Source organism: Malus sylvestris, chromosome 17, assembly GCF_916048215.2.
Source record: "Malus sylvestris chromosome 17, drMalSylv7.2, whole genome shotgun sequence".
NCBI classification, from domain to species: domain Eukaryota; kingdom Viridiplantae; phylum Streptophyta; class Magnoliopsida; order Rosales; family Rosaceae; genus Malus; species Malus sylvestris.
This window is the reverse complement of record NC_062276.1, coordinates 23,579,727-23,650,886: the sequence shown is the minus strand read 5'-3', so window position 1 is coordinate 23,650,886 and position 71,160 is coordinate 23,579,727. Positions and strand designations below refer to the sequence as shown.

At 37.2% G+C, this 71,160-nt stretch overlaps 4 protein-coding genes and 2 long non-coding RNA genes across 15 annotated transcripts; 3 read left to right on the top strand and 3 right to left on the bottom strand.

Annotated features, from left to right (window-relative positions):
* Nucleotides 1-20,860: 20,860 nt before the first annotated feature.
* On the top strand, nt 20,861-21,427 carry LOC126610192 (uncharacterized). Its single transcript, XR_007618422.1, has 2 exons — nt 20,861-20,912; nt 21,207-21,427. It is a non-coding gene; the product is annotated as an uncharacterized LOC126610192 (long non-coding RNA).
* Nucleotides 21,428-26,169: 4,742 nt separating this feature from the next.
* On the bottom strand, nt 26,170-33,851 carry LOC126610191 (uncharacterized). 4 transcript variants are annotated; one of them, XR_007618419.1, is made up of 6 exons: nt 33,475-33,851; nt 33,105-33,392; nt 27,847-32,162; nt 27,683-27,807; nt 27,313-27,600; nt 26,170-26,370 (listed from the first exon to the last, which is right to left on the bottom strand). It is a non-coding gene; the product is annotated as an uncharacterized LOC126610191 (long non-coding RNA). The 4 variants fall into 4 exon arrangements; XR_007618420.1 differs by having other exon boundaries at nt 27,683-32,162; nt 33,475-33,599; nt 33,639-33,851; XR_007618418.1 differs by having other exon boundaries at nt 27,683-32,162.
* A 1,878-nt stretch (nt 33,852-35,729) lies between these two features.
* LOC126610189 (E3 ubiquitin-protein ligase At1g63170-like) lies at nt 35,730-39,879 on the top strand. 3 transcript variants are annotated; one of them, XM_050278183.1, is made up of 5 exons: nt 35,730-35,875; nt 36,781-37,622; nt 38,617-38,781; nt 38,880-39,168; nt 39,471-39,879. In XM_050278183.1, the coding sequence occupies exons 2-5, from the start codon at nt 36,949-36,951 to the stop codon at nt 39,657-39,659; spliced, it is 1,317 nt and encodes a 438-aa protein (XP_050134140.1). In that variant the 5' UTR covers nt 35,730-35,875; nt 36,781-36,948; the 3' UTR covers nt 39,660-39,879. The 3 variants fall into 3 exon arrangements, with proteins under 3 accessions (XP_050134140.1, XP_050134141.1, XP_050134139.1); XM_050278184.1 differs by having other exon boundaries at nt 35,768-35,930; nt 38,656-38,781; XM_050278182.1 differs by having other exon boundaries at nt 35,768-35,930.
* A 369-nt stretch (nt 39,880-40,248) lies between these two features.
* On the bottom strand, nt 40,249-52,020 carry LOC126610186 (N-terminal acetyltransferase A complex auxiliary subunit NAA15-like). The gene is made up of 26 exons (XM_050278177.1): nt 51,765-52,020; nt 50,603-50,681; nt 49,798-49,880; nt 49,542-49,691; nt 48,078-48,193; nt 47,896-48,001; nt 46,864-46,935; nt 46,643-46,758; nt 45,890-46,022; nt 45,632-45,709; nt 45,493-45,546; nt 45,302-45,372; nt 44,976-45,030; nt 44,769-44,864; nt 43,919-44,047; nt 43,546-43,628; nt 43,220-43,450; nt 42,875-43,007; nt 42,693-42,800; nt 42,416-42,547; nt 42,045-42,101; nt 41,856-41,953; nt 41,684-41,742; nt 41,480-41,591; nt 41,271-41,371; nt 40,249-40,941 (listed from the first exon to the last, which is right to left on the bottom strand). The coding sequence occupies exons 1-26, from the start codon at nt 51,813-51,815 to the stop codon at nt 40,751-40,753; spliced, it is 2,694 nt and encodes an 897-aa protein (XP_050134134.1). The 5' UTR covers nt 51,816-52,020; the 3' UTR covers nt 40,249-40,750.
* Nucleotides 52,021-59,553: 7,533 nt separating this feature from the next.
* Nucleotides 59,554-63,470, bottom strand: LOC126610190 (DNA-repair protein XRCC1). Of its 2 annotated transcripts, none has more exons than XM_050278186.1 (8): nt 63,324-63,470; nt 62,707-63,001; nt 62,416-62,604; nt 61,807-61,918; nt 61,460-61,542; nt 61,228-61,338; nt 60,887-60,973; nt 59,554-59,968 (listed from the first exon to the last, which is right to left on the bottom strand). In XM_050278186.1, the coding sequence occupies exons 2-8, from the start codon at nt 62,956-62,958 to the stop codon at nt 59,624-59,626; spliced, it is 1,179 nt and encodes a 392-aa protein (XP_050134143.1). In that variant the 5' UTR covers nt 62,959-63,001; nt 63,324-63,470; the 3' UTR covers nt 59,554-59,623. The 2 variants fall into 2 exon arrangements, with proteins under 2 accessions (XP_050134143.1, XP_050134142.1); XM_050278185.1 differs by having other exon boundaries at nt 63,293-63,467.
* A 241-nt stretch (nt 63,471-63,711) lies between these two features.
* On the top strand, nt 63,712-69,269 carry LOC126610187 (centromere protein C). 4 transcript variants are annotated; one of them, XM_050278180.1, is made up of 14 exons: nt 63,712-63,937; nt 64,305-64,505; nt 65,209-65,330; nt 65,413-65,462; nt 65,549-65,634; nt 66,299-66,501; nt 66,586-66,674; nt 66,759-66,861; nt 66,997-67,127; nt 67,271-68,025; nt 68,115-68,276; nt 68,363-68,537; nt 68,643-68,750; nt 68,905-69,269. In XM_050278180.1, exons 2-14 carry the CDS (start codon nt 64,344-64,346, stop codon nt 69,030-69,032), a joined length of 2,274 nt encoding a protein of 757 aa, XP_050134137.1. In that variant the 5' UTR covers nt 63,712-63,937; nt 64,305-64,343; the 3' UTR covers nt 69,033-69,269. The 4 variants fall into 4 exon arrangements, with proteins under 4 accessions (XP_050134137.1, XP_050134135.1, XP_050134138.1 ...); XM_050278178.1 differs by having other exon boundaries at nt 63,713-63,937; nt 68,357-68,537; XM_050278181.1 differs by having other exon boundaries at nt 63,714-63,937; nt 68,121-68,276.
* The last annotated feature ends 1,891 nt before the right edge of the window (nt 69,270-71,160 follow it).

Sequence of the window (71,160 nt, the reverse complement as noted above, 5' to 3'; positions counted from 1 at the left end):
AAAGGTACCAACTGCGTAGGAACCACAGAACAACCCTCTTTTAACACATCATGATGTGAATGGGAAGAATTGGTACCACTTACCGTCCCTAAATTCTCATAATATACCTTTGACCACTAACGTACGTAAACACGGGTTACTAGATTACTCCTGAACTCGTCCTTGGATGGCAGGGAGATAGAAGCATTTGTACATGCACGGGTACACGACTCCCAATGCATATACAGGGCTTGCAAGGATTCTGATCGAGTTTTCTCCCTCAACGTGCCTGGCACATTTTAGACAAAACTGAATTGCTTGCTAAAGCGGTGAGGACTGTACGGCTAAATGATACATCGGTCTTCTTGCCGCAAAGAAACATACCCCGAGCGGAGACTTATAAGGTAAGACAAGTCTGAAAAGTGGAGATGTGAATCATCCATGATGTCTCGCTGCACCGAGCCAACCCTCGCCAGGCGATCCATCCTCAATCCTTCATAACTTCTAAATAATGTTTGCGTCTACTGATCGTCAAGACTTTTCACAGAAAGAATGCCAGAATACTTCACCATCAAAGGTCCCAGCTTGACTACGGAGGGCCCAGACTTGTCTAAAGTTGACGAAGAAAAATGAGTACCAAAGTACTCACCCAACCAACCGTACACGTAGTGGTAAGGAAGTACCGCATCACGATCTTCAGTGCTTGCCAAGTCCGAAACAACTCTTAAGCCATCGTAAATGTTGGCTAAGACCGAAATAGCAAGTCTAAAAGATTCGTCTGCAGTCATCTTGCTAGCAACTTTGAAGACTCCAGGACGAATCAAGTTGACGTCGTCTTTAGGGAAGACAAACTTACAAAGCCAACAAGCTAAGAATGCAGCTAAGTAAGATTCTTCCAAGTGCTCTAACACCACGCCGAGATCCTCAAATGCCCTCGACTCGTTAGGGGTACGGCGCCCAGCTAGACCAATGACACCTGACGGATCAGACTCTCCCTTAGGCCTGGTTGTCTTGTTACAACCGTTTTTTTTTTAAGGCCTCTTATACTTCACGACATCCCAATACCAAAACCGGATCCACGAAGAAATCTTCATGCCTGACTTACCGGGGGCTTCTTGGAAAAGCTTATGGTACGCCCAGAACAAATAACGGTAGCTCGCAGGCAATCCTTGACTGTTGCGACAAGAAAACTCCTCCACACTAGGAACAACCTCGTCATAAAATTTTCCCTGGATAGGCAAACCCCCTAGCTTATGGAGATCCCTAAGTGAAATCGACATCTCCCCTCGAGCCGGTTGAAGCGTGTTGGTCGTTGAACACCAATGCTCAAAGAATGCACGGATGACGGAAGGATGGCGATCATAACTGAACAAAGATGCGTATACAGAATGATAAAGGCCTGTATTGGTAAGTACATCTTTAGAGTGGCTCAATACATCTTCAAGCCATTCCCAATAAAACTCAACGAAAGCGGCTCCTCCAATAGTCGACAGGGTGCTATTCCAAGCTATAGCTCCACTACGGATACGATCACCAAGAAGCTTAGACTTAACCAAAGGGTTGGCACGATCATGGTGCGAAGAGTTCAAAATAAGAATCCTTGATTTGCACACCTTCGTCTTTGTAGTTGGTCGAACGGAGTCTACCACCTCCCAAGATACCTCAGAAGACCACGACTTAATATGTATGGAGTTGTCTTTTATGGGAAGAACAAGCGCCTTGGGGCCAGTCAGTGGCGCATAAAGCTTCAATGTCATTCCACTATGTTGAGGATTGCCTTCCTTCCCAAGAATGGTGATGGTGTTGTTTTTAAAGCACTTGAGAAACACCGTGACTGCAACGGAAAAGTCAGCCACAAAGCTTGAGTAGCAAGGGAGAGATGATAGCTACAAGACGGTCCTTCAAAGCACGCTACAGTGGCAGAGGAAACCAAAATGCTACGTAATCATACAACAAAGCCCCGCTGCAGTCTCTTGCCCAACACCACACGGCAGCACACCACTGAGGGAAAACTGTGATCAAAAGGCACTACATAGCGAAACCTCGTTGCAGTCTTTTTGCACAACACCATACGATGAAAAATGACGCACTGCAATAAGCCCCGGGCAGCAAGAATCCAGTGGTTATGCAATGGCTGAGCAGTGACAGTGCAATCCTCTAGCACTACAAAAAAAAAAAAAAAACCCATCAAAGAGGTACACATATACAAATAAACACAAATAAACACATTATATATATATATAGCATTAATATATGTACACCGCACCCACCCACATATATAATATATAACACAAACATATATGTACATGACACACACACACATGTACATGTACATTGAGGACGAAACTGCTGTTGGGATTTATGTGAAAGTAAGCACGGAGGGAGCACCTTACCTCAAAAAGATTCGCAACAAGGACAGCAGAACCGAAGCAACCTAGTTCGACGCACCTTCTCCTTCCTCTCTACTGTCAATTTGGTTGAAAGTTATGGCTCCTCTGCTATGTGATGAAGTGGGAGAAGGCAACAATCATCTTATAAAGCCACAAAAAGCAAACAAGTGGAAGTCCCATGCTCTCCACTTCTCTCCTCTGGCAAACACTCATGTTCCTGGGTTCTTTGTTGGCAATTGGAATGGTGCATCAGGCACCATTCTGAAAAAGAAAAAAAAAAAAAATATATATATATATATATAATAATATAAAGGAAAATTTGGGGATAGTGGATGGCAAAGAGGGTGTGGTGCCATGTGTGCATATATTTGTTATATACAAATTGTGATTTTGTGGAGTATAAAACTCACATGGTGTCGGACATTGCAAGCAACATATATGATGGCCATCATTTAGGTCATGATGGTGGATGTGAACACCACCGAAAAGCAAAAGAAAAAGGTGGGTGTGTGTGAATGCACATATGTGTGGGTATGTATTATATATATGTACGTGGCACCAAAAGCACTGTGTAAAAAAAAAATTATATATATATATATATATATATATGTGTATATATATATATATATATATATATATTTATTTACATATATATTTATATATATATTTATTTATATATATATTTATATATATATTTATATATGTACATCTGAATGAAATAAAGCCCGTTTATTGATTTCTCTAAAAATTTACATAAATGTACATTTTTACGTGAGTTTAAACAAAAAAAAAAAAAAAAAAAAAGGGAATGAGCCTTCATTGCTCGCGAGGCGCCTCATCACTCGATGGAGCTCCAGAAAGATGAAGCACCAGAGATTGATTATCCGAAGCCTCAACACTCGGTGAAGCACCAGAAGACGAAGGCAGAAGTTGCCTCTGGAGTAACGCCACAAACCTCTGATGATCACTCTGAATCCGAACTTCGGACTCCTGCAGCTGGTCAAGCTTCCTCTTCATGCTTGTTGAGTAATTAGTTGCGAGCATGTGCAACTCTTTATTCTCGTGCCTAAGCACTCTGACCTCTTGCCGAAGACTGGCCACCTCAGCCATCAACGACTCAACCTGACGAGATCGAGCAAGAAGGCGTTGGCCCATGTTTGAAACTGAGCCTGCACATCGGACGCTATAGGCTAGAAAGTCATGAACAGCCAGCTCGTCGGACCGCTTGGAAAGTATCCTGGTGTCTCTAGAAGTGAGAAGATTTCTGGTCACCACCGAAGCAGTTGTATCATTCATCATCATAGAATCCCCAACTGTAAGAGGACCATTGGGAAATACGAAGGACGGCTGCCAAATGTTGTTTGGAGAAGATATGTCACTATCTTCCCCGACATTCAAGTTAAGACGACGGTCAGAAAGGCAAGACATATTCGAAGGTGTGAAGAAAAAAAAGAGGTCGGACAAATCAAGTTCTTAGAAGTGCAAGTAGGGAGCTTCTACAGGCGGAAAATTCAAGTGTGCTTTGGAATGTGATCGTGCCTTTCTTTAAAAATCAGCACTCGACGGAGCTTCAGAAATTGAAGAGGCAAATTCAGAAATCCAAGAGGCAAGCTCAGAGATTGAAGAGACGTCTGCTTTCCCAAAAGCTAGGCTGCTCAGAAACCATGGGCGGATCTCAGAAATCGAAAAGGCACTTGCTTTTTTTTTTCAGACGTGTCATCACCTGTCACATGCACACTCAGCTTTACGAAAATCACGGATAATTTGTCGAAGCGCTGATCTCAGATATCGAAGAGGCGCCAGTCTTTTTCAGCCTCGTCAGCACCTATCACATGCACACTCAGCTTTGCGGAAATTACGGGCAATTTGTCGAAGATTTCCGATGAAGAAGAAAGCACATGAAGCCATATTGTTTAATCATCCAATGGTTGCCGACATGAGTAAAAGAATAGTGCCGCTACCAGTTATGAAGAAATCCCTATAAATGTCAACCTTCACAGCAAGACAGACAGACTCAACCTCTTTTCATCTCCAAAAATGCATTCCCAAAGAAGCCGCTCGAGTCATTCAGTGTTCCTCATCCCTTGGGGTACCTCTGCAAACAAGTCATCAAGAGCAAAAGTATTTCATATCATGAAGGTTGAAAGCAAGAGTATCTCATATCATGCTTTCTCCATGTCATTTTCCTTGTCTTTGTGACAAGGAGAAAGCGAGCAATCAGCCAGCACTTGGTGTCAATCTTCCGATCTAAGAACCGACTGCTTGGAACGCCTTCCTGATTGCTTACCTAGCATCACTCTCAAGTGCTCATCTTCAACTGCTTATGTACTTCCGAAGAAGATGCCACATCTGCCTGGAGAACAAATAAGGCAAGTGAAAATGATACCTTGAAGCATGTGGAGACAACGTGCTAATTCATCTTCAAGATCAAGTCTCTTTTTTTCTTGCTAAGAAGTTCCCCAGCCCAGTTCAAGAATAAACCTGTGGAAAGATACTTCTTCAAAAGCAAAAGTATCTCATATCATCAGAGTCAAAGGCAAAGATATCTCATGGCATGCTTTTCCTTTACCCTTGCTCTTGCTTACGAGACAAGGAAAAAGAAAGCAATCGGTCGGCACATGGACAGATTGAACAAAGAAACATACCATCACCTCTACCTTGTGCCTACCTGCCGTGCAGAAGAAACAAGCAGAGAAGAATGCAGCCTGCACAGTCAACTCAGCAGAAGGAGTCTAAGTTGGGGAACTCGAAAAGATGCCACATTCTGCCAAAAGAATAGATAAGGCAAGGGAAAATGATACATTGAAGCATGTGGAGACAAGCACAAAAAAGCACGTGCCGATTCATCCGCTACTTCTTCAAAATCAAAAGTATCTCATATCATCAGGGTTGCAATCACTCTGGGTGGAGGACTCGTTTTGACCCTCAAATTCTTGGGTTGACTCGCTAGGCGTTGTGGGTTACACGTGCCGATTCACCACCCTTGAATCAAATCCTTAAAGATCAAGTCACCAACTGGAAGAAGAGCCCATCAATCTTGAAGATCATACCGTTGACCAAACTGCTCAGGTGTGAATTAGAATGATTGAACAAAGCAACAAGTCGTCACCTTCACCTCGTGCTTGCTTACCATGTATTCAAGTCAACCTTCAAGAATCAAGCCTCGACGGCCCTTGAGGAAATCACAAGTCTGATTCAAGATCAAGCGTCCGCCACCCTTGAATCAAACCCAGTTCAAGAATAAGCTGTGGAAAGTCAACAACTGGAGGAATCCAGAAAATCCTCCAACCCAGTTCAAGATCAAAGCTGTAGAAAGTCAACAAGTGCAACAAAATACGTGCCGATTCATCCACTACCAAAGCCAAGGATCATCTACCACATGAAGCTCCTTGTGGTCCAATTTCAACCTTCAAGATCAAGCCTTGACGGCCCTTGAAGAAATCTCAAGCCCAATCAAGATCAAGCCTCAACGGCCCTTAAAGAAATCTCTAGCCCAATTCAAGATCAAGCCTCAATGGCCCTTGGATCAACATCTACAGTAAGGGACTTCAAAACGCATCTCCTATACATGACAAGCAAATGTATACGACGCGCTTTGAAGTGGGGGCATTTGTAGACATCAAAATTTCGATAAATAAATGTTGATCAATAAATCAAATTTTCAACGCTCATGTATTACATAAATTTTACACGTAGCGTGTGTCTAAACAAAAAATCAAAATAAGTTGGAAAAGTCATCAAACAGGACACGTGTCAACACCTGGCAGAAACGACTTATTTCATCTGGGATATTATATTCAAAATTAGGCCTTGGAAAATTCTATAAATAGAAGCCAATTTCATTCATTTCATTTCACCAATTCATATTACATCAAAACCTTGAAGCTCTGAACTCTGAAACTCCGAAGCTCTCAAGCATCTAGGTTCCCGAAGAATCAAGAAAGCCTTCTTCGTTCTTCGTTCATCGTTCTTCCAAGATCAAGCCCCGACTGCCCTTGGATCAACAATCATCCACCTTCAAGATCAAGCCCCGACGGCCCTTTGAAGAACTTCCACCAATTCAAGATCAAGCCCCGACGACCCTTGAAGAAAGTGTTCATCGTTCATCATCCGTTCATCCTAAGATCAAGCCCCAACGGCCCTTTGGATCAACAACGTCGACAAATCCATACATCCAACCATTCTTCAAGATCAAGCCCAAAAGCCCTTGAAGATCCGTTCATCACCGTTATTCAAGATCAAGCCTCAATGGCCCTTGAAGAAACACTCATCCTCAAGATCAAGCCCCAACGGCTCCTTGAAGATCCGCTCAAATCCACCTTCAAAGATCAAGCCCACAGCCCTTGAAGAACGTTCATCCTTAGATCAAGCCCAACGGCCCTTTGGATCAATCGTACATCCACAAATCAACACCTTACAGAGATCGAATTAGAGGATCAAATTTGAGAGAGATTGTAACCCAAAATCATCAAATACAAATATTATTTTGTGCACATTGTTCTTGTCTCTTTCGTTTCAGGAATGTTTCGTGTTCACAATGAGATTGATGGATTTGTAGGTGTGATAAGCATGAGAAACATCAAATAACAAAAACACAAAAGAATTTCAATTATGGCAATTAGAAATTAATTCAGTCACTTCAAAAACATGAGAGATTTTGCACACAAAACTACAGTAAGGAAACACTCTTTAAATATAAGTAGTATTGACTTAAAAAGACAAACTTCAAAAGAAATAAATAGTTACCGCTAAAATAGAGGTTCCACAAAAAAACACCAACAAAGCTACTTGCATCTGGATAGACTACATCATGAGACAAAGACAAAAGACTCAACCCAAAAGAAAAAATTTACACATGATGAAAAGCCACGCTAATATATAGAAAACTCATATCACAAAGTGAATCTCAATCACTTGACAATCCCACACTACCCAAACAATCTAAATCCTCACACAAAATCATGAGTACCATCATTGCCACTTGAATGAAAGCCATCATAGAAACACCCGCATCTAGTCAAGAAACAACTGTAAAATCAGGTGGATTTGGGAAGGTTCAGTCTCTAATGATTCAACTTCATAAGTGGGAGAGGTATTAGATTTAGAGGGTAAATTTTGGGAGAATGATTAAATTGACAAGGAATACAAAAAAGAAGTGATAACTCATATTTAATCATGGCTTAGGTAAACACTAAGTCAACACAATTCACCATAATAGACTAGAAAGAGGAAAAGATGGAGTGGAGGGGAGATAGGGAGGGTAGGAGGAAAAGTAAAGGTGCTTCTCCTCCCCTATGTCAACTTTTTCTCTTGGCTCTTTCTGGAAGCTAGGATTTCTCACGAGAAATTACTATATATATGAGCACTCAAGCATTATCATTTAATAACTTAATATGATGCTAACCACTTTTTTCGGTTTGCTCCACAAAGTAATCTCTTGATACAAACCATTCATTTTTTTATTCTTATTCATAAATAATCTTTGTAAGACCTCACTCAAATGAGAAATAATTTAACCCTTTAACTATATAATATTTTATTATTTACGAAAACATTGTATACAGCTATTTAGCAGGGCACATTCAAATTACTCAAAAGCATCACATTTAGTGCACTTTTGCATAGTATAACCTACAAATGATGGGTTCCAATTATGAGAAAAAATGTGGGGTGGAACTAAACGTAGTATTGGATGAGGTTGGGAATCGGAATAAGATGATTGTCGATGATGCATTCGCGTATACCGTTGCTTCCGACATCATGCTTAAAGATGGCATTGAACCATGCTCCATTGATGAATGTCGACATAGAATGGATTAGTCAAACTGGAAACAAGCAATCCTGGTCAAACTCGATTCACTCGTGAAACAAAAGGTGTTTGCACCTGTAGCTCATACTCCACCACATGTGAAGCCTGTGGGCTACAAGTGGGTTTTTGTGAGGAAGCGTAATAAGAAGAATGAAATAATGCGATACAAAGCACACCTCGTAGCGCAAGGCTTCTCTCAATGCCCTGGGATTGATTACGAGGAGACGTATTCTCCCGTAATGGACGTCATAACGTTTCGTTACCTTATCAGTTTGGTAGTTTCTAAAAAACTGAATATGCAGCTTATGGACGTGGTAACTGCGTATCTTTATGGGGTTTTAGATACGAAAATGTACATGAAAGTTCCAGAAGGACTTCCATTGGCTGGTTCAAATAGTTCTAGACCACGGAACACTCTCTCGATTAGATTGAAGAAGTCACTCTACAGATTGAAGCAATATGGGCGGATGTGGTATAACCATCTGAGTTAATATTTAACAAGTCAGGGTTATGTGAACAACAAACTATGCCCATGCATGTTCAAGAAGTCACATTTTGGATTTGTGATTGTTGCAGTTTATGTCGACAACATGAACCTCATCGGAACTGTGAAATCCCGTTCCCGGATGTCACTGTTATAAGCTACATATTTGTACTATTGAGATTTTATATTTTTTCTCGAGAATTTATTTTAAATTGTTTGGATTTAGATTTTAATTAAACTAGTTACGAAGAGTGAAGTTTGGAAAATAATTATTTAAAATTTGTTGACCTTTTGAGGTCACAAGTAACGTTTTCGAATAGGTCTTGAAGCCACGAACGCATAGGCGAAAGCCGTTTGCGAATCCGAGTTATAACGGTATAGTTACAAACGTTTGAAGTTGTTGCAAAAAGAAAAAAAGAAAAAAAAAAGAGAGAAAGAAAGCCACGGGAGTGGCTGAAAATAAAAAGAAAGAGGAAAAGAAAGAAAGCCACGAAGTGGTGAGAGAAAATGAAGAAAAGAAGGTCCAACCGTCGACCTTTACCCGCGCCAACCTGGAGTGGTTTCCGGCCACTTCCACCATTTTTTCAGGCGAAGTTTAACTATCTCTCTCCTGCAACCCCTTCTACCATCTCCCATCTTCCATTTCCACCCAAAATTGAGGGTTTTTAGGTCCAAAAACCGTGTAAAACCATGCGGGTTAACCATGGAGTTTTGATGGCGATTCCACCGTTCCAGCAAGTCTCACCACCCACCACCAACCTTAATCAACTTCTCTTAGACCCAAGAACAAGACCCAATTAGTTGTAGGGGCGTTGCAACACCAAGGAAGCCGAATTGAAGAACACCCACCTTAGGGTTTGGGTACGAGCTAATCTGAGGGCCTTCCCGGCCAAATTGGACTTGGCCACGGGTATAAAGTTTACTCTACTTGTTGAGATCTTTATTCCTGTAAAATTTGAGAATTTTTGGAAAAAATCGAAATTCCCGGTGTTTGACATCCGATTTATGCAACGCTGATGATTAACATTATGTCTGTATAGTCTTATTTGAAAATTACCCATTTATCATGTTGCCTTTGTTGCTTTAAAGTTAGTGAATGCATTAATGTAATGGTGATGATGGGGAATCAACAATTATATTGTCCCATAATGTGAAATTGTTTCTCTTCATATTTGGTACAATTTTGCTAGAGTTGTTAGTATACATTTAGTCATACGTGGTCTAGATTTTATCCTTGTGATGACAGTGAATAACCATTGTTGATGAGCATATTGATTCCTTCTCATTGGTTTAGCATTATCAGACCTTTCTCTTATGTCTGAAGTTGAACGAATCCTTATATGTATGTATAAATTAATGAAGGGATGAATTTGTTTCCTTATTTACCGTATACATATATCTATGTATGCATATTCAAAGGAACTTACTTATATCCCTGGATATATATATGCACCAACTGCCAAGGCTTTTATATACAGGTACATCTATATTTGTAAGTAGCATCTTCACTTATTTCCTCTTAATTGTTTTCATTCAAATGTTACATTTATTTTGATCATGTTAATTCAAGTTAACCAAAATAGTACTTGGATCTCATAGTGTGAATTAGTAGTTCCAAGTAATCTAATTAAGACTAGAGTCGGAAGTGATGCATTTAGTAATTGCATATACTTGAGAATAGGAGTTGATCGAGGTGATGGATGCTTGTAGTAATAATTCGAAACAATGCTTTGGAACCTAGATGGGAAATACAGAAATGGATGGTGTATGTGCTCATGTTGTAAATCATAAGTGTGGAGGTAGGAGGTAAGTTGTGTGTTGGTTTGATAGCACCAAGTAGCATTGGTACATCGATGACCCTGCTTGGTTAGTTATCTTGACCCTGCTTGGCTAATCCGTGTTGGAGGCCACTTCCTATTTGGTTACTTGCATAGGCTTTGGCCGAACGACGTCTATCTAGCTCTAGTTTTGAGTGTATCCGTGAATTTTAGCTTCGAGAACTTTGAGTTTGATTTAGAAAAGTCGTTGGATGTCTATGTGACTCATTCGGAGTTTGCAAAGGTTTGGTATTAATTTCTTATGAATGATTTATATTCAAAGTGTATAAACTGTGATTGATGGTTAGCTTCATCATTATAATTACATACTTTGTATTATCGTTGCTCACACAAGCTTCGCAGCTTATCCGGGTTGTTGGTTGCTCGATGCACCATTTCCATGATGTAGGCACTTATTTCACATGCGACAGGTCTGGGTAAATTATAAGAAACCGTTTTATATTTTGATTTCGCTAAGTAGTCCATAATCCTTGCTCTTACTCTTTTCCATAAGGTTATCTTAGAATCCTAGATTCGTGTGAATGGGAATTACCCACGATGGATCTTGTGAATACAAATTAGAATTACAATGTTATTACTCATAACCTAAGTAGAGAATTATACAGAGTTCTCTAATTGAATTGGTGAAATGGTATGTTATCTCATTGGTTGATTAATATAGTTAAAAGTTAAAATTGTGCATCTTTGATTCATGAATTGATTAATTGATGGGATTGTGGAATGACGTTGGATATAGTTGCTATTAATACGATTAGATTAGTTAATGAATGTGACTAGAGAAAAATATTATGCTTGGTTGATCCTTGATATGTTACATGACTGGATTGCGATATTATGTTGAAAACATAGTGACTTATATGATGGGAGGAATGGAAACCTTAATTGTCATATTGGATTGTTATGTAGCCTTGAATCCAGTGCTTCCATACTTGTCAAGTTCTAATGATTGATTGAGGAATGTTATATCTTTCGACTTGAATGTACTATGGTAAATGAAGATGGGTAGTGAGGGACGAACTACGAATGGCTTGATCCATGTTGAGGGTACGTAGGCAGTCTAACGAGAAGGTTAGATGCAGCCATAAAATATATGGAAATTACTACACAATTTGGACCTTGAGTGGTGCTTTATTCATATCTATGAGGCAAAGTATGTTAGATATACAAGTATTTGGTGACGTCGCGTGTCAAACCTGGACGTATGTTGGGATCGGGACGTGACAAGAACTCCCGCAGAGCTTGAGGAAATTACAGCGTACTTGAAATTGGAATTTGAGATGAAAAATCTTAGGAAAACTCGATATTGTCTCGGCCTGGAGATCGAGCATTGTTCAGATGGAATCCTAGTACATCAATCGAACTACACTCAAAAGGTATTGCGACATTTTAATAAAGATAAAGTGAAGCCTTCGAGTACTCTTATGGTCATTCAGACTCTAGATATTAAACAATATCCCATACGTCTGAAGGAGGATGAGGAAGAGATTTTGGAACCTGAAGTTCCATACCTAAGTGTAATTGGTGCTTTATTGTACTTGGCTCAATGCACTAAACCCGACATCTCCTTCGCTATTAATCTTTTGGCTAGATACAGCAATGCGCCTACATGCAGACATTGGAATGGTATTAAAGACATTTTCTGCTACCTCAATGGTACGACGGATTTGGGCTTGTTCTACAGCCACGAATCCACGTGAGGAACTGCCGCATTCTCAGTCCTCAGGTTGATTTTCACATCATTGATTACGCAGATGCTAGTTATCTGTCTAACCCACATAAGGCATGTTCTCAAACGGATTATGTCTTTACTGTTGGAGACACCGCTATATCTTGAAGGTCTACCAAGCAAACGCTAGTTGCGACTTCTTTGAACCATGATGAGATTCTCGCCCTACATGAAGCCTCGCGATAGTGCTTTTGGTTTAGAGCAGCTATGGAACATATTCGAAGCATTGGTGGTCTTTCTTCCATCATTGACCTTCCTACGACAATTTTTTAAGACAATACAGCATGTATCGAGTAGTTAAAGAATGGAGACATCAAGGGAGACAACACCAAGCACATAGCACAGAGTGTTCTTTTATTCTCACCAGCAACAACAACATTAGAACATCAAAGTCAAGTAAATCTATTACCAGGATAACCTAGCCGATCTCTTCACGAAGTCATTGCCCAAATCTATTTTTCAGAAGCTCGTCCAAGGAATCGGTATGCGTAAATTATCTGAATTGAATCCCTTGTAGTCTTATTTGTAAGTTATGTCTAACTCAGGGAGAGTATGTTGAAACATACTCACTTGATCTTAATGTACTCTTTTTCCTACGATTAGAAGTATTTTACCCACTGGGTTTTTTCTACCTAACGAGGTTTTAACGAGGCACCCATCCTAGGATGATCATATTCCGTTGAGTTCACTACTTTCGTCATGTTTGACATTTGTTTTAGACATTATGCATACTTCTCACTTTTCTCCTTAATCTATGGGTTTTCCTCATGCCTTGGGTTTTATCATAACAAGGTTTTGTAAGTTTTACTACCAATGCATACTTACGTTTCTTATATTTGAGACTCGCATTCACCCGTTATGTCGACGACTTCATCAACTATTCTACCTCATCTGTTGAAGATCTAATGTGACTTTTTGTTTGAGTATTTACACACTCAAGGGGGAGTGTTGTAGTCTTATCGGATTAGGAATATGATTGTGTAAATCGTAGTGTATCTAGGAGTATCTTGTATATATATTCCTATTAGGAGTTGATTACCTATTAAGAGATGTAATCCTAAAAGGGTAAGGATTCAACCTATCCTACTACTATAAATAAAGGCATAAGGGGGTGATACAACACACACCTCAGAATTAAATCTCTCTTTTTTCTCTTGTTGCCGCCGGCCCCCTCTCCCTCTCTATCCTTTATACAATTCAGTTAAATAGGCCTACAACAATAATGGCATATATGCTAAGAAATGATTTAAAAAATAAAAATAAAAACAAATTAGGTGACTGGAGATTTATTGATAATATTAAATATGTTATCAAGCATTATTGATGATTATATTGGAACATGAAGAGAGAAAAGAAGTGTAAACTTCAAGAAGTATCGCACATGTTGCGAGTAACCAATATTTCTGCGTATATTGAGTCAAAATAGCAAATTTAAATCATCAAATTATCCCTGCAAACTGCAGACAACAATAAATCTCCAGAATATCAATTAAGAAATTGAAATGAGCAGAAAACATGCACAATCAACAGGATTCTAATTCGTTCAATCAACAAGACCTTGCGATGACGCCCCCAAATAATTCACGATAAATAATTTAGTGCTTAGTTAGTAGAAGCTCTATTATCCTAACATCATATGATCATTAGAAAATCTAAATGTTTAAAGTACTGCACATAATTCATGCCTATATATCCTTTGAAAGATTTTGGTAACAGAATGATCAAGTATATAGTTGAGTTTGAAGTCTAATTATGGAATGGTTGTATGGTTGATGTTGGACCAAATCAAAGATTACCGAAACAACTTAATAGTGCATATGACGCATGTGAGTAATTAATAATTGAGATTATGGGAAGAGACACAGACTTGAACCAACACTATTAAAATAAAGCATTGCCCGATCGTTAGAGTTACAATAACTTAACAACAGAAAGACATTCTACCACATGCTCATCTTTATTAATCATATTTTGTTCAATATTTAGGTAATTATTTAAACACCACGAGAGCTAAATACACTGTAAAAATTACTTCCCATACCACAGTAACGACTAACTTATTTTATATAGATAATACCCTTGAGTAAAGTACTTTATGAGGTCACCTGAACAAGTTTTTGTGCTGCAGCTAATCGGAGCATATGTCATGCCATGGTCATAGCCAAGGTATTAAATACCGGTAATATCGGAAATATCGATAGTCCGAAAACACGGAAATATCGATGGAAATATCGGAATAATATCGATATCGATAAAAATTACATGGAAACCACGGAAATTGTAATAAAAACTTGGAAATTTTTATTGAAACTTTGCAGGATGTTTATTTAGTCAATTATCTATTAGTTTATCACAAAAAATTGGAAGGAAATGCATTGCATGATGGATTTAATATTATCAAGTTGATTATATAGCGAGCTGACAAACATTGTGAGTGTAGAAAATATGTAGTAATTAATGAAAGAAGTCTAAACACACCATAATCATTTATATATAATGAATTAGTACAATATTTTACACTTTATACATTGAATGGTAAGATACATGAGTGACTTAGTACCACATAGAGTTCCTATGAGGTTCAAATTTTTCACTATCTTCATCATCTCTATGTGTAGAGTGAGTGTATTGTGAAGAGTAGTTATCAAATGATAAATCCCCAAAATAGTTTTGCATGTAATTGTTAACATGCCACCTATATGGATCCAAGATTGGTTGACGTTGTCCATAAGCAAAATCATTTGAAGATTGAGTCTCGAATTGTTTCCATGAGTCGCTCGATTCCATCCCAACAGGAATGGGATATGAAGGGTAGGGAAATTGTTGGTTATGAGTATTACCTAATATTAATAAATAATAATCCAATTTGATAATAAAATAATAAATAACATTTTTTTTTTGAAGTAGAAGATTTTGATTCAGAAATAGTAAAACTGGCAGTATGAAACCACTCCACACGGTTTTGAACTTTGGCAGTATGAAACCACTCCACCTTTTTGTCTTGTCAATGTCTTTTTCACACACACACACACACCTTTTTTCTCACACACGCAACACACACACACACACACACGTAGACCCTCAGTCTATCATTCTCCCTCAGTCTCTCCACCCTCAGTCTCTCGATCGATCCTTCTCCATCCTTCTTCCCTCAGTCTCTCCTTGTTTCTTCTTCGGTTCTCCCCCCCCCCATCTCTTCTCTGCAACTCACCTTCCCAGAGCCTATCCTTCTCCCTCAGTCTCTCCACCCTCAGTCTCTCGATCGATCCTTCTCCATCCTTCTCCCTCAGTCTCTCCTTGTTTCTTCTTCGGTTCTCCCCCTATCTCTTCTCTGCAACTCACCTTCTCCCTCAGTCTCTCCTTGTTTCTTCTTTGGTTCTCCCCCCCCATTTCTTCTTCGGCTGCCGTTGTGATGACGACGGAGGATCCTCGGCGATATTATGGCTAATATCGCGATAATATCGCTAATATCGCGATATTATCGATATTAGCGATATTATCGCGATATTATTACGATAATTAAGTGTAAACGTTGAAAATATCGCTATGTAAAAATAACGATATTATCAGCGATATTTCGCCGATAATATCGATATTTAATACTATGGTCATAGCCAAAAAACCATAAAACTTACTGGGAGAAACTTCAGATCTTTGAGATTATGGATGTACAATAAATAGTTGAAATAAATGAAAACTAATGAAAATGGCTTAAAAACTTTGAGTTTTAACGATAAGGACAAAATAAAAGGTAAAGTGAATAGTACCATGATTGATTTTTTAGTGTAAAAATATGGTTTTTCGTTAAAGTGAACAGTAACGGGAGCTTTTCGTTAAAGTTCCCAAAAAAAGTTCTCATTGTTTGTAGATTAAGAGAAATATTTGCATGTATAAGGATTCTCCTTTGATTCATTTGGGGAGCTTTTAGTTAAAGTTCCCAAAAAAAGTTCTCATTGTTTGTAGATTGAGAGAAATATTTGCATGTATAAGGATTCTCCTTTGATTCATTTGGTGTTGGATCTTGTGCATATATCATGAAAAAACTTCCCTTTGGGAGTTTTTTTATAGTCTATACTAAATTAATTTAAATTACAAATAAAAAGAATCAAACTTGAGTGCAGAGACAAGAACACACTATTCTAGTCAACTTGATTAAACCCAAGTCTACACTTTGTTTTAGAGTTTAAGTGCTATGCATTTTGAATTAGAGTTGAATACTTAAGATAGATAATGGGAATTGTTATTGGCACTCCAAAAATCTCATTCTACACTCCAAACTTTCTATATTTGGAAAGAAAAATACACTTGTGAGGAGTGTATAATAAGATTTTTGGAGTGCCAATAACACTTCCCTAAATAATTTGCTAATTAAAAACCCAAATGTAGTAGCGCACATCCATTAGTTTTTCACACCCCTCTTTATTTTTTTAACACACCCCTCTTTATTTTTTTCTATTCAATAAATTAAATGAAAATAATCATCAAGATTAAACAAAATTGTGTAAGATATTAAAAGGTGTGTGTTTATATTTTTTTTCATTAGAAATAAACGCATAATTTTTGTTACCGATTCAGGTTAAAGTTTCGGATGAAAGTTCAATTTTATTTATTTTTAATTTTTTTTGCTAATGCCCATGTTAGCTTTGAGACTATCTAATGGCTGACTTAAGGATTAGGGCTTGGACACAATGTAATAGAGCAATTCTATGTACGCCCATTTTTTTTTTTTAAATCTTTGGACATTCATAAATGTTTTGATTTTAACAATCATTGTATCTCACTGTTAAAGTTACTAAAATACCTAACTAAATCTTAGGAAATAATGCCCCATTGATTTTTTTTTTTTTTTATCAAAAATTACTTTACTTTAAAGTTAAGCAATAAAAAAGCGTTTGATTAAAATAAAATATCTTGCTTATTTTTAAAGCAATGACATCCAAACAACAGCTTTTAAAAGCAGCTTGTAGATATCTTTTAAAAGCTGCTCTACAAGCTGCTTTTATAAAAAGTAGAGTTGAACCTTCAATGAATATTTTTTAATTCATGTAATACCTTTATAAAAAGTAGAGTTGAACATTCGCTAACATGTTTGCAGTGGAATATAAAATAAATAAGACACAATATTTACGAGGTTCAGCAGGTGTGCCTATGTTCTCAGAATAGCAATAATGTTTCTCTCTTTATACGAAATAATAGGAATCAAGCCAGTGATTATTTTAGGTAAATCATCATCCATCAAGCCATGGTGTTCTTTGACATCATTCCATATGTAGGAATGAGGCAACCCATATATACTTTGACAATCACTACTTTATTGGTGTTTACACCATTCATCCTTTGGTAAAAGTCCACGTATAATCTCTAGGATTTTTGGGATTATTTATGGCTCCACAAATGTCCCAATACCTACTGTGATGTATAAAGGAAAGCGTAAAAGGTGTAGAAATCTCAAGTTGAGTAGGCTAGCCAAAAGTTGTTTAGCTTATGTCAGATTTTGGTGGCCTTTGTGCTAGTTTATCAATTGGCTTCAATGTTCTTGAAACTTTGCTTGCTTAAAGTGTCTTGCAAAACGTTTATTCATAGAGTTGCGAACTATTCACGTGACTTTGATAAAAGTAGGCGATCCTAGCAGGCGTGTCTGGGTCGTCAATTTTGGCTTGTTGGAGTGTTGAGGTGCTGAGTTCATCATGAGCAGTTGGATAGGCCTAAACGAGGTTCTGGTGGTGATAATGGGATGTGGGCTTCCGCATTAGTAGATAATGTTCTATCCGTCTGGGTAGTTGTCACCATGGGTTTAGTTTCGTCCCATTTAGTGAAGTAGTCGGTCACTACAATCATCATGCATCTGCCCTCAATAGCAGACAACATTGATCCCACCAGGTTGATCGCCCATTATATGAATGAACAAGGGCTTTTTCACAAATGGAATTCACCAGCAGGTAGTGCAAACACGAAAACTTGAAGCGCTGGCAATTGTCGAACCTTTGTACAATTTTTTAGCGTGTAGATGCATTGTTGGCCAGTAGTAGCCTACGTTAAGAACTTTCTAAGCTAAGTAACGGCTTCCAGAGTGGTTCCTACAAGCGCTTTCATGGATCAGGTTTAGGACTTTCAAGTCTTCAAGAGGCGCAAGGCAACGGAGATATGGTCATGTGAAGGATCTTCGAACAAGCATGATGTTCCATATATGTAAAATGTGCTACCTTCATTGGGAGTTTTCTCGACTATAGCTTATTGTTAGGGAGTGCTCTATTGACTAGATAGTCAGTGATAGGATCCTGCCAACTCGGGGATGTATTGATCTGTGACGCCTCTATTGCTTGTTCTGTGTCTATGCTCTGCTCCTCTATGTATTCATCTGAAACTTAGCATCTGAGTCAGTGGTCCAAGGCAGAACCTAGACTCACCAATGTATCTACGTAAGTATTTTCTGATTGTGAAACCTACGTGAGAGTGTAAGTGGGGAACAACGTAAGATACTCTCGAACTTTATCCAAGCATTGCACCATCCTTGGATGTTTCTTCGTGGACTCCCTTAAGGCCTAGTTAATGATCAGTTGAGAATCTGAATGGATTACAAGCTTCTTCACTGCTAAGTTTTTCGCTAACTGAATGCTTGCTACTAAAAATTACTTCGTTGTTGGACACTTTAAAGCTTAAAAAGGTCATTAGCCTGATTGATAAGGCTAAGAGATGCGGGGCAGAAGACGATACAATGGGTACCTGTGGTGTAGGATTAGCATGGTGAAGAACCATAGAGGTAAGGTCGGCACAGTTGTGAGCTTCCGAGCTAGGGTTAGCTTGAGCCAGGTCGTACGCAGCAGAAAGATTTGGGCCACTGGCTCGCAATGCTAGGATGTTGGCAGTAGGCTGCTCTATTATGGAACCGTCTGAGTTATGAAGACAAAACCCGCTCTCAATCCCTGGTGGTTTGAGGAACTCTCCTGTAGGTTGGCTTGGTGCGTCATTCTGGTGCTCATTTGCCCTCAAAGCACCATCAAGCTAAGTTGCTACGTTCATCAAAATATGAGTAAATCAATTATACAGTGCCGAAGTGCAAGGCTGGTGTGACTAAGAGCTACGGTGCAAATGGATTGGCCAGGACCAAGTTGCAAGGGAATATATGTTGAGCCACTGGAGCGGGTCAACCCACAAGAGATGCAAACGCATACTTGTGCGAATAAGCTTATGTAGTTGGGCCTGCTTTTAAGGCAGCATACCTTGGGCTACTGTAGCGCATTGGGCATGCAAATGGGGCATCTGTGCCTGGGCTTAAGCCATTGGGGGTTGGGCCGAAGGTTGCATGGCTAGCACATAAGCCTCTTGCCATTGCTCCTACCTTTGCTAAAGCTAGTGCTTGTTACACGACTGGGGTTTAGAGTGCACAGATCTGAGCTTAGGCTGATGTTGCAGCGCTTGCTGCTACTGTAATGGCAAAGCCTCGTGGCTTGGAAGGTTGGTGCTCTATGTGTCGTTGCTGGGCATGCAAGGTTGGATTGCAATGTAAGCTGCAGATGTTGTGGCGGTCATGGCTTTTGTCGATGGGTGAAAGCCTAAGCACATAACGTGTCATTCGTCGTGGTTTCAGAATTTCCAACCATTGTACCCTTTCTCCAGGGACATAGAGCATTAAAAAAATCAGAGACTATGAGTGCATAAGAAAATCAACGTGGGGCAAATTTGTAAAAGAAATTGCAAAAGCCTTCTTTGAGAATTAAATTGAATTCTCAATGAAAGCACCAATTTGTGGCAGCAAAAATTTGTCGTCTTCAATCTTAACAAATTTGTACCTTTGACTTTGCTCCATGTCATAGGTAAGAGCTTGACTCTTCTCAAATACAAGGTAATTAAAACTAAAATATCTTTTTTATGAACACCAATCACCTTCTTTGCCCGCTAGGTCCATTGTTCTTCATTTCGCATGTCTTTATAGAGATTTAATACTCGTCAATTTGGGATTTCTGTGTTGTAGATTTTGCAATAGCGGTTGCATGGGAAGCAAGGAAGCTATTGGTGATGGAGAGGGTGAAGGTTGCTCCACCTAAGGCCATGGAAATGAGGGTAAAGGTCAAATATACCTCAGTTTATCACACTGAACTCTACTTCTGCCGAAGGTCACCAATAATATCTACTACATACGTATAATATACATAATATATATATATATATGATTTCATATGATTAAGCTTTGAGAATTGAAGATTTGTAAACTATGAGTAGAGTTTTCCAGGCACATTTACTTCAAGTGAATACATTGTTGTTCATTCTGGCCGTCTTTCCAAAATCAAGCCCATTGCTCAGTTGGACAAGTTTGCACCTTAGATGTGCCATACCAACAGGTTTGGTGTCATACTCAATGCTTTAGAGCCTTGAATTATGCATCCTCAATTGATACTACATATTGAATCGTTTGCATTATACTGAATATTTTGTTTTTTAATATCAGGTTTAGGTTCCCCTCTCAATGTAGCAAAATGAAAAATTATGTTGTTTATTGGCCTCGCTGTAAGTTTGGACAAACTTTGTTGATCCCAAATTCTTTGTTCTAATAAATTGCATTTATTTTCTTTTCCGTATTTATATAGATACATGCATGATCTAGGCTACTAAGGTGGAAGAATTTCTTAGGCACCATAGAGTATTGGGGTGGAGTCGGTAGACTTGAAGCCCAAGAGGTTTGACGAAGGTATTTATTTTTTATTTTTGACATTTGGATTTGGTTTAACAGGTAGTTTAGTGGGAAAACATAGAAACATATTTTTGGTTAAACATTCTTTCACTAGCCATAACTAAGAAATTCGGAGTAAAAGAATTTGTGAATTCAAGTGACAATAGCAAACCAGTGCACGAGATGAAAAATGATTCGCTATTCTTATTATGTGTTGGACATAAATCAACATAGATAGTTAAGTTGTAACTTTAACCTATATTTTTATTTTCTTCTGCTTCTCATCTACCCAAGTCTACAATGTACATACAGCTAAGGAAAAAGCTGAGACATCAACCAGTGCAGAAGCTCCTGAAAAGACTAATTGCAGATAGCACTACTAATGAGCACTACAATTTTAAGCTTGATGTTGGTATGTGATTTCCACTCCATCTCATCTTTTTTTTTTTTTTTAATGTTAGTTTAATTTTCAAACCTTTTGTACGTATCAAGTAATTCTCCATATAATTGAATAATGGCCATTTTTTTTTTTCGCTCCTCCATCAATTCATTGGTTAAATAGATTGAAAAAATTTAGCTTTTTATATTGAATTCTTACTGATTCCAATTCTTAATATATAGTAAGAGAAAAAGTATGGACAAAGCAAAAAAATAACATGATGACCAAGAAAAAGATGGTCATTCCCAAACAAGCAAGACCAAAAGATTGACCAGGAAAAATCATAAACACTAAGCAGATGTGCAGTGCCAAGCTTCTGATATGGACATGTATATTTTTCGTATTTGAACGATTTTGATACTATGAACTTCTGTACATGAATATAGCTTTCATAGCATCTCTATCTTATAACAGTGAGGAATTGCATACTACCAATCTCTATCTTAGGTATATAAATCTAACTTCAATAAATTTTGTTTTCTGTATGTACATATTATCAAAACATTTTAAACACCCACAGCAACTCACGGGCACTTTTACTAGTATTTTACTAGATTTCGGAACTTTCTAAATTTTAGTACCCTTATCAGTGCGCGGGAATTGCATTATGCAAACAATTCATCATATTTATTTTTTTGGTGAATTGAGAAACTATAAATATAATCCTAATCTCTGAGGACCAGGCAGAGGTAGTAGAACACAAGTTCTAGTAGGTCCTCATCGACACCATTGTTCCTGTGGTTCGAATCAGTGTTGTCTATACAAGGTTATCGGCTGGTCGGTTTTAGATCAGCAGTTTCAGATGCCCCTGCCTCATATTATATATAGTTGACCTGTTCATAGCCCTTAATTTAAAAAGTGAAATGTTTGATTCCAACCGAGCATATGTTTCCCCTGTGTTATACAAAGCAATATCCTCACAAAGAGGCACACGTGATGGACTTGTCTCCGGGACATAACTGGGTCACATTAGTTTGGGGTTGATAACAGAACAAAACACTGAAGATTTGCCTTCCAGGAGATCGGTAACGCAGTGCTCATCATCTCATGGTGTGCTTTGTGTTTCTTACTTTTGGTTTTAGGTAGGGTTCGTTGTACTTCGACATTTGTTTAGTTTTTTCTTAACTTCTATTTTGGTTGCATATATGGTTTTACTTTTTGGTACTTTAGTTATAATTTTTAAGGAAAACTAATGAAAATGACTTGAAAACTTTAAGTTTTAACGATAATGACAAAATAAAGAGTAAAGTAAATAGTATCAGGATTGACTTTTCAATGTAAAAATATGATTTTTCATTAAAATAAACAGTACCGGAAATTTTTCGTTAAAGTGCCCTAATTTTTACAGAAACAAAACAATCCTTTGTGTAGTTGGTCAACTACGTACCTAGCTAAAAACTCCTATTTTTCTTTTCATTGCAGTATATATGAACATGTTCTTGGATGACAAGTCTTTTTCTTATTGGTTATAGTGATGATATTGACGATAGTGACAGCCATAACTTGATACGGACCTAGAGCAGCAATCTAAAAATGATAAAATAAATAAATAAATTACTATTTACTAATGAGACCATATCAATTAGTATTAGATAAAAATAAATTATTTTCTTTCAGAAAAAAAAAAAAAATTATAGACACGAACATCGATCCCAGGTAAAGATCAATTCACGATCATGAGATGGGCTCGCTGGCTTACTGGCCTTTTCGAAAGTGCAGAATTAACAGAGACATGGAACGAAGGTCTACTTCCAACCACACTGATGCTGATTCTCCAACTTGATAATTATCATCTGCATAATTTGTCAGATTTGGGGAAGGCTTCGGTATTACTTTGAGTGAGGTTAGATATTTAAACTCTTTTTTTCTCATAGATACAGTCGATGTGGGATATTTCAGCAGGCCCCTTCACATGAGACCTAATTAGTAGGTCACACGTGGGAGATTCATACATCGACAACTACGTGTAGCCAAGGGGACTCACCCTACACGCCTGGCCAAGGGACTCACTCATAACGTGGCAGTACGGACCTGCTCTCTAGCTCTAATATCATGTAGAATTATCAGAGAGATTGGTCAATAGCCCATTTTCAACAACACCAATATTGTCATCAACTTGATAGTTACCAATTGCACAGTCTGTTAGGTGTGAGGTATTATCACAAAAGGCATCGGTATTAGTTGGAGTGAAGTTTGGATATTTAAACTATTCTTATCACAAAAATACGATCGATGTGAGATATTTCATCAGATAGTTCTTTGGCATCCAAGGTTTAGTCCTTGCAAGTGCCATCTTCCTTGTTGATTGTGAGTCCTCCATCACCAAGGAATTATTTTGTATATTTTATGACTTTTTAATTATGAATTTGCATGTTTCTTCAGGCATGTGTGGCCTCTTGCCCCAACGTGAGAATTGCTTAAAAATTTAAGTCATAACTCGGAAACTATTTTTCTCCTTCAAAATTTTAGCTCAAGATTATTAAATGATAATTTTAGCCTAATTTGTTTGTTTTGGTAACTTTTTTGAAAATAAAATTTATGTAGATTATCCTAATTTATTTTTATAAACATTTTAACCTAAAAATATTTAAATTCCGATACGTAATTAAAAATCATACAAATACATAGGTATTTATAAAGTTTTAAGTTAAATTTGAATTAAATTATTTTAGATGTTATATTTAATTTTGGACCGTTAAATCTTTTTTTTACTCTTAGATCTGATCTCATTTAATCATAGCTGTTAGATTATAAGTAAAAACAAAATAAGGTTTGAAATATGATAATTTGGTGAGTCCAGAATAATTTAAGTCAAACTTAAATCTTGGGGGAAATCAATCTAGCCTAGAGATATATTTTCTCTCCAAAACTTATTTTAGCCTAATGGTTGGAGATGGTTTTTTTTTTGGGGGGGGGGGGGGGGGAGGGGGGTGTTAAAGCTTATATTTTAAACTTTATCCCATGGATTGAAGATGGTTTTACCCCGTATAAACTCTTAATCGTTGTTAATGAAGTTTCATTTGATCTTTAACCAAAACCAAAATCTTAAAATACTTTTGGATGCAACAGGACTGAAGTGGAGAAAATGGAGGTCGACTTGACCTATGGAGCCCTTATTAAGCAATGAACACTGATGTTCCGCCACAAAACATTGAGATACGATGCATTTGGATCACATCTGAATTCTTCGTTGTTGGAGGATGAAAGATATTTGAATTGTGGTTGAAATCGTGAAGACTGTCCATTTGTTTAGGTATTAGATGAAATAATCATAAAGGATAGATGGCCCATTTGTTTACATACTGATGATATTATTTCTCCCAGGCCTTAAATGATTCAAGCGTTCAAGCCACCAGGTTGTTATTTAAAAATCAAAAATTACATAAAAAAAAAAAAGGAGGTCATATTATGTTCTGGACCTCCACATGGTCTTTTTGCCCTCAAAACGAAGCAAGTGATCAAACTCTACTCCATCGTTATGAGTACTGTCGACTGGCTGATCTATTCCGTCTCTAGCAACCGCAGTCAAAGACTGGAGTATGTTGTCTCTCCTACATTCTCGTCAAAATTTCACATTGAGAATGAATCACATATTGATGAGTTGAGGAATCTTGCATGTATTTATAAATAGTTGGGCTACTATCCATATTACCAATTAGTTTTATGGTGGAACCCCAACTTCTTTCATGGTATCAGAACAAGTTGTCTCACATGTGAAGCCCAATGGCCACACGTACTCCACGTCACCTGAATTGTGTTGTTCACGTGTTAAGCTTGAAAATTTATCATGGCATGTTGAAAATGAATCACACATTGATGGGATGAAGGACATTGCATGGGTTTATAAGTAAGTTGGGCTATTCTCATATTGCCAATTGGATTTATGGTGGAACCTCAACTTTTTCATAGTATTAGAGCAGGTTGTCTCACGTGTGAAGCTCAACGACCATATGTGCTCCACGTCACCCGAGTTGTGTTGTCCACGTGTTAGGCTTGAAAATTCGTCACACATGAGAGGGCGCGTTGAGAATGAATCCACATTGATGAGAGGAGAGACATTTCCATAATGTCAATTAGTTTTATAGTAGAACCTCAACTTTCTTCACTCAAATGTCATAGTGGAAAGCTTTTGACTCTCCAAGATTGAGACAAGAATGCTCTGATAACAAGTATGATTGTGAATTACCAATTAGAAGAGAGTACTTTTACACACATCTTTTTACCCTCCACACACTCCTCTTAATTTTCAGCAATCGAATCAAATGAACTGAATCGGATCAAAAAACTGAAATAAACCAAATATGTATGAAAAATAAAAAAGAGTGTGCAAATAGCACCACCTAAAAAAATGTCTGAAAATGAAAAACTTCACAGAAAGCAAGTTCTTTTTTTCAGCTCTCATACCAACTCTCCCATCTATAAGTACTCGCACTTTGATGACATGTGCTTTATATTTAAAGAATCAAACAATGATTCGATTTGTTGGAGGATCCACATGATGTGTGATTTCATATTTTTATTTTTATTTTTTAATTTGCACCAATTTGAACGTTGTTATACTGTTGGTTGAACTCTAAACTACGAGACAATTCTTCAATAGATATCTACCGAAATTGTGAAGACATTTCAGTGAAATTTTATTAGAAAGTGAAGACATCTCGATAGATCTCTATTAAATAAATAGAAAAATGCTAAGTTGGATTAAAGCATCAAATTTTGTAAAGGAACAAATGTATAGTCTAAACAAGTTGGAAAAATGATGGGGCAGTTTCTTCTATAGTGGGATTTCTGTATTTATTTATTTAATATTTACTTTTTAAATAGGGTACATATGTTTACATGGATGTGATGACACACCCCGTCCCGAAGGAGGGCATGTTGGCCGTCACGTGAGAGTGACGTAACCATTTGCACAGTACGGAAGCTTTAAGATACAATTCCTAAGTTGATACACCCGAAAGTGAGTCCTAATTTTGTCCAATCTGTCAGAACACCGTCGAATTCCTCGTAGTCACCACACCTTTGTGATTCATGAACCTGGAGGGGCGCAAAACCAAAATTGAGTGGGTCAGTAAAACAATTCTTTTTCAAATCCAAACATTTCTCAAAACGTTGTAACCCCTCTCCGTAAAACCTGTATACTTTCCCAGAAATGTAAAATATAAATATACATATATATTCTCAATACTTCAATTCATTAACTCAACATTTTTCAGTACAAATATGCCATGCCATGTCTAAATTCAACAGTATAATATGAATGCATCAACATAAATCAGGTGAAAGAAAATAATCAACCGGAGACCCTACAATGGTCCTGTACGGTTGAATCTAGAGCTCAAAATATCATCTAACCGGAGTCACCAACTGTGACCTGTACGGCCATGCCGGAGTCACCTAGTATGACCTGTACGGCACTACACTGCACATAAGTCGGAATTACCTAATGTAATCTGTACGACTTAATGGTGTAATAATATGCTCTAGTGCTTTTCTCATCAATCATCTGTGCACATAATCTAAGGTCACCTACCAGTCGGAACCCCTCTAATGGTCTGTACGACTGGCATGTCGGAACCACCCCCGGTGGTCTGTACGACTAGCATCTACTTGGATCCAAGGTGAGCATACGATGCGGTGAATAATAATAAGCACTAATACCAAGGTGCAGTTTATGAGCTCAACATATCTCAACATCATCATAACAGTAATAATACTCACCTGATACTCACCTGTGTGTCCACAGCACCATTTCATATATATGCATCATATCTCAATTCATACTTTTCATATCTTTTCATGCATGGCAATTCGATTCACATTTCTATATACTTTTCATATCATTTCTATGCATGGCATTTCAAATCACATTTTTCATATGAATCTATGCATGGCATTTGAAAGCATACTTCCGTTAAATTCAATTTCTGGGAAAACGTCAAGTACATATATATACGGAAAACAAAACTGCCCACTCACCTGGAGTTCGTCCAACAACTCCCTAGCACCACACATCAAGGCGTCACGACGATCGCCGCCTTGCACAACACCTAGTTCGCCGTGGTTTGGCCGGAAACTGCCTCGAAAGCCTCGGAGGTCGCCGGAAACTCGACTCCTAACTCACCGGGGATTCGCCGGAAAATGCCTCGAAAGCTCCGGCCAAACTTTGAACTCGTCGATCTCCGTGTTCTTTCGTCCAAAAACTTCCAACGAAGCACTCCGAGCTTCGTGGGAACCTCCTAGAGCTCCCTGTGAGCTTAGATTTCCCTAAAACACAACATATTCAAAGATCATGAACAGTGCTCTTCACGGGAACTTTTAAAACTACGTTTTCCGAAGTAGAACTTACCTGAAATTGATGTCTACGTGATCGTGGAAGTTCCAGGAGTCCAAATGTGGTCTTACCTTGGACGTTTGTTTATGTTTTAGGTGGTTTTGGGTGAGGTTGAGCGTCGGAGAGGAAGAGAGAGAGAACTGAGAGTGAGAGAGAGTCGTGAGGGAAGAGAGAGAGACAGGGTACGGGAAAGAGGGAAAGAATTAAGGGGTGTGGGATCCTACCCAATCCCCAACTACAAAATTCTAACATAAATTTAAATCTAAGTCTCCACTCTACTTACCAAATTTTAGGAGCTTAGATATAACGAACGTAAAAATTATACCTTAGTCACGTATTAGGGGCATTTTCGTAATTTCACGTCCTTGGAATTAAAAATTCCGGGACGGGCTGTGACAACCTCCCCTCCTTATAGAATTTCGTCCCCGAAATTCCAGCAACCAACTAAATCATCTATACTCATACAATTTCCTCGGGTAAATCTCTCTCATCCGATTCTCTTTCTCCAACATAATTTTCTACTGAATGATTTCCTTCACAAAGCTTTTACCACTTACTCTGTCTCAATTCTCAGGACCTTCTTTTTCCAATCCAAAGTCGTCATTGGTTCCTTATCAAGTCGAATCCAATTTAATTCTCAATAGTTGCACCAAAATCCCATGTGACGAGTCTGCCACCTAGTGACAACGCATCGAAATATAATGCATTATGCACCTTAGCCAATTTTGAAGGCATCATAAACTTATATGCAACTTCATCGATTCTTTTAATGATCAAAACGGTCTGATGTGTTTAAGACTTATCTTGTCTTTCTTTCTGAATCTTACTATTTCTGTTCATGGTGAAATTCCAAAATATCAAACCATTTACCTTACACACTCGATTAGTGGCATATCCATCTGTTGATCTCTTTTGCCATTCCTGGTTACTTCAGGTTAACTTAATCACCTGAATACTTTGAGGAGACTCATCCATAGTCTCAGGGTCTACTAAAACTCCTTCGTGATCGAATCTTTCTTTTTCCCCTTCTTTCCTTGCCTTGGTTAATTCTTAAATTTCCTCGTCAAATGTTTAAGTTTCGAGTACGACCTTACCAAACATGCCTAACTTGAAATCTAACAAGTAGAGCTTCTTCTCGATCTCCAGTTCTCAACTTTACTTCAGTTGATTTCCGATCCACAAGAAGATAATCTTGGCAAACGTACCAATCATTAATTCTTACTAGAGTCTTCTCATCAAGTGCTTCAGCTACAACAATTCACGATCACCCTGATCGTACAATCATAATCACTAAGTAATTCAATCCACCTTTGTTGCCTCATATTGAAATCCTTCCGAGTAAACAAATATTGGAGACTCTTTTGATTTGTAAAATCTTGCATTCTTATCAACATAGAATGTCTCCATAACTTCACAGCAAGGATGGTAATCGTGACTTCCAAATCACCAGTAGGGTAATTCATCTCATGAGATTCCATTTGTCGTGAAACGTATGCAATCACCCTAACATTTGCATCAACATGCATCCAATACCATTCAAGAAACATCACTAAAAATTTATGATTACCACTATTCTCTGGGATTACTAAAATACGTGCATGAGTAAGGAAATACTTCAGTTGTTGAATCCTTTGCTCACAATTTCCTTCCCATTCATACATAACCTCTTTTCTCAACAGTCTCGTCAATGACAAAGCAATGACTGAAAAAAAATTTCACAACCATCCAAGATAGCCTGGTAAGCTAAGAAATTCTAAATCTCAATTACGACTCGTGGTTGTTCCAAATTCTCAATTTCTGCTATCTTTTAAGGATTCACTTGAATACCTTAAGAATATATAACAAATCTCAGAATGCCACATGATTCATCTAACTTTAGCATTTGTTACTTAGCATACAACCGACATTCTTCCAATCTTTGTTCCACCGACTTAATACGTTTACATGTTCTGCTCTGGCTCAGAATATGCCAGAATATCTTCAATGAAAATGATATCTATTTATCAAGGCATTATTGGAATACTTCATCCAATAACTCATAATCTTCAATTGATAATAAACAGACTTCAAGTCAATCTTTGAAAATATACAAGCACCTTTGAACTGATCAAATGAGCGTCAATACACCACAATGGATAACGGTTCTCATTCGTTACCCGATTCCATTATCTATAATCAATGAACAATCTCTAAGTCCATTTCCTTTCTCACCAACAAACTGGTGCTCCTCAACAGTGTTGTACTAGGTTGAATAAAACTTTTATCAACCAATTCTCTCAACTGAATTTCCAATTCCCCTAACTCATCATGAACCAATCTTTAACATAAATTTATACCTGGCAACAAATCAATAATGAACCTCATATCTCTGCCTGAAGGAAATCCAGGTATACTTTTAGAGAAGACATCAAGAAAAGTCTAACCCTTTCGACATTATTCACACTACTCCAAACAACATCATTTAGCACCACATGAGCTAAGTATTTTTGACAGCCTTTCAAAAACAATTGCTTTGCTCTCACAGCATAAATAACGGCCTGACTCAATCCATTTTGCATACTTACAAAAGTAATCTCTGGTCATCCAGATCGATGGAAAGTAACTGGTTTCCCGTAATATTCCATCTAGTCACAACTATAAATAATCAATCTAATGGAATAAAATTAACTGACCCAATACATACTTTATTATTACTGAACATTCTAAATAAGTACAACACTAACATAAAATAACATACCGGTTTGCTTGCTTAACGAATCCACGAATGAGTTATTAATATTACGGTCTGCAGCCCGCAATACTGATAAATCATCATTGTCTCGATAAGTAAGCAACAATTCCCAAAGGTGTAATACTATCATTTTTTTTTTTCATTAGAATACACATATACGCCTCTATCACGTTCCAACATTACTTTCTTTGGCATCATCGTCCATACTCAGAAATATATCAGCCGGAGTCAACTAGAATGACCTGTACGGCTGATTCTCCAGCTCAACCATCTATGCTGGCACATTAGTCGGAGTCACTTATAGTGACCTGTACGACTTACACATCAATTCCCCAGTAAATACGTCGGCCGGATCCACATCTTGTGGTCCGTACAGCCGAGCCTATAACTCACCAATTTCTCATGTGTCAGCCGGATCCACCTCTTGTGGCCTATACGGCTGAACATATAACTCATCAAATCTCTCGGTACTCATGGTCAATCCAACCAAACTACTAAGTCCATAACTCTGCTGAATTGACACTATGATATCATGGAAAATTGTTGAGTACAACTGATTATAGGGACGATTCACAATTATGTGTCCCCTCTGTTTACATAAACACATTCATTAATTTCACATTTCCCAAAGTGTTAATTTTGTACCTGCTGCACAAGGTACATTTCCTTTACTCGAGACACCTTGTCTCAAATATCTGGGATTATCAGTATATCCATCACTTTTATTCTGACCAGCGACATTAAAAACTCAGCTGGAAGAATTAACTCTAGCTTCATTTCTTTCGAAGCTCTGAATCTTTCTATATCCTTGATATGACGAATCATTAACTCTATCGTCTTCTTTTGATTCCCATTCATTTCTTATTCTTCTTTATTCTCGTTGCTCATGTTCTCAGAGTCCTCAAGACTCAACAACATCTAGCATACTCCTGATAAGAACTACAATGGATAGTGGTCACCCAAAATACCACTTCCCTTTTTGCCACCCAGCTTAAAACAACATAACACCTCCACCAAATTAACAACAATATCTGGATGGAACGAGGCAAGTCTGAAAACTTTCTATAATATCCCTCGATCATCACCTTCCTTGTCTCATATTTGTAAACTCTTGTTTACTACCATCGATCAATGCCGGAGGAATAAACTTTTCCTTAAACAAGTCCTTAAACAATTTTAAATCGACTGTTCCTCCGGTGACAACAAATCATACTCCTGTTTCCACCAGGATACAAATTCATACCCAAAACTAGGTAGTCGTCTCAACCCCTTGTCAAAAGGAAATTTCCATTGACTTGCATAATCTGAAACATCTTTTCCAAATGGTTAAACCGTTACTTCGCTCCCTCAGGTTCATCATTTCATAAGGTGATTCAAATTCAACTCATAACCCGTCTTAAAATGTCAATTTTTATAATAGACTGAATCACCATAAAAATAGTTTCCCCCAAACCGCTAAATCAGGGAGACTAAATTCCTCTAACTACGTGGTTTGCTACGAGGCGGTGTAGTTCTGACAGAATTCACTCGGAAATTCTCAAGATGTCCAGGATTGCAACCATGCTCTGATACCAACTGACACACCCCGTCCCGAAGGAGGGCATGCTGGCCGTCACGTGAGAGTGACGTAACCATTTGCACAGTACGGAAGCTTTAAGATACAATTCCTAAGTTGATACACCCGAAAGTGAGTCCTAATTTTGTCCAATCTGTCAGAACACCGTCGAATTCCTCGTAGTCACCACACCTTTGTGATTCATGAACCTGGAGGGGCGCAAAACCAAAATTGAGTGGGTCAGTAAAACAATTCTTTTTCAAATCCAAACATTTCTCAAAACGTTGTAACCCCTCTCCGTAAAACCTGTATACTTTCCCAGAAATGTAAAATATAAATATACATATATATTCTCAATACTTCAATTCATTAACTCAACATTTTTCAGTACAAATATGCCATGCCATGTCTAAATTCAACAGTATAATATGAATGCATCAACATAAATCAGGTGAAAGAAAATAATCAACCGGAGACCCTACAATGGTCCTGTACGGTTGAATCTAGAGCTCAAAATATCATCTAACCGGAGTCACCAACTGTGACCTGTACGGCCATGCCGGAGTCACCTAGTATGACCTGTACGGCACTACACTGCACATAAGTCGGAATTACCTAATGTAATCTGTACAACTTAATGGTGTAATAATATGCTCTAGTGCTTTTCTCATCAATCATCTGTGCACATAATCTAAGGTCACCTACCAGTCGGAACCCCTCTAATGGTCTGTACGACTGGCATGTCGGAACCACCCCCGGTGGTCTGTACGACTAGCATCTACTTGGATCCAAGGTGAGCATACGATGCGGTGAATAATAATAAGCACTAATACCAAGGTGCAGTTTATGAGCTCAACATATCTCAACATCATCATAACAGTAATAATACTCACCTGATACTCACCTGTGTGTCCACAGCACCATTTCATATATATGCATCATATCTCAATTCATACTTTTCATATCTTTTCATGCATGGCAATTCGATTCACATTTCTATATACTTTTCATATCATTTCTATGCATGGCATTTCAAATCACATTTTTCATATGAATCTATGCATGGCATTTGAAAGCATACTTCCGTTAAATTCAATTTCTGGGAAAACGTCAAGTACATATATATACGGAAAACAAAACTGCCCACTCACCTGGAGTTCGTCCAACAACTCCCTAGCACCACACATCAAGGCGTCACGACGATCGCCACCTTGCACAACACCTAGTTCGCCGTGGTTTGGCCGGAAACTGCCTCGAAAGCCTCGGAGGTCGCCGGAAACTCGACTCCTAACTCGCCGGGGATTCGCCGGAAAATGCCTCGAAAGCTCCGGCCAAACTTTGAACTCGTCGATCTCCGTGTTCTTTCGTCCAAAAACTTCCAACGAAGCACTCCGAGCTTCGTGGGAACCTCCTAGAGCTCCCTGTGAGCTTAGATTTCCCTAAAACACAACATATTCAAAGATCATGAACAGTGCTCTTCACGGGAACTTTTAAAACTACGTTTTCCGAAGTAGAACTTACCTGAAATTGATGTCTACGTGATCGTGGAAGTTCCAGGAGTCCAAATGTGGTCTTACCTTGGACATTTGTTTATGTTTTAGGTGGTTTTGGGTGAGGTTGAGCGTCGGAGAGGAAGAGAGAGAGAACTGAGAGTGAGAGAGAGTCGTGAGGGAAGAGAGAGAGACAGGGTACGGGAAAGAGGGAAAGAATTAAGGGGTGTGGGATCCTACCCAATCCCCAACTACAAAATTCTAACATAAATTTAAATCTAAGTCTCCACTCTACTTACCAAATTTTAGGAGCTTAGATATAACGAACGTAAAAATTATACCTTAGTCACGTATTAGGGGCATTTTCGTAATTTCACGTCCTTGGAATTAAAAATTCCGGGACGGGCTGTGACATGTGAGGTTGGTGTAAAAAATAGCAAAACTTATGTTGCCTGTAACTGCTAATATTGCCCCTTTTTTTTTTATTTGGTTTTGGTGAGGGAGTTAGAATGCTAATTATTTAGAATTTTAGTTGACAAACAATAGATAATTTAAATAATAAAGTTAAAAACTAAAAAAAATACAATGCATGCATCACCAGTCAAAGAATTATTTTTTTTCTCATTTCCTTTTTTTTTTAATTAAATTCTTACTTTACCCTTCAATTCATTAAAAAAATTGATAGAATTAACGAAAATGACTATTGTTGCTACATGGGACACAATTCGAGGACACGAACAACTATTATTAGAGTTCAATAATGTAAAGGCCTAATCGGATAAATGGTCCCCGTGGTCATAAGGTATTCGGATGATAGCCCCTGTGGTAAAAAAATTCGAATTTAAACCCCTATGGTCACAGTCTGTTAGGATTTAAACCCCTGTGGTCTAAGTCTGTTAGGATTTATGCCCTTCTGTCATTCCTCCATTAGGTTTAGGTTGGCAAAATCGGATAAATGGTCCCTGTGGTAAAAAAAATTTGGATTTAAACCCCTGTGGTCTAAGTTTGTTAGGATTTATGCCCGAAACTAGAGGTTCTGTCATTTTTCCGCTAAGCTTACAGGTGGAGCAGATTTTCTCTGAGGAGACGCGACAGAATGAGGTGGAACTAATAAATCACATAATTCATTAAAATTCAAGATCTAATAAATCAAATAATTCAAAATGCCTTTATAAAATTAATGAGTTTTTTACTCCCGAATATCCAACCGATTAATTAATTCTTTACTAAACTCTTGCCACACGCATACGCGTGTGGCAATTGACATTTTTATATATCTTTTATTTAAATAATTAATTTACATATTTTTTTAAAAAAATATTTTTTTTAAAAAAAGAAATTAATTAAAAACGTGAAACCACCCACTAATGTGGGAGGTTTTGTTTTTTTTTTTTCTATAATTTTAAATATTAAATTCATTCAAAATAAAAATATGGTTAAATATTTTAGCTTCTTTTGGTTCAATTGTAATTTATGAAATTCTTAAAGGACAATTTATGGTATTTTGAATGTTTCACCATTTTAGGGTGCTTACTTTATATATATAGATATATATCTTTTATTTAAATAATTAATTTACATATTTTTTTAAATTTATTTTAAAAAAAAAAAGAAATGAATTAAAAATTATTTAAATCCAAATTTTTTCTACCACAGGGCTATCTTCCAAATTCCTTATGACTAAGGGGACCATTTATCCGATTTGGCCAACCTAAACCTAATGGAGGAATGACAAAAGGGCATAAATCCTAACAGACTTAGATCACAGGGGGTTAAATCCTAACAAACTGTGACCACAGAGGTTTAAATTTGAATACCTTATGACCACGTAAAACATTTATCCGATTAGGCGTAATGTAAACTAAACACATCAAGTAAGCGAGTTGAGTCGGGTCTTGAGCTGGTTCGAGCAGGCTGGACTGAAGCTTGGGCTTTTGACTCGAGAGTCGCCGAGTCGCGACAAGCCCGAGTTGGTGCGATGCCTCCAACCAAATCAAGTAAATATCAACCGTCCATCACCAACCACATGATGATATCACCGTCCGCAATCCAACGGCGCAAAACCCCTCGCAGTCACTGCCCCCAGCTCATCTCTGACGGATTTGGATCCTCTCCTGAGCTAATGGAGAGAGGATCCTTCTGACCAAGTATTATGGGCCGTTGGATGTTCATCCAACGGTTATAATTATTATAACTTTAAAAGGACCCACCTGTTTGTAGCCGTTGGATGAAAATCCAACGGCCCATAACACTTGGTCAGGAGGATCCTCTCCTTTAGCTCAGGAGAGGATCCAAATCCCATCTCTGACCTCAACGTTTACTCTCTCTCTCTGTATCTGATGAGTTTGCGTGAGCAATGGAGAAAAATAGCTGACGTTGTATTTTATTAAACTGAGAATCTGCGAGAAAATTGAAAGAAATGGGAAGAAAAGGTGAGTTCTGAAGCTTCTCTTCTGACTGTGGTACTCATTGTATCTTTTATATCAGGTATATATTTGATTGAACCCCTGCAATTTCTTCCTTTTTATATCATCATTTTTGGGTTATAGGCTTTTGATTTCTGTGAAATTTGATTATTTTTGTTTGATCATTAGTGGGTTTTTAAGTTTTAATTCGAGTTAATAGCTTAATACAATTGCTTTGGTTCGATCTATTTGGGACGGTGAATTTTAGGAAGATTTTATTTTTTATTAAGTGTAATTTAGTGAATTCAGAGAATAGATGAAGTTTTTCAGACATGGGTTCTTCTTCTCAGATTGAAATAAGGCTCTGATTTTCTGGGATTTGATTTATTTTGAGTTTTCTCTAAGTGGGTAACTGTCTTTTGATGCTGTTTTGTGCATTGACTTGTGTTGTACTACTGGTTTGAGACCGAAGAATTAGTCGAAAATGTAATGCATATTGGATGAACTCATAATTGTGAATGCTCACCGACTTAGGAAGAAAATTTGAGGCTTTTATTATGTTTGAGAACAATTCTGTAGTTTTAATCGGATGGGGTATAAGAGCTTTCTTCATTTCCCGCTTGTCCGGTTGTACCTTGTTGTTAAATCTTGGTTTTGTTTTTAATGTCTCGTTCTTGTTTGTTTGTCGTGGTGATATCCCTGACAAATTTGGGAGTAATTTAGTAATGTATGAACGTCAACTAGTCATGTGAACCATGTAACCCCCCATCTGATTGGTTGTGTGATCTTGATCATTTTGGTAGGCTGGCATTGCTCATTTTACCAATTATGTGATATTGCAATCCTGTTCTGCTGCATTTAGTTAGCATTGTTTGATTTATGTTTAATAGAAATGATTAAGAGAACTAATCATAGTTCTGATTTTGTTTCAGCTTACAGCCTTGGATATGAGATAGAAATAAATTCTTTGAATCTATCAGTTCCAGACTGTGCCATGTACTGCGAGTAAGAAAGAGGACGACTTTTTTATAAAGTGAAAAATCTAAAAAGTTGAGCAAAATCTATGCATTCTCACCTTCCAATTTGGTTGGTGGAGTTAGATGGATGTTCCCTCTGCAGAACCAAATAGTGACACCCAAGGTGACCAATTTCCTTTGCTACTAGAGCAGATGGAAAGTCATAACAATCGTGTGCACATAATTGATGTAACAAGGAATGATGATGCTTCATCAAGTACATCCAGTGATGACCAACCTCCTAGAGTGGACATGCCCCAGCATGAAGACAGATCATCAGCAAGTACACATGCCCCCTCTTATCAAGCTGCTTCATCTTCCTCAAACAGATTGAATTCTAGGAATTCCTCATTTATGAGGAGAGGTGATGGGTATAGTCGTCGCCGAAGAAGCCCTTTAAATTCAGGGTTATGGATTTCTGTTGAGCTTGTTGTCACTGTGAGTCAGATTATAGCATCTATTGTTGTTTTGTCACTGTCAACAAATGAAAATCCACAAGCGCCTTTGTTTGCATGGGTTGTGGGTTATGCATCTGGTTGTGTTGCAACACTTCCTGTTCTTTACTGGAGGTTCCGTAACCGCAACAGGGGTTCTGAGCAAGAATCCATTCAATCGCATCAAGGGTCTTCTGAAAGCAGTCCTCCTGAACCAACGTCTTATACAGCTATTTCAATTACACAAGCTTCAGATGAAGAGAACAGTCGCGCCTCCGAAACGGTTACAACTAACCCTCAAATTGGAGGACCCTTAAGTGCAAGGTTTTCCATTTCTTTGATCTTCTCATTTTATGTTTAATTGGTGGGTGATGTCTTGCATTTTACTTACTGATATTGTCACCTCACCTGTCAGGTTTCCTAGTGAGCATGCTTTTAGGTGAATGAATTTAGTTTAGTTCATTAAGTTGTTTTTGTTCTGATAATTACACACACATTTCTCAACAATATATCCCAAACAAGGCAAGTCTTCTCTAAAAATGCACGGGCAGCTAATAAAGATACACAAGACGGCTGAATCACCCAACTCAATCTTTTCCTCAAAAATATTGGCCACTGTCTAATTGGATAATGAAGAAATAAATGATTAACGTTTGAAGAACCTCTTCCATTCGTGTTGTTAACAGACCAAGAAGGTGAAAGACAACATACAGGGCCTCTTCTGTCGAATGGTAATCTTAAGTATTGAGCCTCCTTGAGCAATAATGCAAGCAAGTATTATACCTTCCTAGGAACCTTATGCCTTCCAGACATTGAAGATGGACTGAAAGGGTATATATATAGTTTATCGATTAATCAAGTGATCTACAGTACTTGAAGGATGAACTACCTCTCATTTATTCACAACTCAATAATTTTGATAGGGAAAAATGTGTCGTAGTGCATGCTAGATCACCAAGAAGTGGCTTGCATAAAATATTACATGTTAAATTTCAGTTTTGGGTTTCTTGTGCGCTGCAATTGTTGTAATTTTTCTCTAATGGTTTTCCTACTTGGGTTTCTACAATATACCGGTTGTCATCCATGCTGACATAAATCAAACTTTATGATAGGCCGTATTAGAAAATTAGTTACTTTGGAGGGTGAAATCAAAAGGTTTATATTGATCAATTGTACATACGAATTAGACAATAAACTGAAGCACGATGACAGCGCTAAGATTTTAAGGCCACTTTACATCAAACAGTTTAAATACTACTTTCTTGTATCTATCTTATCTTCTCTTTATATCTCTCCATGTGTTTTATGCAATTTATAGATGGTGTCATGAAGTGAGGAAGCTCATTCAATTTTGCAGAATTAATGGGTTAGTGGATCATTTCAAGATGGCCTTAGATTGCTTCTTTGCAGTCTGGTTTGTTGTAGGCAATGTGTGGATTTTTGGAGGTCACTCTGCCCCTTCTGATGCTCCTAAACTGTACAGGTACATCATGTTGATATATACTGCGTTTGAGTCATCTAACATTTCCTTGGTTTCTTCTAGGTTTTCGAGTCATCTAACGTATCCGGTGTTTCTTATAGGTTATGTATAGTGTTCCTTACCTTTAGCTGTATTGGATATGCCATGCCATTCATACTATGTGCAACAATTTGCTGCTGCCTGCCTTGCATCATTTCTGTCCTCGGATTTCGAGAGGATCTTTCTCAGGCTAGAGGAGCCACCGTGGAATCAATTAATGCTCTCCCGACATACAAATTCAAGTTAAAGGAAAATGTGACCAATGATGATCAGGAGGGAAGCCCAGGTAGTCAAGGTGGGCTCTTGGCTGCAGGGACAGAAAAGGAGCGTGAGATATCTGGAGATGATGCGGTGAGTAAGTTCTGTCCCTGCCGAGTTCATGGTCTTGAAATTTTATTTGATCTTATTATAATATTGACTGTAAACCAAAATATTACAATCATGATAATGGTTAATTGGCTATAATCACTTTCTTGGTTTGCGTGAAGTAGAGTTATATGGTCGCGTATTGGTTATATATAGCTTTTCGTTTGTTATAGGAAACAAGGCTTTATACATTCCTAAATTTTTGGAAAGTGCAAGTAACAACGAGACCGTTTCCTTCTATGCAATTGTCATTTGATTGATTTCTTTTCTCCTTCCTTACGGTGCAGGTTTGTTGTATTTGCTTGGCGAAGTATGCAGATAACGATGAGCTACGGGAGCTACCATGTTTACATGTCTTTCACGTGGAGTGTGTTGACAAATGGTTGAAAATCAATGCATCATGTCCCCTGTGCAAAAGTGAGGTCGGAGAGAGGAGCGGTGGCTCGCCATTGGCCAGGGACTCCAGCCAACAGTAGGGTAAGCAATGATGAGATCTGTGATGGCCAGGGACTCCAGAATTCAAAATTCTCGAACGGTTAAAACCCAATTCGGGTGGTTCATCCAAGTGCGAAAATTTCCATATCATTTTACAGAGATAGATGCATACTATTTGTCTCGGTTCTATTGCGTGGACTTGCAGTTCACTATATCTGTAAATTTCATGTATACTATTCAAAATATACGGTGAGTTTCCTACTTTGCCCTCTTCTTTTTGTGGTTGGCGTCCATTGCTATAGAGAAAAAAAAATTAAGACGTATTCTACCTTCGAGTAGGCATGCCACCTCAGAAGCGTCCTTACTAGATCGAAATTCCATTGCGTGCAGGTACCTATATTCGGCTGTCGGGATTTGAACATGTCAAGATGTCCTGACAGCTGAATATAGGTACCCATAGTTTTCGGTTTTATATTTGAATATATGCAACACAAGAAAATTGTCGTTTGATCTTAAATCTTGTTGCAAAACAAATGAACGCCGGCGGATGCCGAACACAAACAACCAATGCCTTAAAACTCAGAAAACACCCGACACCATAAGTTCGATAGGAAAAATAGACAAAATTGGTTCATGTCAAACGCTACCAAACGCGTTGATGTTGAAGTAATATCCATGGCAAAAAATTTCAAATAATCTAGTGTTTATACATGATGAAAGGAAATGGAAATGAAATGGTAAAAGTACAACATTGCTCCTGGATCTATTCCGACCGGATCTAAAACCATCGCTAAAAAAAAATGATATTCTGCATCTCCTCCGACCTATTAGTAAAGCTCAAGCGTACAAGCACGTACCAACAAGCAGACTCCAGACCCTCACAAAAACTCAAAATTAAGAAGGAAAAACCAACCCTAGAGGCACAATAGAAAGTTGATTATACACATTTCCAAGCAAACCTCATCTTCATGCAAACCATAACTTTGCACAAAACCGCGGTATAGTTATCTCAAAAAAGCTGCAATCCGATCTACCCTGCACATACGCTTCTGACCTGCAGCTTGGTTTTGTGATTTGTCAATCAAAAAACCGTGAATTTGCATGTTTCTTTAGTTAATGTTTCTCTTCAGCTTCATGATTGGACAGTAAGGCCTTTGAATGCCTCTAAATTTCCATTTACTGCAATGGAATCTGCACTTTGCTCCCCTTCCGTATGGTTCGCTATTCCATTTTGGTTGTATGGTGAGTTGGGTACGGCAGAGCTGCATTTACCTTCAAAGTATGTTGAGTAAGGGAAGTACTCGGCACACCGTTTTTTCCATCCTACAAAAGAAACAAAGTATTAGAGGAGCCCATGTATGAAGTGCTCTAATATACACACAATACAATACCCGAGACTATTTCCAAACCAAAAAGTGTCTTTGTAACATGGATTACTACCAGGGAGAGATTCAAACACAGAAAAACATAAGGTCAAGAGTACAGGTTACAAATTTTTGAAACAAACACTTTTACTTAAGCGAGACAGACTGGAGCAAACCACTGCGCCATCTGATACCAAATTACCAATATCTCCCATTTCGTGAGAAGTAACCCAACTATGTAAAACTCCTTTTAATATTTTTAGTACGAAAGGAACAAAATACTCTTACTCAAAGCAGCAGCAGGGTCACCAAGAATTGTTTCAAGGAGTTTGTTGACTGTAATACAATCTTTGAGTGTCCACTCTCTGACAGGTCCAAGCGCTCCATTTCTAATATGATAATACATGCAAAGATTTATGACAATTACTTTTAAAGATATGTAAACAGGTAAACAATTCTCAAAGAAAAAAAATAAAAGAAATGGAACATGGCATTACTTGGGCACCATATTGTTGGTTGACTCTTCTATTAATTTAATAGCCTCAGATTTCTTGTCAGATTCCAGAGCATATAGCATTTCTGCAACTGCAGCTCTATGCATTAAAGAATCTGAAAAGACGAACAAAGAATGACATAAGGAAACAATTCAAACAATAATGAGCTTAAGCATTTATCGTTTAAAGTTCAAAATTAATAGTCACCTTGATGTTTCTCCAAGAAATTCTTGTTTGCCTCCACCAAAGACTTATTCTGCAATTGACTATAGAAAGAATAAAAACAGATCTTCGGTAAGTGAATTGAAATTTGTCACACGAGAGAGAGAGAGAGAGAGAGAGAGAGAGAGAGAGAGCAAAGTGCACATTCAAAGAAAACCTGATCATTGGGCGCTCAGCTTCCAAGACACTCCAAATGAGTTTCTCACCATCCGTCACAGGAGCAGGCATTGAACCCACTTTATGGAAGAATTTAATCTGTAACATAAAGTCTTGCAATAAGGGCCTCTAAAACAATCGCAACATATATGTACACACACAAACAAGCAAGACACGAAGTATGAAATACCAAGGACCGATGCGAGTCCGGGTGTTCAGCATTTAACCTCAGAAGCTGCTTCAAAGCCTACAGCCAAAAGAAAACTTACGAAAATGAATATAAAATTGTTCTCCAAATCAAAAGAATGATTTACCTAAAACAGGTCAATTATCTTCCAAAATCCAAAGTGATTGAACTAGCAATAATGAAATTTCATTCCTGGCAGAATGCACTTTGTTATAGATAGTAAAGTAACAAGTACAAATTCCAGGTACTCCTATACTCCAGTTGTTTGTGACAGATATCTTGGATATTAAAATCCAACCTCTTCCAACCATGAAACAAACAGGGAGTTCTTCAAGTAAACAAAAATCAATGAGGAACATCTTGCTCAAAATTACCTGAAAGGCAAGTAAAATCTTCTGCTTCCTCATATTTACTTCAAAAGAAAGCAAGTGCGTCTCCAAGGACTCAGGGGAGTTCTTCTGAAGCAGCTTCAAGTACTTCGTAGCTTCTAACATCGGATCCTCAACCTGAGCAAATATGTAAGAGTGTAAGAGAGAACTAAAACACCAATTACTATGAAACAGCAGTATATAGCGAAATCTAAAGATGCCTGTATAGCAGTTGGAAACATGAAGCTAAGGGGCAAGAAGTAATTGCGAATTAAAAAATAACCTGCAACAACTTCTCCCCATGCGGATCAGGATCAACAGGCTTTACATTTCGTTTCCCAGACTTAGAAACACCACCTGCACTGGATTCTTCATTTTTTCCCTCTGCCTCCTAGAAGAATGCTGAGCATTAGGATGGTCAAAATAACAAGGACAACCACACACTATACAAAGAAAATACAATACCTTCTTAGCTCGTGCTTCTGCCTTTCTCTGTTTTTGCCTCAGCTTCTTTTTTTGAGAAGCGGGCAACTTAGACATCTCATCATCTTCTTCGGATGTAGATTTCAAAGGCGAATCATACAACTTCAAATAGCATCTGCATGTCAAATTCAATAACCACAAATATTAACATGGGCCAAGAATTAAAGTACTGCATGTTATTCTATTTCAAAGTGAATGACAAACTACAAACCAACAAAGTTTATATGGTGTAAATAACAATAAATCTTGGATGAAGCTGTGACATGGAAATAACCTCATTTGCTTAAATTGTATATGAAAAACTACAAACCAATAATTCTACTTCACCTGATTGCACCAACTGCTGCTTTGTGAAAATAAGCATGTGAATGCAACCGATCTTGAAATTTAAGCATTTCAACATAGGCACGCAGCGTCATTTTCCTTAAGCAATAAGAATGGAAGTCAAACTGATCTTCTGTAATATCAGCATAATGCTTCTCCACACCTAAAAATTTTTTTAAGGCTCGTCCAAGATCACCTTGGCGGAAATAACTCTCACCGGAAGCAAGTTCATACCTTCAAAAGGACAAAGTATAGAATATTAAGAATTCCCAACCAAAAGTGTTATTTCATGCAAGCAGTAAATGGTCCCAGACAAAATTGACACAAACCACATGCACTGCATATCATGAAGGTTGTTGTGCTGATCACCATCTTTTGTGAACAGTACAGCAGTTTTGTCTGCCAAAGGAACCTTGAAAAGGAGGGAAACAAACATGAAAACAAGCTCAGTAATAAGAGAAACTATATAGAAAAGGCAACACAATACAACAACAATTTCTACGATAAAAATGCATACAAAGTATGGCTCCCATATATCATTTGTTTTGGTATAAGTCTGGCATTACTTGCTTTGTTTTAGGTGACTTGGTTAATGGACCCTATGTCCATCCCCCCCTTTTGCAATTATGTTCCGTTTTTTCTACAAAAGATTTTCCGATGAACAGAACAAAGAGATTAGTCACAAAAAGTGAGATTTAAAACCTGATCAGCCTGCAGCATACGCTTAACACAGTCACTATTTATATAGCGATCCGCAAGATCCATACATCTAGCTTCATCTGCTAGTGCAGCAGCAGCAGGCAAATCACCAGCATGCTTCAAAACCCGACTCTGTGAACAGGAGACAAGACAACTAGTTATTGATACAAACAAATGCTTTCCAACAGTACATGTAAAACATTGTTCAATTAAAATAATCCATCACTTTTTTGTGCACATCAAAGACAGAATATGACAAGAAAAACAGTATTACCCAAGGATGCTAATTTGGATAGTTTAAATGAAGGCAATCCTTAACAGTGAACGGATGTTAATACAAAACATAAATAAAAAAAATACACCAGCAGCCCAAGAATAAAACTTAAACAGTCTGCATAAGGCCTAGCTTGTAGTCTTGAAACTTGTGGGACCCCAATACAGAGGGGGTAAAAATTTTATTCAAAGCCTTCCAACATAACATATAGGAACCGACCAGATACAGCACCTACAGTTGACCTTTCAATATGGCATGTGTCAGAACTCAGAAGTTATCAAGGCTTTTTATCTCAGTACTAAATTTTTCTATGTTACACTGGATCTCATTTTCACCCCACATTCACAACTCAAATGAAAACTCCGAAAGAAACATAAATATGCGTTAATATATTACTCAAATAAACTATCTATCTTGACAACTCCATAGTTTTAACCAACTGTTATGTTTTGCTCGCAAATAGCACAGAGAAATAGAGAATAGGAACACCTCAAAAAACAATTATTTAAAGCCATGGCAGGTAAAATCAAAAGACAGCAATAAACAGCAAAAGAACACAGACAGATGGTTCAAATCAACCTTTGCAGAATATAAATCAATCACAGTTGGAGTGTGCTCTATGGCCTCATCAATTTTCGATAGAGCCATGTCATATTGACCTCGTCTATCATAATGCTGCATCAGCACAAAATCTATAAGTACATGTGAATTCAAAGCATTAAGAATCGAAGGTGTAGAAGCACCAAGGAGAAAAAAAGGCCATATATTCGAAGACTGACAGTCAACCTGAGCCAATAAAAACAAGGCCCACAAAAGGGTCGATGGGGGCTCCTTCTCTACCCTGCATCCAAGATGAAAAGAAACAGCACATGAGCATAAACAAATACTAAGAGAACCCCAAGGCACAATATACAAAAAAGTGTACACATTAAAAAAAACGAATAGGACCCATAAGAGAGAATAATATTCAAGGAGTCTAAAACCCATTACATCAGTTATAGCTTTTCAGTCAGCAAGGAGGGATACAACAATAATGATGTAATGCTTATCCAGATGACATGGTTTATACCTAATTCATAATTTCACATGTAATAATTACAGCCACATATTACCTCCCAGGGTATCGACCAGTCATCCTAACTGACTGTTCCAACTCAAGAATAAGTTGTTCCAGAATGTCTGCCTGGATAAGAGTTTCCAAAATAAAAATTTGAACCCAATGAGTAAATAACCCCAAAAGTACAATTTACTTCCCCACAACCTCCTCAAAATTCAAACCATAATACCAATTGATTAGGCTAACCTTTCCAGGGTGATCATACAGAGGAGAAAGATCAGAGAATAATGAAGGAACTCCCTAGAAACATCAAAAAGATCTGTCAAAATTTAACTCCAAAAGTTGGGCAGTTGGATAAGAACTGCATGCAAATGACTGTAGCTACCTTAGTAAGGAGAGGCCTGATATAATTATCTGCAGCTTCTCGAAACTTGTCACCTTGTAAGAAATCAAGTGGTATTCTCTGTTTGAAGAAAACAGGAACGTTAAGACGGTAGAGATAAAGTAAACATGAAATTAAACAAACACCACACCCCAAAATTTGAATAATGTGGGAACGCTAAGATAGTATAAGATAAAATAAAAATTCTAAATGAGGAAAAAAGAATTAGCATTAAAAACATCAATAAAGAGAATGTGTTACCTTAACAGCCGACGACCAACTGTATTTCTGTGCAAGGGATTTGTACAAGGCATCCAAGTGTTCAATTTCATCAAGTGAATACTGGGCATTCTCTGCATACAGCCCAAGACATTTTTGCAGGCCTTGATAATATCTGACCATTGAAAAAGCAACTAATTAAACTCACCTTAAACAATAGGGACTGTGTAAGAGAAAGATTACATGGTACATAGTAATACTTTCAACCAAAATCCAAGTCAACAATATTAAAAAACCTAAAGCAGAAAAGATGAACACTATCATGAGATGACCAGGGTCACACACCATTGATTGAGGGCGTGTTTATTGGGAAGGAGAAAGAAACCTGTTCAGTGTTTACTTTCAATAAAAGAATCAAAAGGCATGTGGGATCCACAAGAACCCACATAAATTAGAGATCTCATTCTCGTTGTTTCCACTCCTGTTGGGGTACTTGGGATTGGGAATCATTCCACCAGGAGTCAACGTTAATGTAATACCAACCCCATGTAACATTCTTCTCTTTAACTTGCTTAATCAATAAAGTTGTTGTTCTATGATAGCATAGCATCAGCAATACTAAGGTTCAAAAGTAAAATAAAATCCGACTACTGTTCTCAAGAATCTCAACTCAAACTAAGCACATGTCGTTCCTCCCACAAAATTCTTGCACCTCATCTAAATACCTAAAAAGAAATTTAGGACTTGTAAATGGTTTATTAAATGCAAACATGGAAAGTGAAAAATGGACATTACCGATAGTTGTCAGGATTCATTTTAAGCAACACCCTATACAATTCAGCACCTTCTTCTAGGTAACCAAGCTTCACCAAAAGAGAAACCTCTTGTTCTTTATAATCCAACTTATCAACCTAGAAAACAATCAACAAAGAATGGTTACAACCAGAAGCCACTAATATTCAGAGCATAAAATCAAACAGCCCGTATTGACCAGAAAAATTGAAATACACACTTACAATTCTTGACTCTTTCTTGTGCAATTCCTCAAGAGCTCTCTCAATTAAGCTACATTCCTCTAACAACGAAATCTAGAAACATTCACAGACAAACATCAAAAACTTATGAGGTGGCCACCAAAAATACATTAATTTGCATGAAAGTAGAAATATCTGGTACCATAAAAAGCTAATGGAGTCATGCTGGCAGAATTATGAAGAACTAGGCATGATTATGCATAAGGAAATTTTCCAAATTTTGAGTTATTCCTAGCTTGAACACTGGCACCATTTATGACAAGAACAAAAAAAAAAGAAAAACAGTTTCCCAAATCACTTCATATGATTTTTAAGAAAGATATATAGAAAGCTTTACTTCAAAAAGGATAATTAAATTGTTATGGCTATTATTAAAAAGAATGATGATTGAAAGGTTACAACTTTTATGAAATATGTTCTTTTGATGATACCGCTACCCGTGAATAGAACGTCAGTCATTACAAAGTAGAAGTCTTTTCTTTTCCTCTTCTCAAAAATAAAATAAAATAAAAAAGTCTATTTTTTCCTTGTGGTATAACAGCTCAGTAGTGATCAAAACTTGACCTGACAAACACCAACTTTATCTTCCAATTTCAGCCATTTAAGTTCTTTTGAATCTTTCCATGGCTTATACAAACTCCAAAACATATTCATCAAATACACTTAATATAAAATACTTATAAGAATTACTTATAAATTATGTTTAAAATAGTTAACTTATTTCAAACCAAATTGATCTAATCATAGTAACTCATTACTTCTGACATGTTAACAGTATCAATAGATTTATATTAAAGGGCACGCCTCCTCTCCATTTGTATAGGAAATGAAGAGGTACAGTTATTTGATACGGACAGTTTAGTGAACAGATCCCCAATACTGGAAGCATACCCCCCTACAGGACCCAGACAATTCACACATGGACTTACAATTCCAGATCATACAGGCCTTCTTCATTTCGTACTGCAAACGGAGAGCAGTTGAACCTATAGGAAAAGCATCAATGAAAAATACCTTATATAAAAGCATCTCCCCATGCTCACAACGCTCATTATCTGGAGGATAATCATCTTCTAGAGTCCCTTCATATGCTTCCAGAATTTCAACAGCTTTTAAAGCACTAACAGATAACAAATAAGTTTGTTTAGTGTACTACTCACTGTGAAATTCAAAACATCAAAGGTTATGATCCATACTTTGAATTTAAATGATGGGAAACAGCAAAGCCAATCCAATTCATGCGATGATTTGGTTTCAAAGTCAGAAGTTGCTGCCTTGTCTCAACAAAACCGCTCAAATCCCGCATTTGAGCCTGTAACATGATGGGAAAATGCATCAGTAGCTAATTGAAATTTGTATAAATAAATCAAACAAAAAAAAGCCAAAGTTTGTAGTACAAAGCACAATAGAAAGAATAAAAATGTAACAAAAGCATCACATCAGTAGCAACAAAACTAGTGACACCAGTAAAATGTGTATGTGAAGCAGAAAAAACCCTGATGGACTTGAGAATTAACACGAATATACAGAACTTCTACACCCCTGTACTGAAAAATGTTTGAAGCTGCTGTGAACCTGTAAGGTAGACTCATCTTATTAAGGTGTTGAGTGGAAGCCTGATACATTACCAAAATCCTAATGCAAGCGATCAAAATATTTTCTTATATAAATTCTCTTTTCTACAAGTCTAATAGATCCCAGGCGACAAGTATAAAACTATTTATAATACATAGATTTACATATACATATATATTGAAATTATTATCTCCATACATTAAAAAATGTCCTCATTGTCCCACTTCCTACACAACTGCACCAAATTGCAAAGGCGAGGATTTGCATTCTATATAACATACAGGTGGAATTCGTCCTTAATGAAATGTAGCACAATCCCTTTTGGTGGTAAAGTCCAGAGATCCATAAAGAATATTAATTTAGGTATGACAGATAGCCAAATAATTCATCAACTATGGACCAACTCTCCAATAGCAGCCAAACCTATGTGTGCTGTTTAGCCACTTCTGACATTGACTTCATTTTGCACCACCCTTGAATTTGCGTCAAAAATGGTCAACACTTTATGCATTACGCTTTCTCCTCACATATGAAAAACTTATCCATGTTATTCCAAGTTTAATTCAAAGCTTTATTTACATGCCTATTAGAGCAATGAGGTCACAAGATTTGGAAGCTTTCTCTCCTCTCCGCTATCCCAAACTCAGTCACTCTTTTTATAAAACCTTTTGTTAATTCTACACAAGTCTGACTTTATAATAGTCAGCAGTTCCTGCCGATATTTTGGCAAATAAAATCTCAATGAATCTAAACAATCATCATTTGGTACCCATAATGCATCCTGTTACTTTTCCAGACATGCATTAACTTCCAATACTGGTATAATGAGAGAAAACAGGAAATATAATCAATTATGCAAAAACACTCGACTCATAACATTTCAATTTCAAATAACAAGACATATGTAGCTATTGGTAGGTTGGGAAATGTAAAGTCATGCGCCAATGTCAGACACTGATAAGTTACAATGGCTCTGTTTTATGTTTTTTAGGCAACACTATCGTCTTGTTGCATGCAAGTTGATAAGAAAAATTCAACAGAGGCATTTACTTGGTTCTAAGCTTTAAGTGACATCTAATGTATACCTGTAGGAGTGACAGATCACGGAGTATTTCAATATTGTCTGGATCTATCCTCAGAGCATTTCTGTAGCATTTTATTGCCTCCCTGTATTCTCTGTCTGACCGATAAAGAAGACCATAAACATGCCAGCAAACATGACTTTTCAGGTCATTCTGGGTAAAGAAAGACATAAAGGTAAGTCACATAAATTACAGAGTAATTAGGAATTATCTGGGAAACAATCCTAAAATATAAAAAGAGTTGAAACAACATCCTGACCTTCAGTCCTATCCGGACAAGTTCATATGCTTCAGATTTGCGGTCCATGCAATTTAATGTTAGCCCCTTCATTGATAATGTTTCTGAAAGGGTAGCATGAGTTCATAAGTTTGATCTTTTATTTTATCAGGAATCGGAAACAGAGTATTTTTCTAACAAAAATTTTAGTATATTTACATTCAAGGTCAAATCAGTCTACCATAGACAAAAACAGCGAGTAAAATCACAACCTAACTAATGACTTTAATATCACCAGCATTGTGCTTTCATTAATTATCAGTCTAATTTTCTGAGAAGTGCTAATCATCAGTCTAAATTTAACCATTTGGACAATAAGGGATAGATAACAAAGTATTTTGATGTTAAGCAATCATCTTTGAGCTCAAGAACTTCAATCATCCCACAGTTTCATATATTTCTTGCATTTAAATTGTACTGGGTCTTTTTCTTTTGAGAACAGTAATCTTCCATATCACCTGTCCTACTAGATTTGTGGCACCCATGGCTTTTCTTTTCAGAGTTCGCTAATTCCCACAGAGCGCATTAAACAAGTCAATGAGAATGTCTAAATAAAAATCTCATCTAGTACCGATGAAACTGAGACGTAATATTCACATAAAGCATTTTTGCTAGAATATCAAAGTTACATATACATTTTAAGTAAAATTGAGTATATTTGAATTAAAACAATAAATCAAAGGAACCGTCTCAGTAAAAAAAAAAAGAGAAAACAGATCATTTACTTGGGCCAAAAAATAAGCAATTTTAAATTAAACATCTCATTTAGTAAAGGCTGTAAGCATACCTCCATGGTCTGGAAACTTTTTCAATATGGCGTCTGCTGCCTTCAGTCCCTTCTTATATTGTTTAGTTTCATATGATTTCTACAATAATGCAAACAAGCAAAAACAGGTTTAAATTAGTAGTAGCAGAAAAGACTTCAGACACTAATGATGTGTGATACGTAAATTATAAGAGATATAGGACGCATTGCCAATTATTATCACCATAGTAATCTAACAACAGGCTAAAATAACAAGACCCAGCATCATAATCATAGCTAAAGTGGAAAAGTCAGCAGGTAAATAAAAATAATCTGCGCTAATAACTTGGATACTAATTTCGACCAAAACAAAATTTACGTAAAACTTTCTGGATGTATCTCTTTCTTCTACCAAGACAGCTCATATAATGGAAACGAAAAGGTAAAACTATATGAGGATTTTTTGTTACTGTCCACAAAACAAATCCAGAGGTTAAATGTAAGTGCAGTCGTGACTCGTGATAAGGTCAACCTGAGTTAAAGTCTCTGTAAAAGGCTAGCATTCCATATTAATCATCCGGGATTAGAATCAGCACCACATGGATAGACAATATTTAACCAACTTTACGTTCACCACAGAGCTTTGGAGTGCACATTTTCTCAATTAAGCTTAAGAATGTAACACCGTGGTGCAACAAATTACCAGAGACGGTAAGTTATTTCATATAAATTTTTACTTATTGATTTGTTCATAATAATCACTACCCAGTTCAAAATTTCACTTCTCAATTGCTTTCTTCTACTCGAAAACTCAATCTTTTAACCGATGCAGTACCAACAGTAATAATCTTTACACTCACTAAAACCAAAGAAAACTAACAAAACTTAACCTGGTATCCCTCCCTACCAATGAAAACCAAACAAATCAGCCACTGCCGGAATTACAGAATACCCAGTAGACTTAACCATTCATTTAGTTCAAAACCCCAAAAATAAATCAGAAATAAACCCAATTACTACACTTTACTGAAGCTCTTTAATTCTTGAGCAAGATAGAATACAGTATACAAGCAAAGCACAGAATCGCACACAAAATCTAGGGTTTTGCTTCTTTTCATCTTCTGCGATTGCGTTAGTGAGAACAAGTGATAAAACTTGAATCCTAGCGATTATCAGTAAGAGAGAGAGCGGAATCGGAGCTTACGACTATGAGCTTGAAGAGGTTGGCCTCTTTGGGGGGGAGTGAGGCACCCATTGTTGCGGTTAAAGAGAAAGGGCCTCACGTCCTAGAGTGCCCGGAGAGGTTCCGAGTGTGGCGTTCGGCGGTGATGAGCTGCGTTCAGAGAAAGAGGAAGAAAATGGTGGCGTTTATCTGCTGCAACCCTACGGTGAAGGAGAAGCAGAGAGAGAATGATATAATAAGACCTCGAAGTTTTTGGGATTTTACTTCTGTTTTTCCTTTTCTTTTTCCTTTTTTTTTTATAATTTTTGGTAGGAGAGGTTTGGGAGTTTCTACGAAAGAAGCTTATGCATTTTATTTCTATTTGTTGCAGGACTAATTTGGTATTGTTGTGCTTTGAAAAAAAATTGCTTCTGATGTGCTGTGAGAATAAGCAACTGTGAAATAAAGCAACAGAGTGTTGGGTAAACTTTTTTGTAAAAATTCTTTTGAAAAAAAAAAGCAGTATTATAGTGTTTGGTAAACTTTTATGTAAAACAGATATGAAAAAAAGCCGGTTTTTCAAAGCTGGGTTTTGCAGCTTCTTGTTTTTGGTTTTTTTCACCCAAAACTGTGAAAAAAAAAGCTGAAGCTGAATGTTTACCAAACACCAAAAAACTCCCAGCTTTTTTCAAAATCACCTTAGTACACCAAACCAGGGTGTAGAGTGTGAATAGTACACATGTTATGAGAAATTTTATTCAAACCCATATAACCTCTTTTTACATTTAATTTATTCTCTACACTCATATTACTTTTAAATAAACTATTAATATCTCTTTAAACTCAATTCAATTTATAAAATTTATCTTTGCATTGCTCCCATTCAAAAAATAAAAACCCAAAAACAATGTTATTCAACTCATTCAAGGCTTGAAGAGCAATATCTCTCACATTTGTCTCGAGCGTAATCCTTTTTTGGCTTCATATTTGTCACTCTGATATACAAAGACAAAGACCTGGTGGATACTGGATATGGTGCAATACTGGTCACTTTGATATACAATTGAGTCAAGTTTAAAAAATTGTATCATCTTAATACTAAGTTATACAAAATAGGCAACGTGCAGTTTAGAAAGAATAAAAATAGTTTGTTGTGTGCTCTCCACATAAGACTGTATTTTTATCAGAAAGTCACTACTTTCTCATAAACAAGTACATACTAATCTATGGGGATGCTATAGTTGTCAGCCAAAAGGCCAATAAAATTACATCTCTAGCCTAGGCTATAAATTGAACATTTATTTTATTTCCGACTTTAACTTAGATTTATCTTCTAAGTGTGTGTCACATTTCTAAGTGTGTGTCACAGTGAAGACGCTAATTTTGTTCCTAAATACCAAAAAATTGAAATTAAAATATAAAAAAAATTGCATAAATCAATTCATACCTTAATTGGAAAATTCAAAACTTCAGAATCAATATCCTTTGTTCAGGAAGAGTATGTTTTTCTCTATGAAAGCGTCTTAGAATTTTAGCTAGAATGAAGATAAAGATTGTGTGACAGTAGGGTTTGATGTGATGATAGGGTTTCATTATTGAGTGGGTTTAGTGATAAATTGTAATTTTATAGTTAATTTCATCTTGTACTTTATTGTAATTAGGTAAAAGACAATTCACATTTAAAATTTAAGTTGGGTGTAGAAAGAGATTATATTTATATGCGTTCAAATAGAATTTCTCACATGTTTTTCACTTGGAAATTAGGTGGGTTGCGGTTAATGGTAAGGATATCTTCTTTTGAACTCATCATAGGGTTTTTACTTATCGACTATTTCAACTAATCCCTGAAAATCAACAACAAAGCATAAATTAGAACACTAAAAGGAGTGAGTTTATTGATAATAAGAGTTGGGATAGAATTCGTCTCTCTCGAGTGTCGAACCTAGATGTTGTGGGAAAAATTGTATGGTGCCTATTTCCCTTCAAAATAAAAGTGATAGTTTGGTGTGGAAACATTCCTCTACTGGTGCGTTCTCAATTAAGTTGGTGACTTGGATTCAAAGTAATAATAACCAAGAAGTTAAAAGGCAGAAGCTCCTTAAGGAGATATGGAAGTTAATGATACCTCCCAAGGTAAAAATTTTGCACGGCTTCTTACTCATGAAAAACTTCATACTAGGTTGAGATTGAGTAAATTTATTCAGAATATTGACAAATTGTGCCCTATGTGTGGCAATGAGGATGAGACTTGTTGATGCACAAAATCAGCGAGGACTTTGGTACAACAGAAAGTGTTAAGTTTGTGACCTTTGCTAGATTGCTCCGGTCACTAGTGTGGATAAGTATGTAAATGGATAGAGACAAGGAAGCAAACATAAGATGTACGTAGTTTACCCAGATTGGCTACATCCACAGAGTAAATGAGTTCTCATTAATTGTGAAGGGTTTACATAAGTACATAGGTTCAAGCTCTCCTTTTGTGAGTACTAGTGAATGATTTAGTACAAATGATATTAGGAAATATTGTGAGAGAATGATATCTATTTATAGAAGAGAGTTTCTAATTTCATTCTGACATTGACACGTGTCGTGTTGTGATTGGCTTCTAATGTTCACACGTGTTGCGCTATGATTAGCTTCTGATGTCGACACGTGTCGTGCTATGATTGGCCTCATGGTTGGAGGGAAACTCTTATGGGTCATTGACGGTATAACGTTGACCGGTGCTCAGTAGTTTCGGGATTGGTCAAGTATGGTACAAACAAGACTCAAAATCACATTTTTCTTAATTGCGAGCACGCTAAAAAAACATGGAACCCTTCTTCGGTAAATCCTTGGAAGAATAATTTGACTCAGTTTAATAATGTGCTAGATTGGATGAAGCTAAGTGACAATGTTGATTGCAATGGTTTGAGTGATCTTAGTAAAGCTATTATGAATTGTTGGCAAATGTGAAATGATAGAAATAATAAAGTTTTTAGAAGTATGATTCCTAGTCCGGCTAGGAGTATCTCCATTGCCGCAAGTGTAGACTTATCTTTTTTTAAGGTTAATTGTAAGAAGATCTTTAAGGGTGATCCTTGCCACCAACACCCCATTTGCTAGTCCTCCTCCTCATGGTTATGTGAAATTAAACTTTGATGGGTCTGTTAGTTTGGATCGTCATGTAGCTGCTATTGGTGTTGGGGCATTGAACCTTGATGGCGCCACCACTTCGGTTGTGGAGGCCGTTGCTTTAAAGGAAATGCTTTTGTTCACCAAGCACAAAGACTAATGGTGGAAGAGGTTCCAAGCTAGTCATCCAAGTGGTGCAAGATGTTTGGATGCCCCATTGGCATCTTAAACCTATCATAGAGGACATCAAATGGTTGACATATGAATTTCAGCATATCAATTGGAAGCATATTTATAGGGAGACTAATTTCATGGTGGACGCATTAACTCATGTGGGCCTCACTGTTGCCAACCCTCATTTTTTGGATTATTGTCTTCCAATTTCAGCTATGGGGGCCTTTAATTTTGATTGTGTAGGAAACAGTTGTATTAGTGGTTTTAAGTTATAACAATTTTCTTTTTCATAATTTTTTTTTTTTGTAAATCCTGGATAGATTTGGTTATAATTATTTTTTCCTTACTAGGATTGTATTTACTTGGGAGTACAAGGATTCCTTTCCTCTTGACTACTACAAATAAAGGCACTGTGTTGGGAAATAATACATCTCATACACACAAAGATATCCATACACTCTCTCTTGCCGCACCCCATCGCTCTCCTTGTCGGATAAATTGACCACATGTTATTGGCACTCTCCTCCGCTGCGCTAAGGAATCTGATGTGGAATTTTTTGTATCAAAACAACGGTTTTTATCTCGATATTTTTGCAGTCCTGATAGCATGAACATTCACCATAATGCATCACTCAACTTTACGTTTACAAATTTTAGATTATGCACATATTGTTGATGCATTACATTCATAATTGTTAAATTATACAATCTGGAAATTGAAAAAAAAAACAAAAATTAGCATTTCAGTGGAAACCCAACTAGTAGCAACACGACTTCTCGAGCCGAGCCACGAGACCAAACCACACAGCCATAGGCTCCAGGTTTTGCAACACCTAGAAACCTAACGTCATCCATAGCATCATCGTCACTGACCATTGTGGGCATGGCCTGCAACCAATGCCCAACCACCTTTGGTCACTGTCACCGATGACCAGAAGGCGTCTCTGACGATTCTCTGACCAAGATTCGTTTGAATCTCATGGAATTTTTCGAAATTCCGATTTGAATTTTCTAGGGTTTTGGTTCTTAAATGTCGAGATTCACTTTTCTCCATTCATATTCATGATCAAAGTTGTATCACAAACTCGCCCTGAGTTTTTTCGACAAAAAAGCCGCCTAAAACGGTGGCGCAGGTTTTCTTCTCCAGCAAGCACACTCAGCAGCACTTGGGATGTTTTCATGGTCCATTGTGCCTTAATTTGGCCCTGGCACTTTGGGCTGCAATAACTGGAAAGAAAAAAAAAATCTTTCTTGGGCTTGCTTGCAGCAGCCCGCTGTAGCTACCTTGCTCGGTTCGCATTGACACTACCCTGTGTGGTTACCATGTCTCCCCTGCGCTGCATCGCACCAAGTCTCAGCCTATATGGCTGCGACACTAGTGCACCATGAAGCACATGATCATTGCTCTTATTGGGCTGCTAATTCCTGCCCACTTTGTTGGGCATGCTTCATGCAGCCTAGAAGGCCTACTGACTTCCTCCATGCAGCTTAGCCCGTGTACTAACCTAACCCATATTTGGTCATGGGCCTCACGAGAATTTTTTTAAGCCTTCTGTGGGCATTGATCCATTCTTGGCCATAGAATTTTTTGCCTTAATTTTTTTAGGCAATATTGGGTTTATATTTTTTCCGAAATTTCCCAATTGGCCCTCCAATAATTATAAACTTTGTGGGTTTATATATCGTAGGCCCTGAAAACCTACACGCATATATTTTTTGCATATTTTTCTATATATATCTGTGTTTGCTTGCAGGAACCTATGAACATGAAGTTCATAAACTTTTTAAAACCCCAAAGTTTTCGAAAAGCATGCATTGAAAACCCGAAGTTTCTTAAAACATACACCCATGAAAACCTTAAGTTTTTTCATGAAATTTAAACCAATACATGTCTAATAGAATCCAAATGTTCTACTCCTATGTGAATGGATTGATTTTGTCTCCATTGCACTAACCACAATCTTGTCCATTTATTTTGTGACAGGGATATGTTGAATTTGAATAAACTTGACTTTACTGCTTTGGAGGTTTGCGGAAGAAACCTATCTCAAGTGGGTCCAAAGCTCCCCCTCACCGCTAAGAATCTTAAAAAATAAATAAAAGCTAAGATGGATAACCCGGTTAGTGAAGCTGAGAAAGTCATTGTCGTGATCTTCATTCGAAGACACATTTATGACACACTGCAAACCGAGTACCTCGCTGAGGAAGATCCACGAGCTTTATTGGTTGCTTTGGCGGATCGTTTCTATCACCAAAGAGACATTTTCTTGCTTGAAGCAAGACACAACTGGCAGCACTTGTGCTTCCAAGACTTTAAGTTTGTGTGAATACAATTATGAAGTTTTCCAAATTCGATCACTTCTCAAGTTTTGTAACGAGGACTTGAACGAAGATGATCTCCTAGAGAAGACCTATTCGACATTCTCTGTGACCAATATCGTCAGGCAGTAACAATATATTGCTCAGAAGTTCACTAAGTTTTCGGATTTGATCTTTATTTTACTTCTTGCTGAAAAACAAAATTAGATCTTGATGATGAATCATCAAGCTTGACCTATTGGAGTGACCACTGTGCCTCAACCACACAATAGCGAGAATCGATGCTGGAACTGTCATTCTAGGCGTGGTAGGCGCGGCTAGAAGCCGTCCAACCAAGGTCAATAGAGCCAAGGCTCATCTAAGGGAGGAAACCAAGCCCAAAAGCATTCTAACCTCGCTCTCAAGGCCTCGAACTTCAAGAATAAGGGCAAAGCACCTACACCATGGATGCGGACATGTGCTACTGTTGTGGTTCGAATGACCATTGGTCTTGTGTTTGCCGAGCTCCTCCCAAGGTCGTAGGTGAGTATCATTCTTGTCGTAAAGAATTTTGAATCAAACTTTGCTCAAGTGGATGAACCGGACAATACAAAAATAGAGGTTTCTGACTTTCAGAAGGAAGTTGTCCCAATGGAAGATTAGATTCTTAGACATGACACATTTGGCTGAATTTTACCTCTTGGGATCGAATTCCACTATGTGGCCAAATTTTACCCTTGCAGCTGCCTTGCACAATCCTGGCCTATAAGAAAAGGTTTAATTTGGCAGAGCCAACAAGGGTAGTAGGTTAGAGTGAGTTTGAGCAAACTGGTGGTGTTGGAACGGGGAGGGAAGAAGGCATAGCAGCAGTGGAGGTCATAAAAACAGGTAGAGGATTGTGAGGCAGATGTAAGAGAAATATGGCTGATGCCTTGTGATATATTACTTCTCGAGGTTCATTGATTGAATTACCAATACAATATATAGGAGATTCTAACCTTTTTTATCAGTAAACCAAGTTAAAATTAACAACTACAGTCACCAAACTAAAACTTGCTTTTTGTTTAGGATGCTCACTTTAAATACAATATTATAAAAAAGGGTAATGCCAGGGAGATCAAATTTGCAAACCAAATGATATGTCATCAATAGAAAATAACCAGACTAATTAACACTTAAATAATAATCCAATCATCAACGTCCATATTATTTGGTTTACAAAATTTGGTTTAGAAATTTGGTCTCCTTAGCATTACGCTTTTAAAAAATGATTAACAAAATTGAGTAGAGAGTATGAGCAAACCCTCAATATCCCTAACTGACAGAAATCGCAAAGATTTTGATGTGGGGTTTAAGTGGAGAAGGTTGGGGGGGGGGGGGTGTATGTACTATGTAGAGTGTGAGGTGTAGGGATAATATTGGGAAGTAAGTGGAATGTATTAAGATAAATTTTAATTTCAAAAGTAAATGTGATGTGTATTAAGCATATGAAGTGTAGTCAACAAAAAGTGAGATGTATTTAAAACAAGATGTAGGTTTCCTTGTTCTCAAAGAATTATTTTTACCTATTTGGTATGGTTTAATTATTTAATTAGGCTTGTATTTTGTTGTCTATAGAGAAAATCATAAATGTTTGTTGTTTTAAAATTAATCAATAAGCTTATTGCTTAGTTGACCTCATCTATTTTTTTTAACACATTTACCTTCCTTGGTTCTCTCTCTTTTATTTTATTTTTTATTACAAGTGATGTTTTATTAAAGGGACATAGAAGGGTTTGAACTTAGAACGCAGTGGGTTGAAGAGGAAGCTCCTAACCAAGTTGGAAATGATAATGTGGAAAATCTATGCACAGGATGGTGGGTACCTATCTGAATTTTCATCTAAGATTAGCAACATTCAGTATTATAAGCTTCTAAATATGCATTTTGGTGATTAATGGCTTGTTTCGAAGTGCTTTTAACATGATTAAATTTTTTTTTGGTACAAGTGCTTTTGAGTTTTGAGTTCCGAAGGCTCTTGAAGTGCATTTTGAAAGAAGCACCAATTATACGCTTCTTACATGAAGCACTTCAAGTGCTTTTTAAGATTTACTTGCATTTTTACTAAGATTGGTTCCAAAAACACTTTCATTAAAAACGATTTCAGTCATTTTAAAAGCATTTTCCAAACACAACCTAAGTTAACGGTTTTGTGCTTCAACCACACAATATAATACAAATTTCTTCAAAGCATTTTATGCACGCGTAAGAAAAGATCCATCCCTTAAGAAAAATTTGCGAAAACTTTACAGTTATTCATCTACATCAGAGATGGTTTAAACAGCATTAGCGATCTTAGAAGCTACATTATTATATGCATGGTCTATTTCCTCCTCTGTCATCTCAATTGTATCATCACTGTCGTATCCTGCTGCACCACTGCATATACCTTCAGTTTTCCCAGTGTTCCTCTCTTGTCTTTCCACCTTTGGTTTTTTCTTTGAGGACTCATCACCAAAACCATTAAGTTCCGCCTCGTAAATTTGTTTACAGTCCACAGCCTGTTTGCAGAGATCTTCCTTGGATACTGCCGCAGAGTTATTTCCGATGCCCTCGAGCTTTGCCAACTCTTCGACTACACGAGGGATGAAATTCCACTGCTCAGTTATTTTCCGGACATCCTGCGAAGCACAAACAAATTCATCAAACAGAAATTGGATTCGAGGATGAAGCAACATTGTTTTATCTAGTCACAAATGCCATCATTGAACTTGCAACGGAATATTGGAAAGAATCAATGGGTATCTGTTGAAGAAATTAAACGATATAGTATTGTCACTTCTTAATAAGATCAATCATCATGTAACAGGATGACCGCAAATCCTATTTCAACCAGGATGTTGTCAAGTTCAAGCTCTAACAAGGCTAACAAGAGTCAGTTTCAGGAAAAGCAGAAATGCCGAATGTGAGTGTGCCCAGCTTTGAATGATCTAATGATCAAGTCAATTCCTATGGATCCCATATTTAAAGAAAAAAAATGTCCCTGTTTAATGGTTTTCCCATTTTCAGTGGACTGAATCGAGCATGGCCCAAATTATGTATACATGAGCACAAGCTGTCTTTACAAAATAAATGCAGACATAGTGGGCTAAAAAAAGAAAGGTATAAGGAACTTGTGATTGGTTTTAATCAAGAAAATATAGGATAGTGATCACCATTGTAAAAGTCATATATATTAGAGAGAAAATATATGAAGTATTTGTCACTCTTGTGAAATTAAAAACGATTGTTGTGCATACGGAGATCAAAATTCGTAAAATGAATACCTCATTGATTGTTTCAATATCAGATAATGTGATTCAACAAAGATGTCACTGCCTACAAATGGCGAAGGGAAACAATTTGATATGTGTTTCTGGCAGGATCCAAACCCCCAAATTACATGTTCACTTTCCATGTACCTCCGACACTGGTTCTAAATTAATTTCCTATTCCCTTTCTATTTCCACACGAGTGGGTGGAGGGGGAAGGGACTGAAGTATACAAGAAAAAAGTTTAGCACTAGTTCAAAAGGACAAAGTGAGTTTCTGTAGGGATACCTGTTTTTGTTCAAGAAATTCTATTGCATCTTGTAAACAAGTTAAAATCCCTTCAGCTGCTATTTGCTTTATCTCATCTGGCTCTGGCTGTAAGAGGTAGAAGAACAGAATAAAGATCAGATTTATCCAGAACATCAGGAAAGTCTCGTATACAATTGAAAGAGGAAAATAAATTAATAAATATCCTACACCTCTCAACCACTACTCTATCAGTGGGTCGAGAGAAGACGTTATTTCTAAGATGGACATCTATAAATGACAATTGTGAGTCCGCAAAATTCAGTGGCTGTAAAAACAAACATGTGCTAACACACACACACAAATAGTAGAATGCCAATAACCTTTTCTTCTTGACTCTCCAGCCACGATATTGTCTTATTCAAATCATCAACTGCCCACTTCTTCACTTTAGAAGGAGAAAAGCACTCTTTAACAGTATTAGAAGCTTTTATCTGCCACATATATACACAAGAAACCGACATTGGTATATTAAATGTCCACTGGCATCAAAACTACAAAAAATTGAAAAAGTAAAATCAGACACATTTTATCATTAAACTAGTCAAGACATACCTTTGAAGTTGCTGGGGCAGTTGGTTTCAATGGTGTTTCTCCATCTTGCTTCTTAGATTTACTAGGTCGGGATACTTTTTTGTCTGCAGACAGTCACTAGAGCATTGATTAGCTATAAATGCAACAACAATATGAATCTAAGACCAAATAGTGACCAACTAAATTATCCTAACTGAGTTTTTGAAAAATTAAACTCAACATGAGGTATTAAAACTGTAGTAACAAATTAAAATTAAATTAAAAATAAATTAAATATTAAGACAAGAATACTTTTTGTTGTACAGAATTATCAAACCTAGCAGATATTCTTGCTCAAAAAGTTAGAATTCCACTAAACATTCTTACACCTTGGCTGTTTTGATGGGAAACACTGCTTTTACGCCAGGGTTTTCCAGCATTCATAAGGTAACTTTCAATATCGACAAGCTTCTTGTGGGCGTAACATTCTGATATCCAATCCTAATATGAACAAAATTGACACCTTTAAATAACCACAAAGTATAAATTATCATTCAGATAACAATTGCTGAAGCATCAGCATTGAGTGTGATTATAGAAAATTAATTTGCTCTATTCTCGTGAAATGGACTTGTATTTAGTATAAGAGCGCATATGACAAGCTAATGAATCTATACCAACAGAACTGAGCAAGTAGTGACTTTAGTGCAGCTTGCGGAAACAAAGAAGAACCAACAAAACCAGTCAATGGCTGAAGACAAATTATCATTTTGGACAAGATATTAATACTACAGAAATAAATAATCAGTGCATCTCATATACCATAGAAGTTTTACTTTAGTTTGGCTTTATGAAATACGAAATAATCTCTTAATTTATTGTAGCCTGCCTTAAATAACAAACCATCTCAATTGACTAAAAAGAATGCATTTATACAGAATAAAAAATGCATACAACACACAAGTCAATAATCTATTTTTGAAAGAAAAATTAGAAACCTTTGAAACTATAGTTCCACAATCTGCCTCAACTTGTCGAAACTTTGGGGTGTTTGGAAATGCACAAACTAAGAGAGTGCAATCTGAACTCCAGTCAGGCTGATATTCCGCTCCCATTTCCAAAGCCTGTGACCGCAAATTGCTGCGCTCAGGATTAACAAACCCAGACAGCACAAACACTACTCCTTCCTGGTCACATAAGAGTTATGATATTACCCTCACATTGTCAAGTCAAAAGACAAACAGAACAATGCAGCTTGATAAATCTCATTATTCCACACTATCTAGTACCATGAGTTTGGAAAAGTTTGCAGTTCCGGAACTGGATGCAGAAGATTTCTTGATGTCCTTAGAAGGCGTACCCCCGCGTCCCCTGGCTACCCCTGGCTTTCCTTCCTCATTGCTTTCTTCACCTTCAGCAGCCCCAGTTAATTTCTTTTCAGGAGACTCACTCTCATTGTCTCTTGAACTAATCCACGAAGGAAGGCTTCGCTTCCCGGCCTTATCAGAACCATTACCCTGGCTCCCTTTCGAATGAGACATTTTTACAAGCAATTTAAACCCCCAAATTGCTTCCAATCAACAGCTATACAAAATTGACAGCAACCCAGTTAGGATAATGGAAAAACATCACAGTTTCCACAAGCTCCACCGTGATAATATATATATATATACCTATAATTGGTAACATGTTCATGTGATATTTATACCATCACAGGCCAACAAATATAATTCAAAAAATTAAAATAACAATTAAGTATAAAAGTTACAATCATGACAGTTCATGCAGTAAGAGACAGCAGCAAATCAATCAGAATTCCCAAATCAAATCAAAATACAGAGAGAGAGAGAGATGAAATTGGGAGAAAGTTAAAACCCTAGTTGCAGGAAGAGAGTAATTGGAGAACCGTTGGCTTCTCTTTCACTTGGGGGCCCTGGAATTGCTTCCAATTCCGTACAGAAATTGGGTTTTGCTTCGATTTTCCTCAGCTGCTTTCTCCTGCCAAAGAGGGGTGGCGTGGCCGAGTGGTGGCCTCTAGTGAGGAGCGCACGGTCAAAACGCATAACTTGAAGGGCACATCTGCAAAATAATAAAGTACAAGGGTTAAAAGTTCACTGTCCTCTTTTTCGCTGTCCCCTCCCTGTACCATGCTCGTGTGGTGACACGTTCAACAGTCTAAATGTTTCTGTTACGTCGGGACAGGTGTCATCAACGGAAGCAAGTGATATGGAGGAGACAGATGAAAGCGGGACACGAGATTCATACCTCCGATGCAACTCCCGCTCAAGATCCAAAACGATGTCAATCTCTCAAAATTTCAAAACTCAAATCCTCCTCGCCTCTTCCGTCTCGCAGACCCCTCGAGAACGACACAGACGGTAAATCTCCTCCGTCGTTTTCCTCCTCTCGCCTCCGTCGTCGCCCTCCTCTGGCCTCCGTCGTCTCCCTCCTCCTCTCTCCTTCTCTCTGGAATCGATCGATCTTTTCGAAGAGGATAAACAGATCTGAAATGGTGTTTAGGTACGCAGCTTGTTTGCACTTTTGTTTTCTATTTTTTTACTAAGTTTTTTTTTCCCATTTCTGAAATCAATTCTTGCTATTTATTCTGGGTATTTGCTGTAATTTGTGTTCACTTAGTATTAGAAGCGAAATAAATTGTTAATTTCGACCACAATTACAAGGGTTTAGGGTTTCTGAGAGCTCGGGTTTAAGGATTTGGTAAATTTTAATTAAGAACTTTGTAGGATTTAGCTGCTTAGTTTGTTTAAAGTTAATTTGTGGTGGAGTGTTATGGCTTTGATTATTGCTGGTGTAGCAAAATGCCATTTAATTAAATTACCCAAAACAAGCCCTAAACCCCTGTATTTTGTCTCTTTATTTCTCATAGGGCTCTCCTTTCGGAAAATTGAAATGTGAGAGGGAAAAGATGAATGACGCTTGGAACTCCGATCCAGTGGATCCGCTGCAGGGTTTCACAGGCCTCGCCCTCTTCCACCAGAGCTGCAAGGCTATTCCAGACAGTTCAACTTCCATTCCATTTGATTTCGACCGCGACCTCCAAGCCATCCATTCCCAGTTCAACTCCACGGTACTTGCTAACACTACTCTACCCTCCAAAATATAAATTTTAATTCAATTTTTATTTTGGGTGAAATGTTTCCAGTTTAATGAAATTTCTGCTTACTGTAAGTTTGTTACTTTATATCGGGTAAATATTGTTTTCTTTAATTTTTCGAAATTTTGTTGCAAGGTTTTTTTATTTTTTTAAATTTATGACCCAGAAAGTGTAGGATTAGTAATTTCATTTTTGTTTGGAATCTTGTATTTTGTTTTTATTATCTAGTTGATTGAGCTCAGTTTGACTATTTTGGTGTGGGTGCTTAATTGAAGCCTATATTTCTGTTGGTTGCTGAGAAAACTAATGGAAAATGTATAAATATATTTTTGGCACTTTGTTTTGAATTGGAATTTGAGAAGCTGAAAATCTTACCCGAGTTTGATTTTCTTTTCAGTTTTTGGGATACCTTGGAAAGCTCATAATATTATTTATTTTATTTTATGATTGCTTTTGTTAAAATTCAAGAAGCATACTGAGAACCAATTAATTTTTTATTACTGAACTTATAGCTTTGTATAATGCAAAACTGGTTCTATAAGTATGTTCTCAATGTAATTTTTTGGGTTCAAGTTTCGTCTCAAATGAAGTCTTTCTGTATCTGATCTCTTGCACAATGGAATTCTATCAGTGGGTGGAAAGCATTCATAGTTAATTCTTTCTGGTGCTTTTTCAGGCCTCACAAGTTAAACTTGTAGATCAGGTAAAAAACATTTTAAGTGATACTTCAAAAACTCTGAAGTCTGGTAATCCACAAGCAACAAAACAGAAAAGTGAAGGTGTTCCTGAAAAGGCTAGGTAAAGTGTATGGCTGGTGCTTTCATTTCCTTAAGTACTTTTTATAGATACAGGTTGATATTTTATTATATTCATTTTGCAGTCAACCTAATATGAGTTTGCTACTGCCTTTTGACATCAATGGGCTTGAGAGTAAGTTGCACTCCCTCTGTGTTCCTGAATTTTTAATACAAACCCTTGTGCAACTGTAATTTTAATGCTTTCTGATTGGTGCACAGACGCTAGAAATGGAAAAGAGAATTTCAGGGGTGGTGCTGCATTGGTTGCAGATCAGCAAGCTATCCATATCCGACTCAAGCCAATGGTACTTACTCACACAATCTCCTTCTCATTTTTGACCCGCTTACTTATTCTACTATATCAAATAAAAATTTTTGGTTTACTTTTATTTCTGCTTAGCCTCAGTTTATCTTAGGTTAATATTGTTCTTCTTAACATGCTACCTTTTCCAGTATATTTATTCCTTAAATTTATAACTGGGAAAACGAATGACAAGTAGATAAAAGCATATTAATGTGGGTTTTTTGACAATTTGTTTGAACCTTGTAATTGGGTAGTCTGAAAATTGTTTCATAGCTTTGGCAATTTTAATCTTGGGAAAGCCCACAGCATACTATTTTTTTTATTTATCTTTTTATTTATGATTCATTTATAAAACCGAGCGCAATGGCGTTCTGGGATTCATATAGCCGACCCCACTTAGTGGGAAAAGGCTTTGTTGTTGTTGTTGTTGTTATCTTTTTATTTATGATTAGGTTTGCTAAATTTAAAAAGGTGAATTTATACCTTAACATCTCGCATACAGTGGGGAACAGACTCTATTAGTATGTTCTCGTTATAGGGTTAATTTTTGTCTTCAATAAAACCTATTTATATGTAATTGATGTTATACATGTAATGCAATCACTTGTACACTGCATTTCAATCACAGAAGAAATAAAAGTTAATTCTTACGGTGCTTTTTTCAGGCCTCACAACATAGTCCAAGTAAACCTAAAGATCAAGTGGAAAACATTGTAAGTGGTACTTCAGAAATTCTGGAGCCTGGTAATCGACAGGCATTGAAACAGAAAAATAAAGTTGTTCCCGGAAAGGCTGCGGAAAGTCCCCGACAGAGAAGACCAGCCTTGGGTCTTAAACGTGCTCGGTTTTCTATGATGCCTGATTCCAGGTAAAGCATATGGTTGATGCTTCATTTTATTAAGAAGTACTTTTACCTCTTTTACAGATAGAGGTTGATGTTTGTTACGTGCAGTCAACATGATACGAGCTTGCTACCACCTTTTGATGCCCAAAAATATACAGACCCAGAAGAATTGTTCAAGGAACTTGAAAAATATGAGAGTAAGTTTCACCCCGGTTGTATTTCGTAATCTTTGCAAATCCTAGTCGAACTGTAAAATTTATTGCTTTTTGATTCTTACACAGATGCTAAAAAAGAATTAGAGAAATTGAAGGGTGGTGCTATATTGGATGCATACAAGCACAATCCATCCCCAATTAAACGGACCCGTCGGCCATCGATTCTGAGGTAATAATAAATTTTATTTAATGGCCATAAGGTAAATTTTTTCATCTATTTGTTCATTATGCCTGCATTAGTATATAGCATGCTTTTTTCTTTTTTTTTTTTGGGATTAAGATAGCATTGTTTTTTATGATGCAGAAAGCGGGCTAAGCACAAGCATTCCTATCCGCTGATGGATTTTGAAAGTGGTGAGAATGGTAGTCCACTGAATCATAGCACACGAATAAAACCTAACGAAAATGTTGCATGGGAGGAGATGGATTTAGCTGGTAAGAAAATCCTGTTAAAAAGGTCTTTTAATATCTACCGTAGATCAAGAAAGATCTTTGCGTAGTATGCATATACATACATTTTTCACTTCCCATCCCCTTATTATTCATTCCTAGGGGCATGATAACTGTGACCGTTACAGGTTCATTAGCTGAGGAAGTGAATGTTGGAGATTTTGATGAACTGCTGTCTCTAAGTACTGAATGTCTAGAAGGTGATGGGGCGGTCACTCATGTACAGAAGTGTTTGAGGATGAAACCAATTGAACCAGAGAAATCTGACGTCCCAGAATTGCAAGGTATCCCTAAGGGTGACTGTTTGACAGACATAGATAATTTGTTAAAAGGGTTAATCAGTTCAACAGGTGTGAAGCATAGAAAGCGGGCAGAAGGGTCTATTCATTTTGCATCTCCAAAACCACCAAAAAGCCCTTTTACTTCAATTCTGGATTTGCATAAGAGAATTTTACATTCAAGTCCATCAAGCGATCCATTTTCAGCTCATGGTATCGATCAGTTGCCAGTGCCAAATCCTTCATCAGTTGAGAACCGAAACAAACAATCTGAGCTGGTTGACATGAGAGAGCAGATTACCGTTTCTAATGCGTTGAAGTCCCCTTTCATTGAACAAGACAGTATTGAAGTTGCAGTGATAGGTGGTTCATCTGATGTGGATCTTAACGAATTCAGTTATGCATCGAAAAGATCTGTGAGTGAAGATTCAAGTAAACATGATGCGAGAATTGATTTTGGCTCAAGTGGATCTCATGTTGGCCTTGAGGATAACATTGGAGGGAGTAACATGCATAAAAGGGTTATAAATGATACATCACATAGCCCTGGTGCCAATACGGATGCTTGGGACAATGGGGACAAGGGAGACAATGACGGGGATGAGGTCTGTTGACCTTTTGGCTTCTTTTTTTTTTACATTTTTTGTTTATGGAATTGTACATTTTTTCTGATTTTGTGATGCTTTGTGACAAGATACAGGTCGAAAATGAACATGAGGAAGCAGTGGCTAGTGCGGAGCCTGTACTGAATGTGGCAGATTCAACTTTAGGAAAGGCAGGCAACACTCTGAATGACAATATGCACCCTGATGCTGATACTGATAATAGGGACAATGTGGCTAATGATGGGGACGAGGTCTGTTTGCCCTTTTGGCTTGTTTATATTTATTTTTGGAGTTGTAAACATTTGCTGATTTTCCGATGTATTATGACAAGACCCAGGTGGAAGACAAACATGAGGAAGCAGTGGCTGGTGAGGAGCCTGAACTTAACGTGGCAGACTCAACTATGGAGAATACAAGCAGCGCTCTGAATGAAAATATACAGATCAAAGAAAACTCACGCCCACGGATAAAACGGAAGAGCAGAGAAGTTTCTAGAAGGAAAAGTCTAGCAGGTGTGTACTCGTGCATATGTGCCAACATACAAATATCCACTTCTGCTGCTGCTTCTTTACTGCTATTGTTAATATTCATTTTCCGTTTGAATATCAACTTCTTAGGGGCTGGTACAACGTGGCAATCTGGTGTAAGGCGAAGCACGAGGATCAAGACAAGACCCTTGGAGTATTGGAAAGGGGAGCGGCTGTTATATGGACGTATACACGACAGTGAGTATTTTGTTTTGACAGTCAAAATGCTCTTTGCTTTCATTTTTATAATTACTAGCCCTCTCGCGTGTATCTGATTGCCGTTTCACTTTCTATTACACATAAGAAATCCACGAGCAAAACAAGTTAATCATACTCATACTGGATGTTGCAGGTTTGGTTACAGTAATTGGGATTAAGTACGCCTCTCCAGAAAAGGATAATGGAAGAGGTCCTCTGAAGGTGAAGTCATTCGTCTCTGACGAATACAAAGAGCTTGTCGAGCTGGCAGCTTTGCATTGACATGGCCGATCACTTAAGAATACAAGATTTGAGATATGTAATGGCGATTCTTATTCGCTCCATCCCTGCAAACTTTTTTTCGTTTAAAGAAGTATTTGTCGAAGCGGATGCCCTGTCTTATGAGTAAACTGGAAAGATTATTATTGTAGGAGTAACCATGGCTGCCTTTTGGTACAACCTTACTCCATGACGATCAACATATGAAGAGTCATACTCGTTACCCTTTTTATCTTCAAATGCCATTTGTTTCATACTTTTATGGGGTTTTCGTAACGCGTATGGAAGGGTAATTTGGTAATTTTGTCGGTGCCCACGAAGTTGTTTACATTTCGTCTTGCCCCTCTAACTTGGAGCTGCTAACAAAAATGGCAGCAAAGGTTTTGATATTTTGTGATGGGACATGATATGATCAACCACGCAGTTTAGGAAAGTAAGGAAAGGTGATCTAACTTGTAGAGCTTAATGCATGTTTAATGAACATTGGACATTCAGTCTGTGGACTGTGGTTCCAATGCTTAATTTTAATGGCGTCACAAAAAACAAGTCTCGTTTGGTTTTAAATTAGATAACTCGTCATATTTAGGAGACGCTAAAAGAGTAAATAAAGAGAATTTATCCACTATCAAGATGGAAAAATATTTTTTCATCACAAAATCGTATGACTGGACGGGATAAGTTTCTTTTATGCCTACTCCGATTTAATCCCCATCAAAAGGAAAAATCATTCACTAGAATCACTATTATCTTCACGCACTTGCTAAATTATATGAGTTGTATAGTTGAGTTCAATCACTAGAATCACTAAGTCCCGGCCGTGCAGTCATTCTCCTATGTTAGAGTGCTTTTATAGGAAGTAATAACATTGCTAAATCATAAGTAGTTCCTAAAAAGCACTCTAAAATAGGATAATGACTATTTATAAGTACAATATGATTTTCTAAAATATACCGTTACTAAATCATAAGTACTTCCTACAAAACACTCTAAATTAGTAGAATGACTATCTAGCACTTAGTACCATTTGACAATTAAATATGTCATTAGATGCCTCTATGACTGTCAAATGATGATAATATTAAGAGAAATTTTATTTGAATTTATATAACCTTTTTGTATATCCAACTTACTCTCTACACCCATATTATTTTTAATTCAAGAATTAATCTCTTTCAACCCAATTTTTTTATTTAAATTACCCTCACAAAGCCAATTCAAAATGTAAATTTATCTTTACACCCATTTAGAAAATAAAAACCCAAATTGAATAATTTGGTGAAGTTTCTGCTTGTTTATGGGAACGAAAGCTTTGTGGAGTTCGAGTTCTGTGGACAAGTTGAATAATTTGGTGAAATTTCTACTTATTTATGAATCTTCCATATACTAATAATAGTTTTTCTTTTTGGTTTCCCCTTCGGATTTTATGGCTTGAACTTGACGAACACTTCTATTGTTGAGAAGACTAGATGTGTGGTAATGGCAAAAAGGTTAAAACAAACTTCAAATCAGTTAAAAATATATCCAGAAAAAATATTAGGGTTTTTTTTTGGTCGGAAATAAAAGAATATTAGGTTGAAAAGGGAAAATTCTCCAGCTCCATCCTCATTTACTCAATGCCATTGCTACTCCTCTGTATACTTCTCCACATCTAATTAAAAAAAAAAAAAATAGAAAGAAGAAATAATAAGATTTCCTTCATAATGTTTGGGAGGGGAGGCTTTGCCACCATATACACTACGAAACCCAAAAATTCATCTTTTCAACTCTAAAAAAATTGAAATCAACTGAATTTTTTTATTTTTCATTTTTGCATAAATTAATTGATACCTTAATTAGAGGATTCAAAACTTCAAAATCATCCTCAATCGGTAAAAGAAAAGTTTGTTTTCTCTATGAGAGCTATTAGAGTTTTAGCCGAAATGAAGCAGGATAAAATTAAATACTGCATGATATTATGGTTTAATTATTGAGTGTGGGTTTATTGATAAATTTTAGTTTTATTATTAATTTCATCTTGTATTTGATGGTAATCATTGCAATGGGGGTAAAAAAGATAATTTATATTTAAAATTTAAGGTTGGTGTAGAAAGAGGCTATAGAGTTTAAATAAAAACCTCTAATACTAAGTACT

Excerpts from the sequence above, each read along its gene's own strand:
- LOC126610190 (XM_050278186.1), bottom strand. The coding sequence starts at position 62,958 with ATGTCTCATTCGAAAGGGAGCCAGGGTAATGGTTCTGATAAGGCCGGG. Across the intron at positions 61,919-62,415 it reads GTGGAACTATAGTTTCAAAG|GATTGGATATCAGAATGTTA; the intron begins GTTTCTAATTTT and ends TGTTCATATTAG. Across the intron at positions 61,339-61,459 it reads CTGCCCCAGCAACTTCAAAG|ATAAAAGCTTCTAATACTGT; the intron begins GTATGTCTTGAC and ends TATATGTGGCAG.
- LOC126610189 (XM_050278183.1), top strand. The coding sequence starts at position 36,949 with ATGGATGTTCCCTCTGCAGAACCAAATAGTGACACCCAAGGTGACCAA. Across the intron at positions 37,623-38,616 it reads GGAGGACCCTTAAGTGCAAG|ATGGTGTCATGAAGTGAGGA; the intron begins GTTTTCCATTTC and ends TGCAATTTATAG. Across the intron at positions 39,169-39,470 it reads AGATATCTGGAGATGATGCG|GTTTGTTGTATTTGCTTGGC; the intron begins GTGAGTAAGTTC and ends CTTACGGTGCAG.
- LOC126610186 (XM_050278177.1), bottom strand. The coding sequence starts at position 51,815 with ATGGGTGCCTCACTCCCCCCCAAAGAGGCCAACCTCTTCAAGCTCATA. Across the intron at positions 46,759-46,863 it reads ACAAGAAAGAGTCAAGAATT|GTTGATAAGTTGGATTATAA; the intron begins GTAAGTGTGTAT and ends ATTGTTTTCTAG. Across the intron at positions 44,865-44,975 it reads CCTTGTTTTTATTGGCTCAG|CATTATGATAGACGAGGTCA; the intron begins GTTGACTGTCAG and ends GTGCTGATGCAG.
- LOC126610187 (XM_050278178.1), top strand. The coding sequence starts at position 64,344 with ATGAATGACGCTTGGAACTCCGATCCAGTGGATCCGCTGCAGGGTTTC. Across the intron at positions 66,502-66,585 it reads TCTATGATGCCTGATTCCAG|TCAACATGATACGAGCTTGC; the intron begins GTAAAGCATATG and ends TGTTACGTGCAG. Across the intron at positions 68,538-68,642 it reads TAGAAGGAAAAGTCTAGCAG|GGGCTGGTACAACGTGGCAA; the intron begins GTGTGTACTCGT and ends TCAACTTCTTAG.